The 50,727-nt window shown below is 32.1% G+C and overlaps 2 protein-coding genes across 2 annotated transcripts in view; one reads left to right on the top strand and one right to left on the bottom strand.

The window, feature by feature from the left end:
- Nucleotides 1–20,715: 20,715 nt before the first annotated feature.
- Nucleotides 20,716–32,640, top strand: LOC145252827 (uncharacterized). Its single transcript, XM_080112800.1, has 2 exons — nt 20,716–20,989; nt 30,926–32,640. The coding sequence occupies exon 2, from the start codon at nt 31,242–31,244 to the stop codon at nt 32,175–32,177; it is 936 nt and encodes a 311-aa protein (XP_079968926.1). The 5' UTR covers nt 20,716–20,989; nt 30,926–31,241; the 3' UTR covers nt 32,178–32,640.
- A 16,623-nt stretch (nt 32,641–49,263) lies between these two features.
- LOC145252826 (uncharacterized) overlaps nt 49,264–50,727 on the bottom strand; it is a 64,588-nt gene continuing 63,124 nt past the window's right edge. Inside the window, exon 13 of the mRNA XM_080112799.1 lies at nt 49,264–49,877. Within this exon, the coding sequence (XP_079968925.1) occupies nt 49,433–49,877 (445 nt within the window). The 3' untranslated portion in view covers nt 49,264–49,432. The remainder of the gene's footprint in view (nt 49,878–50,727) is intronic.

Genomic DNA, 50,727 nt, shown 5'->3' with positions numbered 1-50,727 from the left:
ATGTAAGTGGAATATATATATATATATATATAATTATTTTTTTACTATAATAATTAAATACCTACAGACACTAGTGTTTCATCCTTTCGGGATTCTTCAGTGCAGGGTGTCACGATTACTACCAGTCGAACGATTCGAACCCCGCGACACGAGACATCTCTGGCTCGATTAGCGGAGGCCGCATCCATTTGGCTACTATTAACCGTGTGAAATAGCGTTGAATTTTAAACATTTTAATTTAAATGTTCATTACGTCAGACAGACAGTGATCAAATCGTTATACGATGATCTACGCATAAGAGCTAAATTGACCGACTTTTAATTCAACGGAAAGTGCTCAACGATAAGAAACGAATTTCTTAAAGGGGCTGTCATAATTATTTTTTTACTATAATAATTAAATACCTACAGACACTAGTGTTTCATCCTTTCGGGATTCTTCATATATATATATATATATATATATATATATATATATATATATGAGAAGCATTCCAAAATAATACCTATTATTTTTTATTCTTCCTAAATGGATTGAAGAGGATTGCAAAATGCATTGTTATGATGACCTGAAAGTTCGATCTTTCTGTTGCACATATTAATGGTGTGAGATTCTAAGAAAGCAACCTCGGTCATCAACTTGCATCAAAAGCAAGATGTGTAATTGAATTTCTGGAAAAAGTGTATTGACAGTGGAAATGACTATGTAGAAAAATAAATTCTGGAGCACACAAGGTCTCTTGTTTTAATGGACCACTCCTGTTTTTTGTAGCCCTTTAACTTTTGGTGCTTAGAAAATTGAATGCTCTACTTTTGGAACTACTCTCCTATGACAAAATGTTCTCTGGATGCCTATGCACAGCTATCGTTCATTGCTGGTAAAAGTGCATTGAGAATAGTGCTATGGGAAAAATAAATTTTGGAGCACAAAAGGTTGCTTGTTTTAGCTGTACCACCCCCATCTTAGTAGTTCTTTAACATTTTTAATTAAAAAAATTTCACATTAGCATTGCTGCATTGTAGATATTCTCTTTCCAGTTAAACAAATTCTAGAAGCAACAATGAAAAAGCTGACACTCATCTAGATATAAACCTTACTAGATTGCTAACAAGCTAAAAACGATCATTTTATAAACTAAAGTGACAGCATACCATGGAGATATTCATTATTAAACAATGATTTATGTATGCATATGTGTGTTAATATATGACATAATCATGTTGGCACACCGGTTCCCATTAAATCACCAAAGTTAGGCGATATTGAGCCTGGCCAATACTAAAATGGATAACCATTTGGTAATACCAAGTGCTGTATGTGCTCAGTCTGGAGAGGGATGGATGCTGCCCGACTATTTTTGCCCAAAACATGCTACATGAAATAATGCCGCACTCCCATGACTCCGGTGGGTTAAGGAAGTTGCTATATGTGTTAATATTATTACAAATGAAAAAAAATTATTCCTTCCTTGATAAATTGTCAAACTAATTTAAATTAAATTTGTGATATATTGCTATTTAAGTTTCCAATGGTTCTATCTGCAATAACATATTAGTTTGTGCGTTAAATTTGTTAGTCCATTTTGTGGTTTTATTCTATAGATTTGATCAGTTTTTGCATATTAGTTCTATCTGTAGCATACATCAGTTACATCAGCATGTTAGAGTAGTACTCGGGCATATAAATAAGATGGCCAGATACACTTAATTTACATATTTTGCTGTGGAAAGACTCAAATGCTTATATAATAACAACCGAAAAGGATATTGTTGTTGGTTGATTGTTGGACTAAGAATAATGAACCAATCGAATAAAATGTGTCAGTGGGGAAAGATTGATAATTGTTAGCACAACTGAACACATTTATCAACCTTAACATTTTATTTAAAAAGAACAAAAGAATTATTCAATTTCATTCACTAAAACAATATTCAAGAAATTAGCTAATTAAAATCCATATTGACGTGAATGCAAAGTAAAACGGTTATATACAATAATATAAGCAATATGTAAAATGATGTTTGAAAACCCTCACTTTCAGGTCAGATATGCTGGTGAAAAAATAACACATTTTAATCGTACTCCTCTTTCGAAATGATGAAAGTTAATCAGTATCTTTCTGTTAATCATGTGATCCTACGTGTCACCTAAATTATTGGGAATAATCAAACCAAAATAAGATGATAAGAAAAAGAGGGTTTTGTTGATATACATAACCTAGTTGTTATAAAAGGAAAGTAACATGATCAGTGTTAAAAAAAGTGTCATATTTGGGTGCTCAATGATAATTGTGTTTAGTTGATGTCTAAATTCAAAATTAGCGACGGTCACATGACAGTCATAAAATGATTATCCACCTTTCATCAAATTATTTCTCTCCTTTCTAATTCTTGTCTTCAGTTTGTTTCAGAATGAGAATAAGTTGAGGGAAGATGAAGTTTGCCAGTTTTTTTTTTACTTCATTTTACACTAACAGTGAAAGAAATCCACTTAAGAATGTAACTACAAACATAACAATAGCAATACTCTTACTAGGTTTCTGTTTGGTCAGAATTGGGTAATTGTTGACATAATCTGTAACTTGAAATAAGAATCTTTTATCAATAAAAGCAGAATACGTAGTGGTAAAACTGCAGGCAGATTGATCCAAGAAAAAAAGTAGTTTCTTCTCTTCAATAAACATGCACAGAAAATATAAAACTCTTATACAAACATTGAAGACTGTTTAACATTTTAATTAAAATTTTATTTCTGTCTGGACCTAAGTAACGCAATAAGCTTTAAATAGGGTAAATTATATGAAATGTATTTGATATATTTTATTTCTATTTACAGATTCAAATCATATATATATATATATATATATATATATATATATATATATATAGTCATCCACAGACAAACAGTTTTGCTGTATCACAGCTCTTCAGTATCGCTAGACCACCTTCCATCCAAAACCTGGGATCGAACTAACAACAATCAAGTTGATTGTCAGTAGCTTTATTGATTAGGCCACTGGGACAGGCACTGTTGGTAATGATATCTAACAATACTTTACACAAACACTCTCACAGTGCTTCATTTAAAGCTATCCCTAAACGAAAATAAAAATAAACTTGTGTTGGAAAAGTGGTTTGCAGAAAATGTGTAGTCGACTGCACTTGATTTTTCTGACAAAAACTACAAAAGCACATTAGAAAGGCATTTTTCCAGAAGACATAAAGAATCATGCTGCAGATAAATCATATTTGAAAAAAAAGCGATTTACTAATTTGATAAGAAAAAAAAGAAAATTCTTTATTGTTTTAGATAAGTTTGACTCATTTTCTGCAAAGAATATCAATATTTTCAAAGAAGATTTTTTCAAGAAGACATGGAGAATCCTGCAGAGAAATTGTATTTGCATGAAGAGTTAGCATCTCCTTTTTCTCAGAAAGCTACTTTAAAAGATTCCATGCAAATGCAGAAAGGTGAGAAACGATATTCTTGCGAAGTTTGTGGTATTTCATTCTCAAAATGCACTTATCTGCAAACACATGTGAGAACACACACTGGAGAGAAACCATATTCTTGTAAAATATGCGGATTGGCATTCTCACAAGCAACGAGTCTGAAAACTCACACGCGAATACACACAGGCAAGAAACCATATGCTTGTAAAATTTGTGAATCCTCATTTTATACGAGCGGCAATTTGAAGATCCACATGCAGAAACACACGTGCGAGAAACGATTTTCTTGCAAAATTTGTGGATTCGCTTTTCACCAGAATTCGCTTCTGCAAAATCACATACGTGTGCATACAGGGGAGAAACCATTTTCTTGCAATTTATGTGCAGCTGCATTTGCTCAGAATGGCAATCTGAAAGAACACATGCGGATGCACAGTGGTGAGAAGCCATATTCTTGCAAAATCTGTGCAGCTGCTTTTTCTTACAATTCTAATTTAAAGAATCACATGCTAATACACACACAAGAAAAACGGTTTTCTTGCGAAATCTGTGGATTTTCGTTTGCTCGTAATGGCAATCTGAAAGATCACATCCGAACTCACACTGGCGAGAAGCCATATTCTTGCAATGTTTGTGGAGTTTCATTCTCACAAAGTTCACGTATGAAAACGCACATGCGCGTACACACAGGTGAGAAACCATTTTCTTGTAAAATATGCCCGCGTTCATTTGCGCACTCATTTAGCCTGAAAACGCACATGATGATGCATGAAGGTGTGAAGCCATATCCATGTACGCTTTGCAAATCTGCATTTTACACCAATGCAAATCTGAAGCTTCACATGCGTCGACACTCAGGTGAACAACTATATTCTTGTAAAATATGCGGATTTGCATTTTCTCAGAATTCTCGACTGCAAAACCATATACACAAACATGAGAATTGTGAGAAACAATATTCTTGCAAAATATGTGGATCTATATTTTCTCAGAACAGTAATCTAAAAAATCATATGCGATCTCATACGGGCGATCGTCCATTTTCTTGTTTGGTTTGCAAATCTTCGTTTCAGGTGAAATCGTCATTGAAAAATCACATGCAAATGCACATGTGCGAAAAGTCGTATTCTTGCACAGTTTGCGGATTTGGTTTTTCTCAGCATGCACATCTAACGACGCATATGCGTAAGCATACTGGAGAGAAACCATTTTCTTGTAAAATTTGTGGTTCTGCGTTTTCTCAAAAGTGCAACCTCAAGAATCATTTTCGAACGCACACAGGTGATCGACCATTCGATTGTTCGGTTTGCGGATCCGCATTTCATTTCAAATCTGGTCTTAAAGTTCATATGCGAACACATACAGGTGAGAAACCATATTCTTGTCAAATTTGTGAATCTTCATTTGCTGCGAGTTCTACGTTAAAAGAACACACGAGAACTCACACTGGAGAGAAACCATATTGTTGTGAAATTTGTGGGTCAACTTTTTCACAAAATTCACATTTAAAGAAACACTTCAAATCACACACATTAAAAACAAAATCTTAATAAGTACTTGGAAACTATCCCTGGAAGACCAAGCTGGCATGAAATACAGATAGCATCCATAAAGGGGACAATGTCTATTCTTAAAAGAGCCCTCAGATATAAATTCAAATCATAATGAAATCACTGTTAACTCCAGGACGAAAACACTTGATCTCTTAAAACTTACCAAAATAATAATAAAAAAAAATAGAAGCAAAAAGCGCAGTTTCTGTCACACTGAAGTAGAGAGTGTATGCTATCTGACATCCAGTTTTAAGGTTCTGCTGGGAGACGATTACTATACTATGCAAGAGTTACAAAATTAAACAAGGCAACTGTCATTAACCAAGTCGCCATGTCTGATAAGATACAGCTTTTGCATTATTGACTGGCTATGTTGTATCTGTCCAGAGTATCAGGAGGTATGAGTCTCTCAGAAATTTACCATAAACATCTTCCACACAGAAGTAAAGGTTCTATGCCATCTGACATCCAGTTGTAAGATTCTGCTGGGAGACGGCTACTATACAATGCAAGAGCTACAAATAAAAACAAGGCAACTATCATTAACCGACTTGCTACGTCTGTGATAACATACATGATTTGCATTTAAAAAAAACTTCAAATCACACACATTAGAAACATGACCCACCACCGATGAGCTCACACGGAAAGGTCACAGTGTTTTATGACAGAGACATACAGACAGGTAGATACATAAAAGATAAACCCATCAAGCCAGACATTGTAATATGGAACAAACCCAAAAGAACTGCGCTCATTATTGATGTCACAGTCCCAAATGACTTTGACCTTAATAGAGTTGAACGCAAAAGCATAATAAAATATAAAGACCTAAAAAATTATTTAAAAACATGGTCTCTGAAAGAAATATACATTATACCAGTTGTGATGGGAGCAACTGGTCTAACGAAAAGAAATTTTAAGATATACTTCCAAACAATCCCTGGAATACCAAGCTGTAACAAAATCCATATAGAAATCATGAAAATGATATCTAATGGAATGGAATTAAGAGTTAGTAACTCCTTGATCTCTTAAAACTAACTGAAATAGAATTTTTAAAAATAGAAACAAAAAGCGCAGCTTCTGCCACACAGAAGTAGAGAGTGTGTGCCATCTGAGATCCAGTTGTAAGGTTCTGCTGGATAATGGCTACTATACAATGCGAGAGTTACAAACAAAAATAAGGTAGCTGTCATTAATCAACTCGCCATGTCTGTGATAATATACAGCTTTTGCATTGTTGACTGACCACAAAAAGACATAAACAGACTAGACACTATAACAGGGAAAATGTTGCCACTGTACAGAGACACATACAGAAACCAGTGTCTGTCTATATTGTATCTGCCCAGAAGATCAGGAGATATGGATCTCTCAGAAATTGTCCATTAACATCGGACCGCTACTGTGATCACTTCAAATTACACACATTAGGACTTTATAATAAAAAAAATATAAAAAAATACTTATAAACAATCCTTAGATTAAGCTGTAACGAAATACAAATAGGATCATTAAAAGAACATCTATTCTTAAAAGAAGCCTCAAATATGAATTCAAATTGTAATGCAATCAAGTGTTAGCTCCGGGGGGTGGGAATGGGGGTCACTTCATATCTTAAAATTAACTGGAGTAAATTTTTAAAAACATAGAGTAAATCTGCATTTTGTGAGCTCATTCATTTAATATGAGAGAGAAAATAGAAAACATTTCACTGATTCTTTTGTGATGCCAGGGCAACAGTGGATCACATATTTCTTGCGTAAAAGCATATCTCCAGATTTATTGTTCATGAAGCAACATTAAATCCAGTATGAAGGATTTACTGTATAAGAGTACATCATGAGATTGCAGAATTAGAAATTTTATGTTTTTGTTCTTGAAGAACTTTTTCTGCATTTATAGCGAGAAATAGGGGTTTCTACTTTAGAAACTACTTTCAACCCAAATCCTGAATATGAACAGACATTTGTATGAAACTAATTATAATAATGGAAATTTTATACACCATCCACTATGCAATTCCTTCAAATCAAACACATTAGTGTAATTATGATAAAATAATAAAGGAATGTATACCAGAATGAACAGTTGGAAATAAGTTATACACCATCTACTGTGACTATACAATCTCTACAGCTATATAGCTAGAAAACGAAGCTGTCAAACCTAATGTGCTTTAACTTATTTTAAGGCGATTTTTTAACTTGAAATCAAATGTAGTGTTGAGTCTATTCAGTTAGAACAGAAAATTGGTGATCTCGTTACAGCCAAGTCAATCTTCGATAATCACTCAACAATCTAAAATTAAACAAAATACTGGTAGAACAATGCATTTTCACACAATTGATGACATTTATTATGGAAATAAGTTATACACCATCTACTATGACTATACAATCTCTACAGCTATATAGATAGAAAACGAAGCTGTCAAACCTAATGTGCTTTAACTTATTTTAAGGCGATTTTTTAACTTGAATCACATCTTTATTTGTGCAGCAGTTAAAAGCATGATGGCAGATATGCGAGATTTTGTGTTAACTTTAACTAACAACTCATTGTACTCAACACTATGAACTCAACAAAAATGACGAATAGAAATCCAAGTTTTGCCTCCATATGCTCTACCTTATCTTACAAACGTCCATGTTTAAACAGTTCTAGAGTGTAATCCAGATGATGATGAAATTGGATTTTCCTAGATATTTTGCAAACACAACTTGAAACCAGATAGATACAAAACAAAGAATATATTTCTATTCGACAAAAACACATACAAAACTAATGTGATCATAACTATTATGAAAACTATTTCATTCAACAATAAAGGTTTTGATATTTTCATCGTATTATCATTCCACCATTTTGATCTTGAAAGAGGCATCAGCAACTTTATGGCAACCTACCTACCATATCTACTACCATCAGAGAGCAGCATCTATGATTTGCTTTTCACTGCCAGAGAAGCAAACAAGAGCTGGTGAGAAATGTATTGCTGCGGACTCCACAACATGGGCGCATGAGCATAAGATGACCTTGATGATGTACATCCAACAAATAGAGTGATGATTAACTTTATTCAAAAGAAAAACGATTTAAATAAAATAACATTTTTACAATACAATATCCATTTTTCAACCTTTTCATATGAAACAAAAACCGAATTAATTAATGGAAACATACTCCCATCACATTTCCTATTACTTATACTGAATATCCCGATGGTTGATGGGTGACATGTTTGGTGACTGTAAAAAGTGAGTTCTAATATGAACAGTTGCATATGTGAAAAAACAATGCGTGTGACTCGCTGTCCTCACTTATAATTATAACAGTTGATACTTTATGATAGCAAGATAAATGCAATACATACAACTTCAGAAGTCAGATAATATTTGTCAGTTACTTCTTATTACAAGAAAAAATGGAAAATCTCTCAAAGCATTTTTAAATACCAGATGTAAAATTGACATTATTTAATCCTTTGAGAAATATAATTTTTGATCAAGATATTTCCATATTTATAATTTACTAGCAAGGAAAGCCAACGTTGTTTGGGATTCAGTGAAGATCAACAAATCTTCCATATCTCCAATACTTTTATTGTCATAAAAATCGGTGAAATCACTCATTTTTTAATCAATTGACTGATTGCTCTAGTAAGACACCCACCACCGGGAGGAAGCTTCTCATGCGTCCCCACAGTCACTTAGTCCACAATACATTGTAGTCTACATTATCCTGTAGAGAATCTACTGTTGATTTTATAAGATTATAATGGCTTGAATTAAAGCTTAAAAAGCAAAAGTCAAGGATCAGAGTTCAACTGAGCTCTCAACAGGAAGATTCATTTCAAATGGTCTTATCAAAAAACCTACTGTTGATTTTATAAAAAAAGCTTTCTGTTTGTGTGGTAATAAAACTTATCAAATGCACTTATGATTTTAGGCCGTGCAAAGGTGTTAACTTCTGTCAAAATCGAATTGTTCCTTCTTTAATCGGATGTATTTTATTATCAATTTTTGATACTTATTGGAAGTATTCTCATACAAAACCTACCTAAAACGCTCCCAGACACATGAAGCCATTTTGTTGTCCCTAGGTCACAAACACTTTCACACACATACACACACACAGTGTCTTTTATATATAAGTAGAGATTAAATAAAACAAATAATTGTGAAGTGATAAATAAAAAAAATCTTCCATTTAAAATCACAATTTTACAATTTATTTTTGTTGTTATTTTTGTTGTTTTTCTAAAAGAAATGTAAAATATTTATTAAGTGAACTTAATTTTCTGAAATCAAATGTTTAATTATTAAGTATTATATTTTTAATCAACGTTGAGTCTGACCAGTACCAGATAGGTGACCATTTGGGAAGCCAGGTACGTCCAAGGATGGAATACTGTTGCCACATCTGGGCAGGAGCTGCTAGAAAGGACTTGGCCTGCCTTGATAGAGTTTAAAATAGACTTTGTAGCCTCGTAGGAGATGTCCTTTTCTCTTCCTTGCAACCTCTATCTCACAGAAGAGATGTTGCGAGTTTGTCTCTGATGTATCGTTATTTTCATGGAAAATGTTCAACTGAGCTTCAATCTATGGTCCCCCCTTGCCAAACTTTCACAAGAAACACTCGTCTAGCTGTAAACACTATCAATAATTCCCCCCACTCTTTATCTGTACCTAAACCTAAACGTAGATTCCATGAACAAAGCTTCTTTCTTAGAACTGCACGCCTGTGGAATTGTCTTCCGTTTTCCTGCTTTCTGGCTGACTACAATATGGTTGCCTTCAAGTCTAACGTAAATAAGTTCTTGATGAGCCGTTCCATATAAGTTATCAAATTTACCAAATTTTCATTACTAATGATTACTATATTGTCCAATTTCTACTGTACACGCTTTAACCCTTATCCTTGAGTGGCCTCTTGGCCTTGATAATGTGGTGATGCCTATGTAAAAAAAAAAAAGACTATGTGCTGTATGTAGTTGGAGAAATTTCCAGGTTATTATCTAAGATGCACGTTTAACTCATGGGGGAAGATGCACCCCCTAATCAAGATGGAAAGCAACAGGAAACTACTGTCTACATTTTTTCCAAGATTACCATGGCTCTACAATTTGGAGATCCGTGGTCGCTGAAGTTGTTAAAACAGCAGTTAAGCAATGATGAGCCTGGCCAATACCAGATGAGTGACAATTTGGGAAGGCTAAGTGCTGTATGTAACGCGTCAAGTTGTAAAAATTTCCAGGTTGGTACCTGGGCGCATGTTTAACTCAAGACGGAAAGCAACAGGAATCTACCATGTTTACATGTCTTCCCAAGATGACCATGGCTCTACAATTTGGAGAACCATGGTCGCTGACAATGTTAAAATGGCAGGGCCGCTGCATGCATGCATTATATTTAAACATTGTTGGGATGTGATGGTGGTTAAGTGGTTAAAAACATGGACTGACAACCTGTTGCACAGAAACAGTTTCATTTAGGATGTTGGCAATCTTCATGTGGTCCATGCTGTAAATACTTAATGTCTTTCTGGAAAGAATTCTAACTAGAAAGATATCAGGTCAACCAATGCCAGCAATAGAATCAATTGATACGAAATGAACACAATTTAAAGTTTTTAAAATCCAAATGACAGGATTTTATGAATTCGTTTTACAAAACGGGTACCAATTCAAGCTATGACACTAGACAGGATAATAGTCAACTAGAAGGGAAAAAATATTCAAAAAGATTTCGACATACCACTGGTTGCAATGTAAATTTGGAGGAATCAGAAAACGGATAAATTCATTAAAGTTTCAAGAGAGCTGAAGGAAATATAAAACAGGAAGAAAACTACAATAATACCATACAATAATACCATACAATAATACCATACAATACCATACAATAATACCATACAATAATACCATACAATACCATACAATAATACCATACAATAATACCAGTAATTATAAGAGTACTAGATGAAGTTTAGAAAACCTGGAGGGGAGACTAAGAAAAATTAAAATCAAAAGAAAAGATTGGCTACAAAAACTGATGTAGACAAGTGGAACAAATATCAGTTTCTCGTCAGCCAAGAAAACAAACTCGAAACGCAAATTCATTTGTTAGAAAAATATAAAATAGTTTATTTCTTGCTTCATGTGTATATTTAAAATGGTAGAGAGGTGGGGGAGGTGGCGGATTTAGTGATGACCTGTGGCTGCCATCACTTTTTTGACTGACTCCTCTTCTGCCTGCTTGTTTATATCGATCCGATCCGCTTTCTCACAGGTGTTCTAACCCCAGCAGCTGTGGGGGTCAACTACTTGACCCATTCACCTCCGGCAACATCAGCTTTGCCAGATTTATCTCATCACTCAGTGCTTTTAGCCTCAGACCGTCCTGCTTTTTTTTTCTTTTTTTTTTTTACTTCGGTTAGTTTTAAGAGATCAAAGGAGCTAACTCCTCCTGGAGCTAAGGCTTAATTTTGTTGATTTAAATTTATATCCGAGGGCTCTGTTCCCTTTATGGCTGTTATCTGTATTTCATTACAGCTTGGTTCTTCCTGAAATTGCTTCTAAGTATTTCTGAAGATTCTTTTTTATTAGGCCAGTTGCTCCTATCTAACCCGTATAATGCTTATTTCCTTCAAAGACCATGTTGTTTTTAGATAATTTTTAGGTCCTGATATTTTATTATCATTTCCCGTTCAGATCTATTAAGGCCAAAGTCACTGGAACTATGACATTGATAATGAGCACAGTTCTTTTAGGCGCGTTCCATATTACAATGTCTGGCTTGATGGCCTTGTCTTTTATGTATCTGCCTGCATGTACTCCTGATTAAGCTCTTCAAGAACTTTCCTGCTCTTTTATGCTGTTCCCATCCTTGTTATATATATGAAGGACAGTTACTGTGGACTTTCTTTTTGGGGGACTTCCGGGTAGTCTGGGGTGAGTCTTCCGGTAATGGCGTTCTTGGAATAAAACTTATGTAAACATTCTCTGGTGTCTATCTTCTTCCTTTTACCAGTTGTAAAGATATCATAATCTCTTCTTTCTTTCAAGAACAAGTAATCTCATCTTCAAACGGTAAGACTATTTGTTTCATCTCCACATTACTTATGAAGAGATAAACCTTGTTTATTACAATGTCACGTCATCACATTATGATGTATTGAACGACATATACTACAATTCTTGTTTTCTTATGTATCTCAATTTCCGTGTATTTCTCTCTGGCAATCTGTGTTGCTGGTTCATCATATACCTCGGCAGTATTTTCCAGTATGACACACCTAAGATTTTCAGCAAGCTTCGTGATTGAGGCTTGTAGGGGTAGATGTTCCCTCGCTATTTCCATTGTCATATCTGTTGAACTTTTGATGTACTGCGCAATGCTTACTATGGTGGCTCGATATGCATGGTTTATTTCAGTGAGGCCAAAGCCCCCTTCTTTTCGTGATAGGTATATCCTGTCCATACATTGGTTTTGGTATATTATTTTATGTAAGGTTAGGAATTTTATGGTCCTTGTATCTAGCCTATTGATATTGTATTGACGCCAGTGAATAATACAAAAACCATATGAGATGACAGGGACTGCAAGCTGATTTATGGCAGTTATTTTGTTTTTGAGGCTTAATTCGGATTTAAGGTGTGCCGTGTATTCTTGGTTCACTTTATGTCTCATTTTCTCATGCTCCGCAGTTACGTTTTCCTCTATCCCGAGGTACTTATATGTGGCATCCTCTCCTAGATCTTCAATAAAGCTGTCATTGAACTGAAGATGGTTGGATGTGGTCTTTTTTGCTTTTTATATTGTGCATTTGGCACATTTGTCAAATCCAAGGAAAGGTTAATTGTGTAGAAAATAAGAAAACTTGCAAAAAAACGTGCTTTGTAAGAATTTATCTAGGGATGAAAAGTTTGAGTAATAACTTGCATGTGTGCATCCCTCAATTTGGTTCTTTTCATATCAGACTTGGTTGCAATCGAAGCAGGAATTCAGTGATAAATGATGGCTAACTTGTAACTGCCATCTTGGATTTGTCACAAATAGTCTTCAGTTCAGGTCGGTAATGGTAGGAAGGAGTTTCTGTGACTGCTATCTTGGGCATATGTCACTGTGGTGTTTCTCACTGAGAACGCAAATGCCGAGTTTGTTTTAAGACTTTATTCAGCTGAGAGCCCACCGCAAGTATCTACATGCTGTCTCTTTTTGCGCCCCCCGTTTGCCGGTGTTCCCCCTGTTATCGTCCCCTGTGTACCTACGTACATTACAGTCACCAAGCCTCAGCCACGTCCTGCTGGTGGATCCAAAAAGAGGACAAAAATAAATAGGGCACACTCATGCGAGGGTTTTTATAAGCTGCCTCATGTGACCTTTAAAGCAGTGGGGACCAGAAATCCTGCCAGCTAAGAGAAAGGTGTGGGGGACATAAATTCTAATACATTTTCAGGTGAAAACATTCAAACACTTACCACTATCTAAATTTGAGTCACTTAGAAAACAATCAAACAAAAGCAGGAAATTGACAGTGGTTAAGTGGTTAAGGAGACGGTCTAACAAACTGGGTGTGCCAAGTTCGAATCCAGTTCATTCCACAGAAACACTTTCACTTAGGAATGTTGGAAAATACTGATGTCTTTCTAGAAAGAATTCTAACTAGAAAGATATTGAGGAAACGAATGCCAACAAAAATCATCTGATTCATACGAAATGAATGAATGATGCTCAACAACACAAAAAGCGAGCATTACTTCTCGTGTATTTTTACTTGCTTTTTTTTTACACCCAAGTAATAGTCGTGTATATCTCGTCTTTCGTTTCCATTTTTTTTTAGATTTCACGTGTTTCTGAAAAACCTGTAAGAAGAAAAAGGAATTACTGTCAGCTCGAAAAGGCAAATTCTTCCACCATTTTTTAACTCAGTTTTATTCATACATCACTTCATTAACAATCAACAAGGAACCATAGGCAAGTTTAAGTGACAAGAAATACCAAAACATGTTAAGTTGGTGGGCAACTGTATATATCTGTCTAATGACATAAATCTTGCATATACTTATCTTGTGCGAGTCAAGTCTTTGTTTCGGTTGAGACAACATTGCAATTTGATGTCAAAAATATGACTATCTAAAAAACGGCAAAACTATGTGTACACTTCAACGTAAGTGTTCTGATTGGGTGATGTATCAATCACTTTGCATGTAAGAGTAAAAGAAAATGATTTGTCACGTCTGTTAAAAACTGATCAGCATCATCAGCCTCTGCATCGGACTCAAAGTGAAACCAGCATTCCTCAAGACTAAATAATTATCCTTTAGTTCCATCAAATTGAGGTGAAACTGTTGTATCATTTCTATTCTCACTGGTAAGTGAAGAAAAAATCTTTCTAGACTGAGGTTATTAAAAATATATTTTCCCTACTCTAGGGTACCTTTCTTTGAGGAACTGGATTTTCCATACATTAAAAGCTGATCTTGTGTTTAATTTTTTTCTTGTGAAGGATCAAATAAATCAGGATATTTGATTCTACGACAAAATTCCTCAATTCTTCTCTACAAAGCAATAAAGAAAATAGAACCAGAAAGAAAAAGAGGATCATACCAATAATGAAGATTTTTGGTCAAAGTTTGGACAATGGTTTTCCTGTTTTCATACATATTTTGGGTTCACTATACAAGCATGTCACAAAGTAACAACTCAGAAACAATATAGAAATTAAAAAACAATTATTGCTCACAAACCTGACTGAAGTTGTGTCCACGAAGATGTGCTCAACAATGTCTGAGTATAGTGTGTGTGTGTGTGTGTGTGTGTGTGTGTGTGTGTGTGTGTGTGTGTGTGTGTGTGTGTGTAAATAGAGTGGAGTATTCTTACATACCAAATAAAATGTGTATTATTTGCATTATTTGGACTACGGTTCTCATCTTAAATGTTATTTTCACAACATTTCAGCTGATGTAATCTCCAACCTTCTTCAGGCTTACTAAACCCTGCAATCTTTCTGCCAAACTTGGGAATCTGCCCAGAACTTCAAACGGAATCTTCTATTTCGTCCATGGGGATAGTACGTTCTCATTATGTTCACCACGGCCGCATAGAAATCTTAAGTAATTCACAATTCTTAGTATCACTCGCACTGAGGATTGAACCTTTAATCCCCAGGAGAACTATGCTTAAAACTGAATTTTAACTAGTAATTTATGTGTTACCCTATGTGTCCAGTAAAGTATACTTGTCAGTGTGTACATAGTGGCAAGTGTCTTTATAGCAGCTGGACAGAAGAAAGACAGAAGAAATCTGACTAATGTTGCCTGCAGCAGTTACTTGATGACAAAGAGAAAGAGACAATTTGTATATCTCTTTTTATAAAGCAAATCATATCGCCATCTTTTCTCACAAGTGGGAATAATATGGGTTTGACGTCGTCTGATGGAGAGTCTTTAAGTGCATTGGGAAAGGGAGATAATGCTACAAGAATTCTCTTCCCAGATTGATAAAAAAAAATCTCTTGTAGCATTGAGTGGTAAACAATACACAGTTATGATAATATAGAATAGGTTTATTGCAATAGGCACAATAATAGGCGTCCATGTCAGCAACATCGAGTTGTCAAATAAACCACAGATGATTTTCTATGTATTTGTCTTTCCATCTTGCAACTAGCAGTTTTATTCTTCTTAAATATATGTGAAGTGTAGTCACGTGTTTAAACCACATCACAACTTGTGGGAATGTGACTTTCTGTGTTCTTGTATATTGTTCAGATGGAATATGCATTTTGCAACTTGGATTTTGTGGTGTTGGAGTCATTGTACGTGATAACGGGATGATGTGACACAAGGGTTGGAAAGTGGAATTTAAAGAGCCAGCATCTTTTTTTAAATTTTTTAATTTTTTTTATTCAATTTTCACCCCAAACAAGGCACAGTGCCACTTTGAAGCAGGGGGCTACTATTAGGGACTTAATTAGTGGGGTCATTATGAAGGGAGATGAGTAGAAAGATGTTTGTTAACATTACACTTGAACTTCTGCATATCATTGGAGTTGGGAAAGCAGAATCCCGGAAGAGAGTTCCAAAGACCCGCAGTTCTGGGGAAGAAACTATTGGAGTAAAAGGCTTTCTTGCACCTAGGGATCTCTACTGTAAAGGGATGAGACTTAGTAGCTTGTCAGGTTTGTCAGGGGTAGTTATGTCAGGGAGGTACAAGTGTTTGCAGTTCGTCAGAGCATTCACCACAAAAGTATTTGTAGAACAGGCAGAGGGATGCAACATCTCATCGATGGGACAGAGGCTGAAGCCTAGATGACAGTTCAGGACCTATCAGGTTGGCGACTCTCTTTTGAACCCTGTCCAAGCAGCAGATGCACCAGCCCAAATGTGACAATAGTACTCCATACATGGGCGAATGGTTGCCTTATAGAGGTATAGGATACTGTCAGGCGTAAGTAGTTTTCTAGCATGGTAGAGGGTGCCAACCTTCCTTGCAGCAGCCCTGGCAATGCTCTCAATGTATCTATTCCAGTTCATATTCCCTGTAAACGTTAGGCCGAGGAGTTTAAAAGAAGTACTTTCAGACAATGTATTCTTGGCCATTGCTATTGGTGGTAGAGAAGGTTTCTTGTAGTTATTGAAGGAAACAAGCTTAGTCTTAGCAGCATTGAATGTGATCAACCATTTTTGTCCCCATTCCACTACGGATTGGAGGTCATCCTCTAGAGTTTCTGCCATTTTCTTGGATATGTGTTCATTTGTTTTCCCCTCATATCTGTTATAGAGAGTGGTGTCATCGGCAAATATACCCAACTCCGAAACAATTTTATCAGGGAGGTCATTTATGAATATCAGGAATAATAGAGGTCCAAGGATAGACCCCTGAGGTACTCCCGCATTTATGTCATATTGTTTGGATGTACGACCGTCGAGGACAACTTTGATTTTTCTATTACTTAAGAAGGATTTAATTACATTATGAATTCTTCCAGTGATTCCATATGATCTAATTTTCCTTAGAAGACCATCGTGCCATACCCTGTCAAAAGCCTTAGATATATCAAGGGCCACTGCTCTACCCTCCCCTGTTTTATCCAATGAACGGTATATACGTTAGAAACTACAGTTAAGATATCTGCTGTTGAATGGGCTTGCCTGAATCCATATTGTTTGTCAGTCAGGAGTTTAGCAGCTGTTAGGTGCTGGACTAGGGCTTGATTAACTAAGGACTCAAATATTTTGGTGAAAAGCGGGAGGAGGCTCATGGGGCGATAATTTAGTGGGTCAGTTCTTTCACCAGAATTCTTGAAGACTGGTACCACAGAGGCAGTTTTCCAGCAGTCGGGAAAACAAGATTCGTTGAGGCATTTATTGTAAAGTTTGGACAGAAGTGGAGCAACCTCGGCAGAGCATTTTTTTAATAGCACAGCCGGGATGAGATCTGGTCCACATGCTTTTGAGGTGTCTAGGTTTTTTATAATAGCATGTACCTGAGAAGGGGTGATTTTCAAATCGTCTAGTGTGGCGTCTGTTTGCAGAGGAAAATCAGGGAGTGAGTGGTGTACCGAGTTCAGTGTGGAGTTTGAGGCAAACCGACTGGCAAGCAGATTAGCCTTGTCAGTTGCCGTGCAAGCAACCTCATGATTGTTTGATAGTGGGGGAATAGTTGACTGTCCATTATTTACTACGCTGTTGTAGATTTTCCAAAAATCCCGGGTTTCTAATTTCTGTGCTTCGATGCGTTTTCTGGTGGTTTCAGAGTAATCTGTCTTAGCTGTCTCTATCACTCTCTTACAATTATTTCTAGCTTCTATAAACTTCTGTTTATTTGAGCTGGACTTATGTCGGTTGAATCTGCGGAACGCATGCTGCCTTTGACAAATGGCAGCTGCACAAGCAGAAGTAAACCATTGGGGAGAGTGGGGCTTGCTATAGAATTTCCGTGCGGGAACATGTGCTTCAATAGTAGTTTTGAACCATTCAGTAGTCTCATTTGCACACTGTTCCACTGGAAAAGTAAAGATATTTTGCCATGGGGCATCTCTGATGAGCTCCCTGATGGCTTCCCAATCAGCCTTTTTGTAATACCTCGTTGTTTTGAGTAGTGGATCTTCAGTTTTAGGGCGAGAATTTAGGCTGATTTCTACCATTATCACAGCGTGATCAGCATTCCCGAGTGGGCTGTGGGCATTTGTTGTACAGTCATTGGGAACCGTTATCAGAAACAGATCTAGAAGTGAGGCATGTTGATCTTGCTGGTCTGGGAAACGTGTCGGAAATGTAACCAATATAACAATGTAACAGATAGGGAATGGGATATAGAGAAGCTATGTGTTGCGCTACCAGCTACGTCTGTGTGATTAGAGAATCCTAGCCAGTTACATAACGTAAAAATACAGATTAATTTGTGGTCTAAAGTAACCATAAAGTTATATTTCAACATTTGATTATTGTTTTTAAGGACTGGGATTAAGTGATGACGTGTCAAGCAAAGAAATACAGTATTTCTATTCGTGCATCAATAGTTTATACCGAGTTACAGCTAATAGAATCTTGGACTTTCAACCATCTTTATTATCTTTGCATGCGCTTAAAGTTGGGCTAAATAACGTCTCTTCATTATACATGTTAATCCATTTAAGAATGTTAAAACTACATAGATAAAATTAACAATAATAATAATCTCAGCACTTGTGCATTTTAGATTTCCAGCACAATGTTTTTTTTGTTTTCCTTTTTGAAGAGTTTCACTCTGGACAAAGGGTGACAATCACAGAAAGTTTTTGAGCATGCTGAAAACGAATATCACATTTAAATTTTCTGCAGATAAGTAGTTTTCCGGATATTAAGCAATGTAATTTCTGATGTTATTGCTGGTGGCCATCTTGGTATGCGCGCTTGCATGTAGTTTCTCAGGGTTGGGTTTACACGCACGAGCGCACACTCACATACCAAGATGACCACTACCAATAACATAAAATGACATTGCTTAATGTAGCGACTACTACATATGGCTGGAACAAATCTCCAGTAGGAAACTTTCCATAGCAGTTACCGTTTTTAACGCCCATGCATATGAAGAATGTGCAAACACACAATGTTGTGAGGTGACCACCTGCACACATGAAGCAAAAGAACTATGTTACGTTTCCTTGCATAGAGATACAGCAAATTGGCTGGAACATTCGAGAACATCTCTATATAAAGAGTTTTCCATGAAAAAGCAAATCAGTTTTCCTTCCAACCACAGCACATGTTGACGGGAACTTGAGCCATAAAACATCCATCATATACTGTACGTGCACTAAAGACCAAAAAACTACCCATCATGGAAAGTTACCACATTCAATGAGGATTTAATTCTCCATTTTAAACAATTTTATTTCAAACTACTGTTCTCGCAAGATGAACACAAACACACGCTTTCACTCTCATGATTATGGACTGTTATCCTCTTAAAAATAATCACATTAATTCCAAGCTACAAATGACACTTTGGACTTAAAAATCAGTAATTTCAAACCTGTTGTCACTTTCACAAAATCCGCACCTTGCTAATCTTGCATTATAAACACTTTACACAAGAAAACATTATGTTGAAACAATTTAACCTAATATTCTCGACACGTAAATAAATGTGCTTTATTTCATGTTGATACAGTGATTTTGAGTTCTTTGTCGAGTGCCGTTATTTTACCGGAGTTATTTTTATTTTTGATTGTTATTCTTATATGGGAGGATGTGCCTTCTTGGAGAAAACCTTCTATTAATCAGCGATCACGTTAAATTTACCTTTTATGGTCTCGCGGATACCTTCCTACTTTTGACGTCAAGAAATTTCGGCACCTGCAACCACGGTCCTAAAAATTGATCCCGATTATGAATTGGTGGACACTGACTCACGCACTTACAGATTGGTGATCCATCCCCGTAATATCACATTGGCAACCCCGATTACAAAAGTAATATGCAACCTCTCTACACATTCCCAAACTTAATATTTGGAAAACTACTTATTTGCGGAAAATTTAAACGCGATATTCGTTTTCAGCATACCCGAAAACTTTCAAAGTCGTCATTCTAAAGGAAAATGTTACAATGGAAACCAGGTAAAAACTTACTTTTTTCTGTTGTGTTTACTGCAGTAGTGCACCACTGCACCAGTGCAGTGTATTTGTTTTGATTTACCAAAGTTTCACAAAATTTTAATAATATTCGTGATTCTCGCCGCTTACCTCCAGTGAAACTTTTCAGTGATGAAAGCAAAAACATCGATTGAAGATTTTTTAACAATATAATTAGCATTTTCGTATTATTTGGATTCTTCAGACTACTATTCTCATCTTTCATAACGTGTAATGTAACCTCCGACCTTTGTCGGATGTATCGACCTTCTTCAGGTGTATTCTGAAACAAACACTCAAAGTGTCAAGATGAGAATAATTGTCTGTAATAACACAAATTATACGAATTATTTAAAAAAAAAAACAAAAAAAAAACAATTAGCATTTTGTTTCTCCTAGAGAGACAGACAGACAGAACTCTTTTCCTCAGATGGATTAAAACGATTTCGTGATGAGGAACCGTCACCTCTTTACTCTACATTAACGCGACCAACAAAATATAAGAAATTATAACGTTATTTAATCATCTCATCATGATGTATTAGGTTTTTGTTTTTTACCTAAGCGGCTTTTTTATGTTGTTGTAAGCGACAAATTCCTCGCTGTTTGTTTTCAAAGAAAATAGTGTAAAGAGAGGTAGTTAATCGTTTTATTATTTACACTTTATGGATGGAGTAATTTTGATTTTCCCCGACGCCTTCTTTCTTTTTCGATATTCGTTCACTTTCAAAAAAAACAAAACAAAAAAAAAATCCTCGATAAAAAATATTGTGAAAAATCCTTTTTTTATTTATTATCCCATCTTTCTTTTTTTTTCTTTTTTTTTTTTTTACAAAAGAAAAACATCAAAAGTAAGTACAATATTCTCATCGTATTTTAAAGTTTTCAGCAAAAGTCCATTATAGTTAACAACGTAAAAAGCAATTAAAAAAAAAGACAACTATGCTAGAAATAACTGGTAAAGTTTGTCGAAAGTGGTCTTTTCGGGTTGTTTAAAAAAATGGAATGGAAATTTTAATTTCGTCTCATTTTAATCTTTTCTTTTCCAATTGCACATGCAACAAAGAAATCGAAAATAATCGCCAAAAAATATGTGCGCGATTGCGCGTACAACAATGGCTACCACTTTTAACATAAGGCGTTCGTTGTATTGATTAATATCTGGAAAATTACTTTGTGTAAACTTTTAATGTGATATTCGTTTTTAAAATACCCGAAAACCTATAATAGTCGTCATTTCAAAGGAATATGTTAAGGTGGAAACCAAGTAAAAATTTACTAAAAAAAAAGTAAATTCTTTCGGCGTTTTTTGTTTGTTTGTTAATAAAATTTACGTTTGCTGATTTTTATTTTCGATTTCTTTGGCGCATGCGCGATAAGACAGGTCGATTTTACACCTTTTTTTTTTTTTAATGTAAAATGTTGCAGCAGAGAAAGTTGTCTTTTTAAAATTTATATGTGAAATATTTTAGTATTTTGCAGTTTCAGTCCTAACAAGGAGTTTATTTATTTATTTAAATGAATTATAGAATAACTGATATGCTAAATATTCAAAAATATATAATCCCCCCCCCAATAAATATTCAAAAATATATAATTCCTCTCCCCAATAAATATTCAAAAATATATAATCCCCCCCAATCCCCCCCCAATAAAATTCCTGCAACGCTGCATTTTACTTTAGAATGTTTCTGTAATCAATAAAAAATATACAAATTTTAATTCTGTTTGGAAAAACAATTTTGACATAAAATATACAAATTTTAATTCTGTTTGGAAAAACAATTTTGACATAAAATATACAAATTTTAATTCTGTTTGGAAAAACAATTTTAACATAAAATATACAAATTTTAATTCTGTTTGGAAAAACAATTTTAACATAAAATATACAAATTTTAATTCTGTTTGGAAAAACAATTTTAACATAAAATATACAAATTTTAATTCTGTTTGGAAAAACAATTTTAACATAAAATATACAAATTTTAATTCTGTTTGGAAAAACAATTTTAACATAAAATATACAAATTTTAATTCTGTTTGGAAAAACAATTTTGACATAAAATATACAAATTTTAATTCTGTTTGGAAAAACAATTTTGACATAAAATATACAAATTTTAATTCTGTTTGGAAAAACAATTTTGACATAAAATATACAAATTTTAATTCTGTTTGGAAAAACAATTTTAACATAAAATATACAAATTTTAATTCTGTTTGGAAAAACAATTTTGACATAAAATATACAAATTTTAATTCTGTTTGGAAAAACAATTTTAACATAAAATATACAAATTTTAATTCTGTTTGGAAAAACAATTTTAACATAAAATATACAAATTTTAATTCTGTTTGGAAAAACAATTTTAACATAAAATATACAAATTTTAATTCTGTTTGGAAAAACAATTTTGACATAAAATATACAAATTTTAATTCTGTTTGGAAAAACAATTTTGACATAAAATATACAAATTTTAATTCTGTTTGGAAAAACAATTTTAACATAAAATATACAAATTTTAATTCTGTTTGGAAAAACAATTTTGACATAAAATATACAAATTTTAATTCTGTTTGGAAAAACAATTTTGACATAAAATATACAAATTTTAATTCTGTTTGGAAAAACAATTTTGACATAAAATATACAAATTTTAATTCTGTTTGGAAAAACAATTTTGACATAAAATATACAAATTTTAATTCTGTTTGGAAAAACAATTTTGACATAAAATATACAAATTTTAATTCTGTTTGGAAAAACAATTTTAACATAAAATATACAAATTTTAATTCTGTTTGGAAAAACAATTTTGACATAAAATATACAAATTTTAATTCTGTTTGGAAAAACAATTTTGACATAAAATATACAAATTTTAATTCTGTTTGGAAAAACAATTTTGACATAAAATATACAAATTTTAATTCTGTTTGGAAAAACAATTTTGACATAAAATATACAAATTTTAATTCTGTTTGGAAAAACAATTTTGACATAAAATATACAAATTTTAATTCTGTTTGGAAAAACAATTTTAACATAAAATATACAAATTTTAATTCTGTTTGGAAAAACAATTTTGACATAAAATATACAAATTTTAATTCTGTTTGGAAAAACAATTTTGACATAAAATATACAAATTTTAATTCTGTTTGGAAAAACAATTTTGACATAAAATATACAAGTTTTAATTCTGTTTGGAAAAACAATTTTGACATAAAATATACAAGTTTTAATTCTGTTTGGAAAAACAATTTTGACATAAAATATACAAGTTTTAATTCTGTTTGGAAAAACAATTTTAACATAAAATATACAAATTTTAATTCTGTTTGGAAAAACAATTTTGACATAAAATATACAAATTTTAATTCTGTTTGGAAAAACAATTTTGACATAAAATATACAAATTTTAATTCTGTTTGGAAAAACAATTTTAACATAAAATATACAAATTTTAATTCTGTTTGGAAAAACAATTTTGACATAAAATATACAAATTTTAATTCTGTTTGGAAAAACAATTTTGACATAAAATATACAAATTTTAATTCTGTTTGGAAAAACAATTTTAACATAAAATATACAAATTTTAATTCTGTTTGGAAAAACAATTTTAACATAAAATATACAAATTTTAATTCTGTTTGGAAAAACAATTTTGACATAAAATATACAAATTTTAATTCTGTTTGGAAAAACAATTTTAACATAAAATATACAAATTTTAATTCTGTTTGGAAAAACAATTTTGACATAAAATATACAAATTTTAATTCTGTTTGGAAAAACAATTTTGACATAAAATATACAAATTTTAATTCTGTTTGGAAAAACAATTTTGACATAAAATATACAAATTTTAATTCTGTTTGGAAAAACAATTTTAACATAAAATATACAAATTTTAATTCTGTTTGGAAAAACAATTTTAACATAAAATATACAAATTTTAATTCTGTTTGGAAAAACAATTTTAGCATAAAATACTGCACACATTGTTTACTATAAGTGAGTTCTTTACGTTTCTACAAAAACACTAAACAATTGCAAAGTAGAAAATATAACGATTTTTGCTTCAACTTAACAAAATTATCCCTATATGAACCCTTTGAAGCAAAAAATAGTCTCATTTCACAGCATACAACTTAAGCAAGTATATGTCAATGTCTTGCTTCGTCCATAGACTGATTGGCCGGCTTCAGATGTTAATTTTACGACCCTTTCCACTTTTTGTGAATGTGCAAGCAAACCTGGTAACTCTTGCCTTTTGCAACTCATCAATAATTCCTGAAGATCATCATCAGATAATCCTTCAGTAAATGCTGGCTCCGAAAAACTCCATTTTGGGAAAAGTATATCAAATTTATCCAACAGGAAGCTTAAAATTTATTCTCAAAATTTTTTAAGCGGTTTTTCACTGGTCCCCCCCCCACACCTGAAAAATAAAAGGGAAATCAATTTATTAAATTGACTTGAACAAATGCACAGTTGACGTTGGGCTTTGTGCAATTTCATTTAAATAATGCCTTAAAAGGAAGCTCATTCTAGTGTACCTATTTACTATGCCTCCCCACGGGACAGAGTTAGACACCAGGGTCGTTTTTTAACGTGGAGAAAAGGTACAAAAATAAAAATTGTCTCAGTCGTGAAGGATTTCTCCTCCACCGAAAGAGAACAAGAAATAGAAGTGCAGCATCTGAAGAACAGATACTACACTTTGATCTTGTCCCGAAGGCCAAGAAATTTTCCTATTAAGTTTATTCTCTAAAAAAAGACTTGCACCTAAATTTGATGAAACATCACTCCTGATTTTCATAGTAAGAAATTTTCATCAAGCTCAATACGACGGTTATCCCGTGGGTCATAGTTACCAAGGTAGAAAAAATACAACAGTAAAACAAGAAGCAAAAACTATCCTGAAAAAATGATTTATTGAGAAGAAAAAAGGTAAAAAAAAAAATAAGATGTAAAATGTTCACACACACCTGCAACTGTTAAATTTGTCCCTTTAATAAGGTTCAACAGACCTTGAGTAACTATAAAAAAACACATTAGAGAGAGTGCGGAATAGAAGAAGGAAAGAGAGATAGATCGAAAAAAGCACTTTTTACAATGGATGGCATTTTATCTTTTTATGTGTGGATAGAAATAAGTCAACAGAAGTTACTTCCCCTTAACCATCTTCAATATCTCTTTTTTGCGTTAGGGTAAATAAATTCAAGATAGTCCCTTGTAGATGAAAATAAAACCACAAATGTTCTTTTGATAATTCCCATAGTTTCATCTCTTCGGCAACTGAGTTTCCATCACCTTGCTCAGTGGAATTTACTTTCTTTCTTGTGCACACCGAAGTCGACTTTCCATTTGTAATCCGGCTAAACTTAGCCACGCAGCATTTCAACCTTATGTTAGACCATTAAAACAACTTCATTCCTAGAAGAAATATTCTGTCTTTTACCCTTCAGTGCACGAGTGTTACTGATTTTTATGTCTTTACTGATATGTCATTCTTCTCCGACTTGTTTATAGTCGAGTCATGACATCAGGATAAATCATAACCTTCGCTTGGTTGGCTTATCTCCAAATTGTCTTGATTTCCATCTGTTTTAAAGTCCAGTTAAGACTATTTCCAATTTTTACATCTTGTTTGACAAAGTTCACACGTCCCACACCAGTTGGACAGTGAATCCCCAACTGACAAAATATCACAAATCTTCAAAAAACAAGCAGGAACTTTCCAAACCAATCAGCAAGTGCAATTCAGTCATGTGATATAATCATCATCATCATCATCATCATCACATCAGAAATAGATATAAAGAGTAAGAAAAAAGAAGTGGAAATAGAGAGGAAGAAAGATTAAACAAGAATAAAATTCCAACACATCTAAAATGGCGCTCATTTATTTGCGTGTTTCTTTATTTCAGCCTTAAACAATAATAATAATAACAATAATAATAACAACAATAATAATAACAATAATAATAATAATAATAACAATAATAATAACAATAATAATAATAATAACAATAATAATAATAATAATAACAATAATAATAACAATAATAATAATAATAACAATAATAACAATAATAATAATAATAATAACAACAATAATAACAATAATAACAATAATAATAATAATAACAACAATAATAACAATAATAATAACAACAATAATAATAATAATAATAATGATAATAATAATAACAACAACAACAGCAACAACAATTTTCGGTTGTGGTGGTTTAAATTATGGTACTCTTCTATCATGAAGACCAAAACATCAAACAACACGGTGATTGAATAAAAATCATCACCATGTGTAAAAGTTTCTTTTCCGTATTGACATCTCAGAATATACGTGAAAAAATTCTTTTGGTACTTATGCACTTATTTTTACCATGTTGAAATAATGTTATTATTTAGAAACCCATTCTTAACATGGGGAGGAGGTGTTTTATTCTGTTTTTATTTTGTACTTTCGCCTAACAATTTAATAATAAAAATAGATATTGTAAAACTTTAATAAGTTTTTAATAACTTGAAAATACTAGTTTTTAAAAATAGCACGGTAACATAAGTGCATAAGCTTTTAGATGTATTTTTTTTTACTTTTATGAAATATGTTTATTTACTGTTCTGTATTTTTTAAAATAATTTTTTGGGATACATTTAATAATTCCAAAAATATAAATATTTTAACAGAAATTAATGAAATGTTTAATAGTTACAAAAATATAAATATTTAAAAAAAAAATAAATGATAACAGTTCCAAAATAAGTTAGAGTTCAAAATATCAAAACATGAATAATTCAATAATACAAATTCGGTAGATGATGTTTCCGAAAATATTTGCCGAAAAATTTCTTGTATGTGACTGTTGAAATTTGCAGAGGTTGTCCGTCTTATGTGACAGTTTAAGTGTTTTCAAATTCCTTTCAATTTTTCCTCAACTTAGTTTTCAAAAGTAATGTAAAAAATTTTCACATTCATTAGTTTGAAAAAAACAAACAAGAAAAAAGCAAATGTAAGCAATACCACATTTTTACTTTACATCAAATAAACTCAAATCAAGCATTATTGAAAAGAGCATAAAAAAACAAGGAAATAATATCTTTAGGTTTTTAAAATTGATCTATTAGAATTAGCATTACAAGCATATGCTGTATTTTCATGGACATCGGCAATATTACATACCTAATGTGCTTCAACAAGTCATATCTTTTTTATTTGTTGGTCAATTTTTAAAAAGATTACATTGATGGAAAGAGAATAAAATAAGCATTCCAATGATGTTAATTTATTTTTCTTTTATACATTCAATGTTTTTATGCTCCAAGTTAATGAAAAAATAGTAAAGAATGACGACAGCAAAAAGGGAAACTGTTTTTTCAATGTTTACATTTTATACGTTACATTTTACACATGTACGGGGTTAAATTTGATTGGATATGGCTAGAATATTACATGCTGAAATTTTACATGCTGAAATTTTACATGCTGAAATTTTACATGCTGAAATTTTACATGCTGAAATTTGACATGCTATATAAACATAGAAGTCCATCTCTACTGGAGTTTGATTTATGTTTTTACAGCCACAGGAAGCAAAGTTACGACCGAGCAAAGTTGACGAAGAATATTTCAAAATTGATAAGATATGTCATCCATTTTCATATAGATAATAGTTTCAGAATTATTTTCATGTATAATATGTAAATATTTAATAAATTTATGCGGAAATTTCTTTAAAATGTTATCTTTTATAGAAATTCAAATCCGCTTAACAGAAAAACAGCTAAGTGCTAATGTGCTGAGCTGACTGAAGTATTCTCTCAAAAATAGAAAGCTGTTTTGTCTGTTTTCGTCTTACTAAATAATTTTTTCAAGTTTTTCAAATTTGATTTGCAAACAATACTATTTTGTTGTTTTTAACGCTTTTAGTAAACATGTACTAAAAGCGTTAAAAACAACAAAGTGTACTAAGTAAGTGTACTCAAGGTAGAATTGTTTTTTAGTCATCAACAAAAAAAACAAACAAATATATAACAAATAAAAGGTATTTGTGGTCTTATTCTACCATGCTGAAATAATAACGTTATTATTTAGAAACCCATTCTTAACATGGAGAAGGAAGAGTGTTTTTTGTTAATTCTTCTGTACTTTCACCTAACAGTTAAATAAAAAAGATATCATGACTTTTGGTTTTAGATGCATGAAAAGTAACCAGCCACTCCTTTCCCCATTGTACCACATGCTCAAGATCAGAGGAGAGAGAATCAGAGAGAACTTGGTTGTTTACGGTCTTAGATGTGCTACCATAGGTAGTAGTGTGATCAGCATAAATGTCTACGAATGATGTAAGAATGTGATTTGGAAGATCATTAGTGTAGATCAGGAAGAGAGTTGGGCCCAGGATGGACCCCTGAGGAACTCCAGCATTAATACTGAGAGCTTCTGATTTCTGCCCATCAACCACTACTCTTATGAACCTATCAGAGAGAAATGATTTAATAATTGAGAAGACATTTCCAGCTATACCATAGCTGGAGATCTTGTGAAGTAAACCTTTATGCCATACTCTATCAAAAGCCGTTGATATGTCAAGAGCAATTGCCCTAGAAAGGTTGCCTCTGTCGAGAGATTTGCTAATCCTATGAGATATAACTGTAATATTATTAGAACTGGAGTTGTGACCATTCAAAATATCAAAAAATGCATGGTTCACTTAAGACAAATTAAGTCAGCCTATTCAAATGCATATAAGCTTGTGACTGAAAATGGTAGGAAATTTGCACAATTTATTGACTAACCCATCTTTAAAAAGCTGTATCTATTATGATGAAATTTTGAACATATAACACCATGAATGTTTAGATGACTGTATTTATGACCATCTAACTTGGTAACTTATAGACTAATTAGCATACAAATTAGCATATTTAAGTTTCATTTTAATGGCTGTAAGTAGAACCATCTTACAAACAGCTAAGAAAAAATAGTAGGTAAGGCTTTATCATCATGAAAAGTATTATTCTGATGGACCTTGTCACATCAGGAAAAATTCAAGATGGCCATTGGAAAATCCCAGATGGCCACCACAACATGGCTTAAAAAAAATCACAAAATATGGCTTATAGCATATCAAATGAAAGGAAATTTTGTACAGATTACAATTATGTTTTCAAGTACATTAAACTAGTTAGCATAAAAAAATAGCTGCAATATCTCTAACCTCTTTGAAGTTTCGACAATGATTTAAAAATAAAAAATGTTACAAAATACTGCTAGAAACCTACCCACTAAGTGTTGCTTTGACAATTATTGAGTGGGTTTCTAGCACTATTTTTATTTTTAAGTCATTGACAAGACTTCAAATATTTCAAGAAACATTGCGGCCATGTTTTCTTGTTCTCATGCAACACTCAACATTATTTGTTTTCCAAACTGAATAAACATTTACAATTAAAAATACTAAAAGTTTATCGAGGTAGGTAGAAGAATAACTAATCTTGCTTTTTGTAACATTTATTTCTTATATATTTGTTTTTACACCATTTTTTTCATATGTCTGTGAATTGGAAAACACACCCAATAAATGTTATCATAGGCAAGATAAGTTAGTCTTTTACTTAACTGGATAAGTTTTAACTCAATTAAAAGCGTTTTTTACTTAAATAAAAAAAGTGGTGTCGATTTGAATTAAAATTAAACAAAATCAGTTTTTTGAACAAAATAAAACAAAATTACAACGCTATATTTGTAATATTATTTTCAAGTTTTACAATATCCTTTTTTATTAAATTGTTAGGTGAAAGTACAGAATAGTTACAAAATACCCTTCCTCATGTTAAGAATCTGTTTCTAAATAATAATGTTATAACATAATTATGATTTTTTATTAAATTGTTAGGTGAAAGTACCGATGGTTACAAAACATATTCTTATCCACATGCTAAGAATGAGTTTCTAAATAAAGCATTTCAGAAGTTTGGGGGACTCTATTTTCGAGTTGCAGCCCCCCCCTTAAAAGTTTACCAAAATTTTGGAAATCAACCAATTTTAATGGAATTTTCACTATTAACTAGTAATGAGAGAATATAATATAAATATGTATAAAAGTGATAACATTTCTGGACGTTTCATTTGTTGTATTAAATATTTATACCCAGTTTAAAAATACTTTTCATTTATTTTTATACAAATAAAATTTTTATTCAATTTTTTTGTTTGAATTGAGTTTTTTTGGAAAAAAGTTTTTCCTACACTATAATAGAACATTACCAAAAATATTCTTTTTCTTTTCATAATCAAAAACTTATGTTCTAAAAATAAAAATAAAAAATGTGTACTTCATTACTGTAAGCCTCTTTGCAAACAGACGTTTTGTTGTGAATTTACATGACAGGATCGCATGTCACTCATGATGGAAGGCACTCAAAAAAAAATCAAACATTGAAACTTGCTATCATTTCTATCGATGCACACAAAAGTTCTTTACCGATTCTTTTCAAATTTAAAAGATATAAATATATTGGCTATTGCATACTGCTTGAACAAAGTTTCTATCTTGATTTATTTTTGTACTAGAAAGCCTCAACTTCAAGATGTTCTATCTTTTGACTGGAAAGTTGCATGTATTTTGTTCAAATTATGTGATAAAGACAATTCTTTTGTATTATTGTTTTAAAAATATGAAACATCATCAAACTACATAAATCTCTTAACACACGTGTGTTTATATTGTCTGTTCTTTATTTACAGGTCTAAAGGATTATCGATAAAGATGATTTCCACATTTTAAAATAAGGAAAAGAGATTTTAATTAGTTTTCCCTATTTCATGGACAATTAATTCATCAGAAAAATGGAAAATCAAGAGAAATCTTTTTCATGTGAAGAGTGTGGATAGAAATTTTCTCAAGAAATCTTTGTTGACAAAACACCAGCAAGAAAACTTAAATGCTATCCTCGGGTATCTAATATCTGTTGTTAATTTAATTTAATGTAGAAATCAACATGTCAGTTCAAGAGAAAGTTTTACTCATTTTCTGAAAAGTTAATTCAACGTGGAAAGCGACATGTCACTTCAAGAGAAATCATTTTCATGCGAAGAATGTGAATCGAAATTTTCTCAGAAATCTTTGTTGACAAAACACAAACAAATTCACCATGCAACGAAACCATATTCTTGTAAAGTTTGTGGATTTTCATTTCACCAAAGTTCTCACCTGAAAACACATGTGCGTGTACACACAGGCGAAAAACCATACGCATGTAAAAAATGCACAGCTGCATTTACACAAATTTCAAATTTAAAAGTTCACGCACGAATTCATTCAGGTCAAAAACCATTCGCGTGCAATGTTTGCGAGTCATCATTCACTGATAATTGGAAACTGACGACGCACATGAGAACTCACACCGGTGTGAAACCCTATGTTTGTGAAGTTTGCAAAGCATCGTTCTCCACACGTTTCACTCTGACAAATCATGTGCGCATTCACAGTGGGGAGCGTCCATATCATTGCACCATTTGTGGGATGACGTTTGCACAGAATGCGCATTTGAAGAACCACATGAACGTACACACAGGTGAGAAGCGGTTTTCCTGTACAATCTGCGGCTGTGCATTCGCGAACAATTCGAACCTGAAAAATCACGTTCGCACCCACACAGGTGAGCGTCCGTTTGAGTGCACCGAGTGCACATCAGCGTTCTCAACAAAATGCAACTTAAAAGATCACATGAGAATTCACACGGGTGAGCGTCCGTTTTCATGTACGTTTTGTGGCGCAGCTTTTGCTGCGAAATCAAACTTGAATGATCACATTCGAATTCACACAGGTGATCGTCCGTATCGTTGCGAGATTTGCAAATCTGCGTTCAGCGTGAATTCGTCGTTGAAAAGTCATTTGCGAATTCACACGGGTGAAAAACCGTTTCGTTGTAAAATTTGCACGTCTGCCTTTGCACAGAATTCGCATTTGAAAACCCACATGAAAGTTCATCGGTGAGAAAAAAACTATAGCGATGATGGCCTTAATGTGTAATGTAGTACAGCCTTTCTATAAATGGTCCTAATAAATGTAACATAGTCATTACATTTTAATACAGATGTTGTGTATCAAAGTTGCCCAAAGAAACAAAGGAAAGAAATTCAACACAAGTTTGTTTTTTTTTTCAGTTGAAAGAAAAATCATTTATTACTGGTCGTTTCCACTCCAAGCCACCTGACATATACATAACGATGATGTCCTTGACTCTTTATGACCTGAATTATGATGTTGATGATTAAAAAAATATTATTGTTAATTTTAGTTTAAAGGGTAATGATACTATGATTTTAAGACTTTTTCACTATAACGATCTTTTATTATGAAGTTCAATCGTTAAACTACCACTAAGATTTTTTGCATTTTATAAATTTCCTTGATTATTATCCATAGTGCTTGAATAAATTGTGTTTATGACAACAAACGAAATCCTCCACTCTCTGAGACAGATGGCGGCATATTGAAGGTAAGCAATGGATAGTTGCAATCTGGAGGTATTTGGCATCTAACCACATACTGGACTAATATGTACAAGGTGTGTTTGAATCAATTCCTACTTTGTTTATGCCATTATATTCATTTATTCATGACTGCACAAATTAGTTTAACTAGATCATAAGGGTTAATATGTAGTGTAGTACAGTCATTCTAATGGTTCCAATATATGTAGGTAGTCATTACTTTTTAACATGGACCTGACATTATTGCATAATAGTCTCAAAAAAAAAAAACAAAGGAAAGAAATTAATTTTTTTATAAGTTGAAAGAAGATGCATTTATTACTGGTCGTTTCCCCTCCAAGCCAGCAATAATATAGCCATCTGAAAATGTTGTTAAAAGTTTAGAAGATAAATGATTCCTGTATCTTTTTTAAAAGTTCCTGTCCTGAAGCCATATCGTTAAAAAAAGGCTTGTGTCAACATGTGCTTAAAGTTTCTCTCTGCCATACACATTTTCTTCCTCTCGTTTTTTCCTATCCTTTCCTTTGACACTACCTCGTGCTCTGGCTTGGTCATTTGCTCTGGCTTGGTCATTTGCCCTGGCTTGGTCATTTGCTCTGGGTTGGTCATTTGCTCACATCTAGATGTCACTGCTGCTTCATACATGTTAAAAATAAAGCTGAATGGGAAAATATACCAAAATACTAAAATTTCAAAAATGGAAGAAATAAACATACTGTTGTGATAGGAGCAATTGGTTTAAGGAAAAAAATTTAAGAAATACCTGGAAACAATCCCTGGAAGATCAAGCTGTAATGAACTAAAGATAGCAGTCATAAAAGGGAAAATATCTATCGTTTGAATATAAATTCATATCATAATAAAATCAAGTGTTAGCTGCAATGAAATCACATGTTACGAGGAAGTCCCTTGATCTCTTAAATCTAACTGAAGTAAATTTTTTAAGAAGAGATGGCGTACCATAATCTTGTAAAATATGTGGATTTGATTTTTGCATGCAAATATGCACAAATGAGAAATAGGGTTTTGGTCAGCATTTTTTAATAATTCCAATTTCAAAATCTCATAAATTATAGCAGTAGATTAAACAGAACTGAAAAAGAAACAATAATGTAATGCTAAGGTTTTATTTACAATATGAAGAGAAACTGAAATCTTAGGAAGATCCATCATCCTAGTAATTATAAGAGCAACCAGACTCATAGGAAAAGAATTTAAAAAAAACTACCTGGCAAATATACTTGATGAACCAAGTGCAAGAAAGATTCAAACAATTGCACTTGAAGGGACAGATTCTTAAAAAGATCTCTCAGTTGGAATATATGAGATAGCAGGCGAATGTTTGGCATCAGGAAGGATGCTCCATCCCTGGATAGAACAAAATAAAATTTTAAAAAATTTGTTTTTATGATGTGCATTTTTGAATATATCTGATGAACCACGTTCACTAGAAGGGACAATTAGAATCTTAAACAAGATCTCTTGGTTGGAATGTATGAGATAGTGGGCAAATGTTTGGCATCAGGTAGGATGCTCCATTTCTCGATAGAACAAAATAATAAAATTGAAAAAAATAGAAGATAATATAGCATAATCTTGTAAAGTATGTGAATTTGAATTTTTTTGTTTTTATGATGCAAGTGTAAACCATAAAATTGTTTTATTGTTTTTTTGTTTTGTTTTTATGATGCAAGTGTAAACCATAAACTGTAAACTAAAGACAATTTGTCGTAAAGTTTGCAGGTCAGTATTTTTACAAAATTATAATCTAGAAACCCACAAGAAAATTCCTGCAAAAAATTTTTTTACAATTGATGATTTTATAATTATAACTATAATTAGAAAGTGCATAGATAAGAAAAGATAAAATAATTATCTTGCCTTTGGTAACATTTATTTGTTATTTTAATGTTCACTCACCAGTTTTCACTTCCATCATTACTTTCGTTTTACTTTCCATAATTTTCCTCCAACTTTTTAATTTCTTGTTTTATAAACAAACACTAAATCATCAACATAAAACATTGTTTCCAGATGTGAAACTTCCAACACTTTGAAGGCACCAATAAAAAGCAATGATCTTAATACAACACGCTGATGTATTCGCACTTTAACCTTAAATCTGCTTCTAAATGTGTTGTTTACCCTGCGTTAGTCACCTGGATGTTCCAAAAATTTATTAGTCCCATAGGGTGTTTATACACCCCAATATAAAACTGTTCATAGTGTTATTATTTTGTAAAATATAGTTATTCTGCTGACTCAGGATATATCTACAATCCCTGTTGAATAGTTTGAATCACTTGTATTTTGTTGATATTAATATAAAATAATACAATAAAATAAATTATAGAACCAAATAAAAATTAAGATATTACATTAGCTAAGCTCATAGTTACAAGACTGAAAGAGTAATAAATTGTAAATAAAATAATAATCTCATTAAAACTTATCAGAAAGAGAAAACCAAGACATTAATTCTGTATTAAATATGACAGATTAGCCAAATGATATATAATATGCGATTATATCTACAAATTTTCATTCCCACTGGAAAAACACAAAAATATATAAATCATAAAATCATACCTATGTTAATCAACTGGGGTGACTGGAAACCCTAGAAGGGCAAAGCAACGTCTACCTGCAAGGAAAACTGAGATACAACTGCACCCTACCATATGTGCTATACTTTCACTGAGTCAGGGGCGTATTGGGAGGGAGGAAAAGAAATAAGTTGACAACTAGGAATTATGAGCATTTAAGCAAAATTGGGGTGACAAAACACCTCATACGATGAACGCATGAATTTGATTATCTTTGTCCATTGTTTAAACAACCTTTACCAACAATTTGTTTGTCCCTAATTTTCACAAATGTCACCAAATAGCATGACATGATACTTTACCAAAAGCTTTTCACCAAATCTACAAAAGCCTATCCTTGTTTTATCGTTATTTTCATGGCAGGTGCTCGTCTGAACTCCAATCTCTGGTCCTCCCTCACCAATCTTTCACAAAAAACACCCGTCTAGCTGAATCCACTGTCAAAAATTTCCCCCACTCTATATCTGTGCCTAAATCAAAACGCAGATTCCATGAACAAAGCTTCTTTCTTAGAACTGCACGCCTGTGGAACTCTGTTCCGTCTGTCTGCTTCCCTCCGGACTACAACTTGGATGTCTTCAAGTCCAATGTTAACAAATTCCTAATGAACCGCCCCCTTAATTAAACACTTCATCAAATCTCCACACTAACGTAATGTACTTGCAATAACCCTTATCCCTGAGTGGCTTCCGGGCCTTGATAAGTGGTGATCACTGTGTAAAAAAAAAAAAGCCAAATACAGGTTCTTCTTACATAAACGTATTTGCATGCATAAACACTTTTGCTTTTCTTATAAACAGGATATTCATCCTTCTTTCATATATGAACTCTTCTCCTTTAACAACGTGAACTTTCTAACCTTTTCGTCTTCATCGCTATTCGTCGACATTTTCCTTTACCAACATTCTTCTCTTTCATTCTACTTTTATTCACATCTTAATGGAGATATCACAATAAACTTGTAAATATTAGACTTATGTTATATAACTTGAGTCTCTCTCTCTCTCTCTATATATATATATATTAGCAGGTTGCCTGACATTGCTCAGTCATAAAATACGCTTAAATATGATATTTTGATTAATGTAGATTTCATATTTATTATTATATTATATTGGACTCAATATATAGTAATGATTTAAAAAGTTTAAAAAGAAACTACTTATGCATCACCACAAGAATCGAAACTAAAATATTTAGCTTACAATTCACTTTTTCCTTTGATTTTAGTGCCTGAGCTATGAAGACATGTTTGCTGCAAGGCTAAAAATACAAATTTTAACCAATAGCTATTATGTTATACGTGCATATTTGTAATGCCGTCCTGGCAAATTCCATTATTTTTTAAATTTTCACACTTTTGCACAGATTTTTCCAGGCTAAAACCCAAATATAAAGTTTCGCATGATTTCAAATACCTTATATATTAAGTTGCATGTCAGTAGACTAAAAACTGACAGGGGAGTTTGGTAGGCAAAATTTTTTAAACAAATATATCTATGCACAAATGAATATATTTAGAAAGAGGTTTGTGTTTACTATAACCTTTTTAGGCAAATATTATGCAAGTATAAATCATGTAGAATATCTGCATGAATATAATTACACATGATAATTAACTAAAGATGATCATCCCATAAGAAAAACGAAAAAACTAATCGGAAATTAATTCAAATGGCTGTTTGAAAGAATATGCAAATTAGCTAGATCTTTTGCAGATGAATGCAATTCCACGACCCATATATAACGAAGTTGTATTTTCTTAAAAAAAAAAACTAGAAAAAAAACGGTTTTTAATATGAATATCAATACATAAAAAGCCCCAATTTATAGAAGTATAGATATATATTTATATACATACATTGGTCTTTTATCTGATTTTCTTTAACGTTGTGATATATACAGTGTCATCTAGCGTGTATATGACAGTGTCTGATATCTAATGAACGTGTGTATGCAGAGTGTTCGTCTATGACTATCTAGCATCGTGATCATGTAGAGTAAGTTTTTTGTGTATGTACATTTAAATACAGTTTATAATGGAACGAGAATATACATAAAAACCTTTGAAATACAAAAGGATGAATAACACTTGTTTGGCATTTCAACATTTGTCCAATCGGAAATATATTTGATTCATCTTTGGTCTTGTTTGATGGGAAACTGTAATGGAAATTCTCCCCAAGAAATAACTAGGGCTTTGGGTTTTATTTTCGGCAACTTTTTATTCCAGAGTGTTTTTTCCCCTTGGAAAGTTGCAACGCTGATTCTGACTATTGCCATTTCTGACCCCCTCAATTCAGAGCTATAATGATCTGAAGACCGTCTCTATCTCTCTCTTGATTGTGACTAATTTCCACGTATCTCAAAAAGACCATCTCCCCTTCTAAATTACATTATTAGTATATGTTACTAAGGTAATCACCGGATGTTTTTACATGTCAATATTTCTAAATTCTCAACTATGTTATAACAATACTTTTGAGTTACATTCCTAAATTCATGTTAACAGGACCTGTGGAAATTCCACAGGGGACTGATTCATATGTAATATATTGATGTTGACATTCTGTAGATATTCAGCATAAATGGAGACGCTCTGATATTATTGTAGCTTTTTTCTTTAAACTACAAAAGTATTTATCCAAGCTAGCAAAGACGCTCGGCATAGCCAGGTCATAAAGTACGCTTAAATATTTTAATTCTTATTGTTATAGTTAATGCTCTATCAATTTTTATATATTATAAAGTTGCGATTTCAAAAAATAAAAAAATATATCTATATAACTTGGGTTCATCAGCTTGAATCGAAACCGAATTCCAAACTTATGAATATATATATATATATATATATATATATATATATATAAAACTTTAGTTCCTTCAGCTATAATCAAAACCGAAACTAAAACTTCTGAAGAATTCTTGATAAAATTATTTTTTAAAAATAGATTATTGGAGTGCCATTAGCTATAATTGAAACCAAAACCTATGAGGAATTCTTGGTAAAATTATTTATAAAAAAAATTAAATGATTTGAGTACCATCAGCTATAATCAAAACCGAAACCAAAATTTTTGAAGAATTCTTGGTAAAATTATTTATTACAAGAAATGGAAGTACATAAGAATTAAACGACCCGGATGTAAGTGTGACACAGAAAATAACACACACGCTATCGTATTAATATATAGATGAATATTTATTCTAAATATTTTGATTATTCTAAAACATATTTTAGCTGACAAAACATTTTGGCTTGAATAATCATAATAATCATCAACCAGCACACGTTTTGGCGTTGCTTACTCGAAATATCGAATCATTAGACTTTAGCCTTCATTTCTACATTAATACAGAATTCTAATGTACTCACACTTCAGCATTAAATCTGTTTTTAAATATGATGTATAACATGACTTTGATTATTTTTGTACATCAAACAACTTTCGACCATTCATTTGTTCCTGATTTACTCATATCCCACCAAACATCGCTCAACATTCTGCCAAAAGTTTTCACCAAATCCACGAAAGCAAAATACAGGTTTCTCCTGTAACACTGTAAAGCGTCTGAGATAAAAGAATTGTAAAGTGCGGAACAAGAAATCGCACCTGGTTCGTGGGTTTTAGAATTACTAGTTGGTAGATAAATAACAGAGTTGAACAGAAACAAGAGGAAAGCCAAAGTTGTGTAAACAGAAAATCATTGCTAAAAATAAATCGGAGAAAACAATAGAAAAGTTGAACGGGTTGACATTTGATAGGTATAAATACGGTATTGAATGTCGGTGGAGCGACCCGAATAATTGACCGGTTGAAACACTTGATACGTATGAATGGAAGATTAATATTGTGCGTATCAGCAGCCTCAGGTCAAAGGCGATGTGCGACGGGCTAGCCAAAAATATATAAAACATGGGGTTTTTTTTGCAAGCAGGCAGTCAGAGAGAAAAGCTGGAGAGAGATATAGACGCGCTGACCACACCTACCGCCCTGCATCTACCACCACCACCACGATCACAAACACGGACTTTTACAGTGTTCACACTCAAACGACTTGATGTAACAAGGAATTATTTTATTGTATCTTTTTTTTGTAATACACTTGGACTTATTATTTATAACAAGTCATCTGTTTTTTTCTTTGTCTTTCTCTTTCATCTTGTGACGTCATAATAAAACATCATAACTGGTCTCGTGACCTAGGATCGACCCAATGGTGAAAACGTCATATTCCTATCAAGATGCTTCTCTTACTTTTGTCTCCATAAGTAGATCATCAGTGATACTTGTCCCAGGCAGAAAACAATATTGGATTTCATCTATTTCTATATTTAATGTTCGATTATTCCTTCAGCCATTTTCAGAAATGGATCCATCAATTTTAAGCCTCTGTAGTTATCAATGTATCCAAAGCTTCTCATTTACTCTTGTTACAGTTTGCAATTATACTAAAATCCCAGTCTTTTATCATTTTATCAAGTGATTTATTGTCTGTGATCATCTCAATACATGTCGCACATGCAGCTTTCAACATTTCTGTAACAACGTATGCGGGTTCTTCAATCTTAACTTTCATCATCTTGATCAAAGCTTCCAATATTATTTCTTTCTCAATTTTTAGACCAGAATCAAATACTGTTTCTACAACTTTTAGATTTTCTCAGTTCAATGAAAACCCAGCAATGAACGATTTTTCTTGGCATTTCTAAGCATCCGTCTTATCCTGGTCATTATCAAGGTGTTTATATTCCTAAACCAGGCATTAAATAACATGAAATTGGTTTATACATTATAAAGCAGGAATATTTGAAGATATTAAGGAGTTAAAGCATGACATTCTTGTTAAAAATGATTGATAAGCCAGAAAATAATCAAAACATAACTATTTTTTTGTTAAATTCTGCATATTTTTATGTCTTCAAAAATTAAAAACTGTATTAGTTTAAGAATAAGATTTCCACAACCTTTCCTTCATTTTATAACTTTTCCTACATGCTTTCTTCAATTGTCATGATTGCTCGAGATGCAATTTCTGCAACTTTGATTTCCTTAGTCGCATGAAGACTCAGTATTCAATAATCTTAAAATGCCATACTGAAAACGTTCCTCTTGCTCGGTTCATTTCTTGCTAGAACTCGCATGTCATTTTAAATGCAATTCTCTAATATTTGGTTTTACCATTTGTTCAATCCTGAATTTTTTGCGGTCATTTTTTTTTTTTGTAATATATGTAAGAACTTAGCTTGCTCAGCCTCTACCTTGACTTTGTAGTTTGCTCTTCTTGCTGTTGTGGAAAAAAACACTTAAGAAAACTGAGTTCTGCACGAATACTTCTCCATTAGTGCTGACAAGCCAACAAAAGTTTCAACTGAAGTTGGCCAATCAGATTCTGATTATTAACTCGCAAACTCAACATCATAGGAAAATATAAAACATGCAGTAACATCGTTTCCATGCAATAATCAGGTGAATCCTCATGAGGATGAAATGTAGCTTAATTGCTGTATATATATATATATATATATATATATATATATATATATATATATGTGTGTTTAGGTTAATATGAAGATATTGCATCCATTTTTTCAGTCAGGAGAAATCATAGATGAAGGCAATGTTAATCTTAATCCAGGATATCTCCAAGTAGCTGGATCTTTCCCCACATTAAAAACCAATCCTGTGCCTTAGTCCTCACGAGAATGTGCAAATAAATATTTCTAATATTTAAAAAAGAGCAAAATCAGTCGATTCATAATTGCATGTTTTATTAAAAAGATGGTGATAAAATAACAATGATCAAAATGCTAGCGAAATAATGACCTTTGAGAAATGTTTTTTTTTAATCTTTGCTTTAAGAGCAGATACAAACTATAATCAGAAATTTGGTCTGATAAAACTTATTCTTGGAAGAAATTACATAAGTGTTAGATTTAAAGATCGCTTTTAAATTACCATTGTCATAAAGACATTTCGGTGGTATATATATATACATATATATATTGTTTCAATATCTATATGCATAAAGGTTGCGTGTAATAATTGAGGAAATTTAGCAAAATATTTGTCCATATATAAAATATACAGATAAAGCTCTAATCTCATATTTAGCACTTTTGAAAAAAAAAAAATTATTAATCTTATCAATATATTTGAACTTATTTAATATATATATATATATATATATATATATATATATATATATATATATAACATGCCAGCCAGCATTGCCCAGTTGTAAAATGTTTAAATGAATTGGCTCTATAATTATTATATTGTACCCATTGTATAATAGTAATTTCAAAATTTTTTTAAATATAACTTGGATGCCATCAGTTAGAAACTCGAAACCAAAACATAGCTCTCCAGTCTTATTTGTTAAGGTCTGGTCCATGTCCATACGCATATAAAACTTTAAAATAACATTAACTTACAAATCTATATTTGCACATGCATAGAAGAGCACTTTAAAATCAACTTACGCTAAGTTCCATTTTTGTTTTTTCAATTTTGATGCTTTAGCAGCTATTTTTACCAGCTAAAAACAAACTGAAGGTTCCACAGCCCAAATCCCCTATATATAAGCTTCAAGTTTGGAATTAACAGAAGAGTTTAGTACAAGTGATATCATAACAAGCATCAACTTGAAGTATTAAAATTATAAACAAAAAGACAATTGCTTTTTTTCAATTGACTTTAATTAAAAAAAGTTAAGTTTGTTGGTAAACAAAAGTATGCCATTATTTTTGACAGCATCGCTACATTAGTATGAAATAATGAAGCAAAATGTTGATACTTTATAGCATTCAACAATTGACATTCTTTAAATTGTCATTTCAAAAATAATTTCTGTCTTAAAGTTTTCAAAGTATTATGCTCAGTATTTCTCGAAAAGGTCATATTCTAGAAAAGAATCAAGTTTTGCAAAGTTTTATAATTCGATGTTTGTGTGAAGAGTCTGCAAGTGGGTTTAGACAAAAAAAATGCAGTAAAAGGAAATTTTGAAATTACAGAAATTTTTTAGAAATCTGCATTCATTTCCAAAATCAATGAAATTTAAAACCGTTTTCATTTGAAAGAATATTCGCATTTCTATTTTCTTAGTTTATTCTAAAAAAAAAAAAAAAAAAAGATATCCAGCATTTAATGTTTTTTTTTTTTTTATGAAGACAATAGAATTAAAATGCAATATTAAGTGTTTCCATTAATAAATGTTCTTTGTTCTATAAAATATTTGCAAGACAGAAATAAAAATATTCTTTCAGACATTTCTGAAATTTCAAAAAAAAAAAAAAAAAAAAACAACAAAAATGATTTCATTCAATAAAATTGCATAAAAAGTAAAATAATTTAAATTTCACCAGATTAAGTTTTTTTTATCTTGTCTAAAATGTTAATTCCCCCCCCCACCTCAAATTGTTCAAATCTAATAATCCCAAATCATTATACAAAAACTGAGTAAACCTCATTCAGTAAATATACTAAAGCAAAAGATTTTAAAGCTTTTTTCATTCTACAGAAGTGTTTGTGTGTGGGTGTGTGTGTGTGTGTGTGTATGTGTGTGTGTGTGTATGTGTGTGTGTGTGGGTGTGTGTGTATGTGTGGGTGTGTGTGTGTGTATGTGTGCGTGTGTGGGAGGGGGGAAAATGTTGTGGGTGTGTAAAGAAGTGTGTATGTGTGTGTGCGTGTCAAGAAACTGTGTGCGTGTCAAGAAACTGTGTGCGTGTCAAGAAACCTGTGGGGAAGGTGCTATCGATCATCATTTCAAATGAATTGTTGGCATTCATTTCGCTGATATCTTTCGAGAAAGTCATGAAATACTTTTGTTCCTATTTACGATGCCTCCCCACGGGACAGAGTTAGACACCAGGGTCGTTTTTTAACGTGGAGAAAAGGAATAAAAATTGCCTCAGTCGTGAAGGATTTCTCCTCCACTGACAGAAGAACAAGAAATTGAAGTGGAGCATCTGAAGAACAGATACTACACTGTGATCTTGTCCCGAAGGATGTTGGCAAACTTCATGCTGTTCATCCCATAAGTGAAAATGTTTCTGTGGAATAAACTCGTCTGAACTCCAATCTTTCACGAAAAACACCCGTCTAGCTGAATCCACTGTCAAAAATTTCCCCCACTCTATATCTGTGCCTAAATCAAAACGTGGATTCCATGAACAAAGCTTCTTTCTTAGAACTGCACGCCTGTGGAACTCTGTTCCGTCTGCCTGCTTCCCACCGGACTACAACTTGGATGTCTTTAAGTCCAACGTTAACAAATTCCTAATGAACCGCCCCCTTAAGTAAACACTTCATCAAATCTCCACACTAACGTAATGTACTTGCAATAACCCTTATCCCTGAGTGGCTTCCGGGCCTTGATAAGTGGTGATCACTGTGTAAAAAAAAAAAAACTGGATTTGAACCTGACACACCCAGGTTGTCAGTCCATCTTGTTAACCACCATCATCTCTCTATTGTTGTTTTTATAAAACTTTTAAAACTAATTTATTTTCCTGTATAGTTTTGTTGATCAAATTTATTCACTTGTATTTGATTTGTGGTATTTTGTTTCATGAAGTCGAGCCAATATTCAATGGAGGTCGACAGTCCTCCATATTAGTTATGAAAGTGGCCATAACCAATCATGATTCTCTTTTGAGCCGTTTTTTTTTTTTTTTTTTTTCATAATTTTAATGGTATCAGTGACAATACCATTATTACCATTAGGATTATTTTACATAAGAAAAAAAAAAAAATTTTTTATTTAGAAATAACAGTTCACTATCATAAACATTATACATGTTAGATGTTTTCAAAAAAGTTACTTAATATTTGTTCAATAACTAGATGTTTTCAAACTTATATACAAATATAGAATATAATCCCAAAATTATTCCATTCATTTTCTACACATCTTGTATAAATAATCACTTCATCCCTTGTCTACCCACCATGGAAATAATTTCTCTTTTGTGTTTAAAAAGGAAAAAAAAAAATGTCTCATTAATTACATTAAATGCTTGAAATTCCGAGCATTTAATGTAATTAATGAAATTTTTTTAAACACAGAAAATAAATTATTGTTAAAATGAAACAATAATTCCTTCCTGATAAAAATCACCGAAATTGGTAAATTCTAACTTTTACATGTGCAAAAGTTTATCAAAAATTCTTGATGTTTCTAATGCCACTTCAAAGAATTCTCATATTTTCTATCTTTCCTTGCATCATAATAAATTTTTCTAGCGCTTCATAATAACAAGAAATGTTCCATGGAAAAATGCAGTTTTGATAGCATAACGCATGGCATAAATGAGTATTTTTACTTTTTTTTGTGCTCAAAAGAGAAAGAATGTCTGATCAACGAACGTAGTTGAATATATTGCGAAAGATTCAAGTTACTTTGTAAAAATAATAAAGTGGATACGTTGAAAGTATCGTCAAAAATCCTTTGGTAAAAATGAGAAAAGAAATTTTATTATAATAATTATCATATATAATTATTATTAGCAAACGATTCCAGCAGTGTTTGTAAAAAATTGTGTAAGCATTTTAGAGTAAAAAACTTTATTCCTTAATGAAAATAATGCAATAAGTTTTTAAATTTGTACAAATGAAACATAAAGGAACAATTACTGCTGCGTCGTCTCACGTTATATCAATGATTTTGATGCTAATGCGGAAAAGAAATATGTGCATTATTTTAGTCTGAATATCTATACCGTGCTTTGGGGTAATTGCGCCAAATCTGAGGGTAACTGCGCCAACTAAAAAAGTGCTCTTTATATGCATGGTTGACAAAAGAGCACTTTCAGCTAGTTGCTGCAATTACCCTGGACTTGGCGCAATTATCCCAAAGTACAGTAACTAGCGAACCTATGACCCTGTGTTGCTTGGAAAAATAAGCTAACCCAAGAAATTTGTCCCTAACGATGACCTACTGAATTATTTACTTCATATGATTGTTCAGTGCTGAGACTGACGCCACGCTATTAATGTAAATAAGCAACTGGAAAAGTAAGAAATCTTAAATAAGAAATTTGAAAATCATATTTCGAAGTTATTATTTTTGTGGGTCAGTGCAAAAATAATAGAAAAGAAGAGCTGGGTCAAATGTGGAAGAAAAAATATTGGCGTAATTAAACAAGAAAAAATATTGGTTTACAACTAATCGTTAGGAAGATCGAAATGATGTAGTTGACAATATTTTCTGTCAATATCTCAGTTATAAACATTTCGGAACATATTTAGTGAAAATAGTATAATTATGCATTGCGAGAAAGATGGGTATAATATACATAAAATATTGTTTTTGGATAGGCTAATTAAAATGCTCCAAACGAAGAAAGAGTATTTAATTTTAGTTGGAAAATGTAGAGAAACTAACACAAAATAGCAAAATAGTGAAAGAATAGTGATACAATGAAATAGTTACCTTATGAAGAAAACCTTGTGGTGATTGGTGGCAGTGATAGTAGATATGAGTGTGAGAGTGATAATACCTCCAATTTTCGGTATGAATGATAACGTCAGGAGCTTTAAAGCCTCCCAAAAAATGTAAAAATTGAAAGCGAATGAAAAAAACATTGTCTGATAACATCGAACAAGAATTGGCCTAAAAATCTGCTGACAAATTTGTATATGCAGTTTTTGCTTAAAGGTTTGAGATCAATGGAATCGGGAAATGCTAGCTAGCATTGCCCAGGGTAAAAGTGTAACATAACTTCTTTCCATTCCCCTTTTTCCACCCATTTTATTTTTCTTTGTTCAGTCCATTCTTCTCTCTGAACATACACACATAGAACTTGAGTTAAAGTAAGGGAAATAATTTTGAAAAGAAAAAAAATCAGACTTACTTCCCTTTAGTTAGTGTCTGAGAAAACAGACTACAGATCTGTGTAGATGAAATTAAATGATATATATATATATGGCCATTTGATCCCCAAAATAATGAATCTTTTTCTTCAATATTAGATATCTATACATCCAGGGGTTTCCAATTAAAACAACTTTGTGAGTGTTTGTTGTGTATTCTTTTTAGTTTTAGCTTGACATACAAAGAGCCATTTACCATATATCTATATAAGATGCATGTAAAAATTGCATATTCCAATGTTATAACATTCTTTGGAAAAGATTGATGAAAATAGGCTGACAGCAAAAGTCAAAAGATTAATACAGATTAACTAGATTATAATTTGTACAAAACATTTTGGTATTAATATACTTTGTGAATATTCAATTTAATTCAAGCCAGATGCCAAACAACTTTCCACACTTCCAAACACGCTATAAACACATTGAACAGATAAATGCTATTAAGAAGTAACACAAGTTATAACACTGTAACTGCAGAACAATTCTTCAAAGTTTTTTTCCATCTACTAATCTCTATTAATAGTTGCAGTATTTGTCGTGTGTGCATGCATTTCTCATGACAATTCTTTCATTTACAATTGATTTATGGAAATCAAAAATGCAATAGAGTAAAGTACTTAGACTTTTTTTTTAAATATTCAATTGAAAAAAAAAAAATTTAACAATAAAAAGAGGCAAAACGTTCACTGCTTCAGAACAAAGAGCTGAGATACCTAATATTCACTCTCTTCCCATGTTCTAGAGAATAAGTGGCCAGTATTACTCTTTCTCACTGCATTCATCAATACCCCCCTTTCTTTGCCTGTATGCTAATTCATTATCCGTGTCTCATATATATATATATATATATATATATAAACACACACACACACACACATATATATATATATATATATATATATATATATATATATATATATATATATATATATATATATATATATATAAAATAAATGCATACATAAAACTCAATATGTATGATGGTTGTGTTCCATATAGAAAAATTGTGGAACTTACAAACGATTTTATGACTGAATCTTATGTAATTGTTCTAAAAAAAAAAAAAAGCTAACCATTTTTTCAATTTGATCAAGATCCATTTTAGGGGGCAACAGAACGATGTCCCCAACACCATAAGAATTTAAGACATCCCTCCCCAAATCAGCATCGAACAGTAATGAATAATTGCAATGGAATTTGGCATCAAGATTGGATACACACAAATTAATTAGACAATAAATTAGTTTGGAAAAATTAATCTAAAAAGTGACCTCTGGGCCCCATAAAAAAGCATCTAATTTGTAATATTCGTCAACGATTTTTTTCAAAAGTTGCAAAAGAAGGTTAGAGAGGGCATATAGAAAGGAGTGGTCAGAGTTAGAGAAAGAATAGATAGAAAGCGGGATAATAGATTTAAAAGAAAATTACATCCTTTTTTTAACGCTTCTATTTTGTTATTCATGCTTCCCTCCCAGACAATATCAAGTAACCATGACGATTAGTTATAAATTTAAGAGTATAAAAAATTAATCGAAAATAAAAAAATGTGAAATGAAAACGAAAGTTGAATGACAGCTAAGTAACACTGACGAGGTAGAACCTGTGAGTGTAAAACGGATTTGCAGAATTAATATTACCTATCCTGGGACGGGTATTCTTCTAGTTATGTATAACTTGAAGAGTTTAAAAGTTTGAAAAAAGAAAATGGAAGTATTTATAATCCGAAACAAAAAATCTAAAAGACTCGAGCAATGCTGAGTATGTAACGTTAATTATTGACAAAATAATTTCTATTTTAATTGTGACTTTATGATTTTGAAAAATAAATTCTCCGAATTATGAATCATATTTACATCGTAAAAGATATAAGGAGTTCTGGATCTGCCTTTTCTTTATAAATACAGCAATGCCAAGTTTACAGAAATTTTCTTTAATATTACGCATGCAAGAATGTAGGAAATAGACATCCCTAGACTGGCTGACAGCTTAAAGGAATCGTTCATATTGCAATCAGGCAACACTTGCTAAAAGAAATGATGATCACAGCACTTTAGTGTTATGAGGTTGGAATTTGCAATTCTTAAGTACATCTTAATATTAGACTGTTCCTCATGCTCTCTACCTGAACAATATACCTCAGAGACGTTTGTAGTACAAATAATTTTGCATTAACTATTATTAACATGAGTTAGCCTGAAGTCGCAGAGTAGAACCAACAAACTGACAAACATTTCATCTCCCATTTCTTTATCTTTTAAAATTGGCATTTTCAGAAAATGATGCATTTTAAAAACAAATACTAATCAATATATTTCAAGAGTAAATGGTTTCTCTTCTATGCATGTAATATGTATATTATATTATGTGATAATATGTAATATATGCTATGTATGTGATAATATGTAATATATATATATATTATGTATGTGATAATTAATATGTAATATATATGTATATTATATTATGTGATAATATGTAATATATATATATATTATGTATGTGATAATATGTAATATATATATATATTATGTATGTGATAATATGTAATATATACTATATGTGATAATATGCATGTTATGTAATAAGTATGTGATAATATGCAATATGTGTGTGATAATATGTATTATAGATTATGTACATTATGTGATCATATATTACGTAATATATCATGTGTATAAAAATATATTACGTAATACGTCTGTGATAATATGTAATATGTGTGTGATAATGTGTATTATATATTATGTACATTATGTGATATGTATGTAATAATATATTACATAATATGTAATGCATATTATGTATGTGATAATATATATCGCATATTATGTAATATATTATGTATGTGATAATGTATTATGTGATAATTTGAAATATGTATACATCCTGCAAAGAAGAGAATCATCCATGAAATAGAAAAAGCATCTCATCAGATACAAACTGTTATTAGTTGTTAAAAGAAAAAAACATTGTGAAAAATTCTGACCATCACAGTTGATCACGGTTTTACTTACATGCGGATTCGCATGAAACAAATGCTGAACCACATTTCCCTCCGTTGTGTTTAGGAGTAACGTTTCAATAACTGTTTGAAAAGTGATCAGTAGATAAAAACAATTTTCATGTTCTGTTTATTTGGAAATTCAGAAAACATCCTCATCTGTAAAGTTGGCATAATCACACGTGCACATTTCAATGTTGAATCTAAACAAAATGGTTTCTTTCCAATTCATAATTTAAATAACCGATTACAAATGGATAAAAGACCACTACGTAAACCAGAATGAATGGGTAATAAGTCCAGCAGGTTTGGTTATTTGTCCCATGTTTTTAACTTTAGCCTCCAAAAATGTTTCCAACCTCGAGACTGAACCGACAGAAGGACTCACCGCTTTAATTTTGGGCAGAAACTCAGTAATAAGAATGTGTAAGAATTTCTGAAATGGTTTGCGGTAGTTTGTAAATAACGCATGACTCGTAACTTCTAAAAGGTTATAGATAACTGCTGCAGTGATGTCGGGTCTTGGTTCAATGTTGATCGTCCTCGTCATCCAACTCCAACAGTTTTCAACTCCATGAGGGTGTGGCTTGTTGATCCCTGGTGGTAACGGAGACACCATTATGGCTGCATACAATCGCATTATGCCTGTCATTCGGGTCAAGAATTTCTCTTGGCCTTCAATTTTTCCATTTTCATATTTGTAACCAAGCATCCTGAAAAAATAAAATAAAAATAAATTCAGAAAACAAATGAAAATCTTTTAATGTTATATAAATATATAACAATAATAATATATATAACAATAATAAACGATAAATATATAACAAAAATAATATATAATATATATAACAATAATAAACGATAAATATATAAAAATAATATATAATATATATAACAATAATAATCTATATATATAAATGCGAAAATGTATGTGTGTTCGCTTTTTGTGTATGTCTTCAAAAGGCTTTTTTCCGGTGGATTCTTGAGGTTGTCACTCATTTTTAAAACTTTTTATATCACGTCTAAATGATAAATTCTATGACTTAACAACAGTGGTCACCTCTCTAGTTAATTTGCCCGATTTTGAAACGTTAATTATTCGACATTTTCAGATCTGCACGTGTTGCATTTGTTTTTCGGTATAAAAAAAAAAGTGAAACTCGATTCGAAATACTGGCCCACGGCCAGTGGTTTCTAGAAAGCTATGTAACGTTTGGTCAGTGTCGGCTTCATCATATCAGACGGTTGCTTTCATTTCGAGACAAGACACTCCCCCTAATAAACAGGGAGCTGTTTTTTTTCCAAAGTTAGTTAAAAACAAACAAACCGGTTTATTGACCTCATTAAAAACTGTCCCGCAGAAAATGTTAACTGCTGAATAGCTATCGCTTACCATCGCCGCATGTGCATTAAACTTTTTTGTATAAAAAAAAACAGACTCGCATTAAATAAAACACTGTCCCGCACTCAAAGTTCACGTCAATAACTCGTCAAAAACGGGCACCTATTTTTTTTGTTTTTTTTCACACTTTACTATTTTCCAACTGCGTGTCAAGGCTTCGT

This window comes from Euprymna scolopes, chromosome 29, assembly GCF_053919585.1.
Source record: "Euprymna scolopes isolate OS-2025 chromosome 29, ASM5391958v1, whole genome shotgun sequence".
In the NCBI taxonomy this organism is placed as follows: Eukaryota; Metazoa; Mollusca; class Cephalopoda; order Sepiida; family Sepiolidae; genus Euprymna; species Euprymna scolopes.
This window is presented reverse-complemented; position numbering and strand designations above follow the sequence as displayed.

What these genes read in the sequence shown, in the direction of transcription:
- LOC145252827 (XM_080112800.1), top strand. Translation starts at nt 31,242, where the DNA reads ATGTCACTTCAAGAGAAATCATTTTCATGCGAAGAATGTGAATCGAAA.